The sequence below is a fragment of the Scyliorhinus canicula genome, chromosome 5 (genome assembly GCF_902713615.1).
Source record: "Scyliorhinus canicula chromosome 5, sScyCan1.1, whole genome shotgun sequence".
Classification (NCBI taxonomy): Eukaryota; Metazoa; Chordata; class Chondrichthyes; order Carcharhiniformes; family Scyliorhinidae; genus Scyliorhinus; species Scyliorhinus canicula.
In genome coordinates, this window is record NC_052150.1 from 54,166,171 (window position 1) to 54,236,265 (window position 70,095).

The 70,095-nt window shown below is 47.9% G+C and overlaps 1 long non-coding RNA gene and 1 pseudogene across 1 annotated transcript; both read left to right on the forward strand.

Moving 5' to 3' along the window:
* Positions 1-37,111: 37,111 nt before the first annotated feature.
* On the forward strand, positions 37,112-38,107 carry LOC119965662 (annotated as a pseudogene).
* A 14,854-nt stretch (positions 38,108-52,961) lies between these two features.
* On the forward strand, positions 52,962-60,735 carry LOC119965611. Its single transcript, XR_005460566.1, has 2 exons — positions 52,962-53,220; positions 60,340-60,735. It is a non-coding gene; the product is annotated as an uncharacterized LOC119965611 (long non-coding RNA).
* Positions 60,736-70,095: the final 9,360 nt, after the last annotated feature.

Consider the following 70,095-nt stretch of genomic DNA (forward strand, 5'->3'; position numbering starts at 1 on the left):
CATGGAATCAGCCGTCGAGTCATAGTTACATGACTGCGCTAGGATGCGGAGATGGGTCAAGAAGGACTGAAAAGGTTCATCCTTACCCTGAAGCCTCTGTTGGAAGATGTACACAGTTCAAAGCTCTCATTCACCTCAATGTCGCAGTGGTTGTCGAATTTCAGCATAACCGTCTTGAACTTCGTCTTATCTTCGCCATCGGCAAACGTGGGCGAGTTATAGATGTGGATGGCGTGATCCCCCGCAGTTGACAGGAACAGCGCGATCTTTCAGGCATCCGATGCTGCCTCAAGGTCGGAGACCTCGATATATAGGAGGAACTTCTGTTTGAAGACTTTCCAGTTGACACCGAGGTTGCCGGAGATCCGAAGTTGCGGAGGAGGTTGGATCTTTTCCATGCCGCTGGATGGCTGCATGCTGGTCATTGCAGATTCACTCGAGGTAGGTTCGTTAGAGTTAATACCTCCCTGGTACCGTGATGTGTTATCTGTGTTGGTCTAACATCGACAGCAACTGGATGCAGTGAAACGAGAAACAGACCTCCGACACAGGAGATGGTCCAACGCTGTTTTATTGAACCTATTGATTGCAGTACATAATCTGCTGTGGGTTGACACTTAACCTAACTGAGAACCTTCTACTGGCTTGACCAGACTAACGCTCTACCACATGGTGATGATGTTCATTGACCTGTGCACTGTGCCTATCTCCTGGCCGTGTCCTGTGAGAGAGGGAGAGTTTTAATGCCCTGTGGGCTTTATAGTGGTGATTGGTTGTTCTGTGTTGTGTGTGTTCATTGGTTATCCTGTGTGTCAATCACTGCCTGTCTGCCTCTCATGATATACATGAGTGGATATTATGACAGGAGCCAGATCCAACTTAAAGGAAAACAGTAAAATTGCAAAGCAGACAATAGATTCAAAGATAAATCGATTCACAAAGTAACATTGAAAAAAATGGTAAGAAATACATTTTAAAAAGAGCTTCAACACAAAGGGGAAAGGGCTTGATACGCACCAGTTTGAGAGAGGCATCGAACTTCTATAATATTGTTCAGGTACATCACAGGGACAAACATGGGGTAGTCCTCCAAAAATATTGTCCCTTATTAAATCGATAGCAAATGGCCGGTACATTGGTTGTCAGCACCAGAGCCACTCATGGCAGTGAAGCAGAAGGCAGCCAAACCTCAGTGTCCCATAATGTGAAACACCAATGCAGATTAAGGCAGATGCCCAAGATTATATTACCGGTTCCTGAGATTCCAGTTATCGGCATTCACTGGTAACAGGACAAAAGATCACAAAGCCTTCATGTGCTATACCCACTAAGCAATTTGAAATGCACCTTGATTATTGTGGACACAAAAAATGTCAATATAATTCTTAAATGATCAAATGATAGCCCATTTTTCAAACTAACTTGCTCAAACAAAAATCGGTTTTGGAATAGTAATAGTCTGAACGTTGCGATTCAATGTTTCAGTACATTTTGAACTAATTTGACGGAATTACTCATAGCTCACTACCAGGATAAAATATTTCTTCTGTTTCAGTCGCAAAGCAATGAACTTCTGTAATGTCTTTTGTACTTGCAGTCAATCAGATTAACGACTTGAGTTTCACGGTGAATGTATAATGTCAGCAGTATTAACTCTGTTTCATAAAAAATGTCTCCATGGTCAAGTTACGAAGGGCAATTTTATGGATGGGAAATCTTAGGCTGGGTGCGCATGTTCCCTCATCCATTCTCTGAATAAAATCAATTCCTTAAAACTGGATTGTTTGTAACTGTAATTGTGAGGGGGTGGGGGAGTGGAAACCTTTTCATCAGTGAGTTTTTATGTCAGTTCAAAACTGATTTGTTCCAGAAAAATAGGCCTGGGATAATTTTACTAGTGGGCCTCATTTAAATGCAGCTGTTCTAGTTGAAGTGGCACAAATCAGAATGGTGCAGAAACAGCTTACTGAATAAGTAAGTCTGTGGGATCAGCTACCAGCGAGGATCACATTCCAGGTTTCCTCTGGGGTCTATTGCTCCTGCCACTCTGCAAAATAAAAAAAATAATCAATCTTGTCTTTCTCAGTTTCTTCTATACCCGGTTCACTCCCATACTGATCTGGTTTTGTCTCTTTGTAAATATTGCAGTCCGCTACTAATGACATCACTGCGATCAAAGATACATATACTAAAAAGGATACTGTGAACTTTAAATAGAGACTTGCATTAACATAGTGCCTTTCTGTGGTGATGTGGACCCTTTGGTGGGCGATTCTTTTCGGCACTCATGGCAGTTGGAGTCATTGGAATGCAAATGCCTCCACCTAGGGTTAGAGGTTGGCAGCTGGGGCCAGGGCGTTGTTTGGAGTAGACCTATATAGCTGTGCTGTTAAAATCCTTAGGGCGGGATTCTTTGGCCATGTCTGTCCGGCGACTGGAGAATCCCACCCAAAGTTAATGGAGTTCTCCATTCTACACGGCTCGCCTGTGGTGTTCTTTCGGCGGGCGGTGCGGGAGAATCCAGCCCTTAGTGTATACACTTGTTCTTGATCAATAAACCCTTTAATTCATTACTTGCCACATTGAGTCGCTCGAGTTATTACACTGGCAATGAGGACAAACTGGATCAGTCAGTGAAAGCCCGCAGTGCTGATTAAGAGGGGGAGGAAAGTAATCACTCAAAGTCTGAAAGAAAAAGGTACAGACTCTGTTAAAGCTGCTGCTTTCAGAAAAATAGAACCGTTCAACCCCAAAGTCGAGAGTTGGGGGTAGTACATTGCGAGACTGTGTTACTTTTTTGCGGCAAACAAAGTAAATCTGTGAGGAAAGGATACCGCGCTCCAGAAGTGATTACACAAAAAATGGGGACGTGATAGATTAAAACAAACTTTATTACTGACAGAGTATTAAAATATCTTTAACATCTCATAAGAAAATAACTTACAATGACCCCTTAAACAATGCTAATCAATACTGTGGCAAAGTAACCTTTAACTGCTATCTTTATTCCCACTAAAACAACAAGAAAAACCATCTCAGCTCTCAATCCACTGTTAAATACAATTAGCACTCAGAAATACCTGCTGTACGGAGATGTTCTCTGAGACTGTTTTAGAAAAGACCTGAATCATCTCAGAACCATGCAGAAACTCTGGCTGTGTTTCTTCGGAAGCTGCTTCTCAGCTTTTTTCAGCTCACCTTCTAATCCGACAATTCCGAACTGTTTGGGAAGAAACTGTTAATCTGTTTACAGATGTATTTTTAGCTGGACTGCAGTGGTAACAAATGCTTGAATTCTGCTCACAGCTCCATCTAAAACTTAACTAAACTGCATTTCTAGAGAATGTCTGGTACCTTGGCTCCACCCAGTAATTACATCATTTTACCAAGCTGAAATCTAATTAACTCCACAGGGAACCCCTTTAATCCAAACAAAACTGCATTAGCCCAAACTTTTTACAATGCTGAAATTGTACCCCTGGCTCCCAAAACATTTCAAACTAGGGGCAGGATTCTCTGACACCCCCCCCCCCCCCCCCGGCCGGGTCGGAGAATCACCGGGCGGCGACGTGAATCCCTCCCCACCACTCCGACGTCGGCTGCCGAATTCTACAGCGCCGGTTTTCGGGTGGGGCTCATGCTGCGCCAGTTGGGGGCTGTTGGCAGCAGCCCCCCGGCAATTCTCCAGACCCTGATGTGCCGAGCAGCCACCCGTTTTCAGCCAGTCCCGCCGGCATGAAATGGACATGGTCCAGCCTGGCGAGACCTGACTTGGAGGGTGGTTAGCGGGCTCGGAGGGGGAGGCGCGGGGTGATCCGGCCCAGGGGTGGGGACCCCACGGTGCTAGTTGGGCAGTGCCAAGGTGCCCCCATCCATTGGAGGGCCAGGGGCTAAAACTGCCCTATCCCTGGCCATCCAGGGGCCTCCAATGGCCTGGGAGACCTCCCAGGTGCCATTCTGCCTGGTCCAAGTTCTTGCAGGCCAGTACTGGACCGCGCCCAACTGCAGCCTCCCTGAGGTGGCTGGTCAATACCGGATAAGTAGGCCTTAAGTCGGTTTATTTGTTGGCCATTGTGGGCTGGTCCCTGATCCCGATTCCTCGTGGAACTTGGGTCGATCACACAAGGCGACTTTGTTCTTGGAAGGTTACGCACCTCAGCTTCAAAATGAATGCAAAGGGATTGCATCTTCTCCAACATAAGGTGAAACCCGACGAATATGACAAAACTGAAGACCTTCCTTGGAACAGTTAATTACTACAGAAGTTTCCTTCCGAACATATGATCTATTCTGTCCCTTTTACACTAGCTTTGAAAAAAACATCAACGATGGAAGTGGGGAAACATGCAGAAAGAAGCGTTTGCCTAAGTCAAGCAGGCTTTACAGTCGCCAACATTGCTCGTGCACTTCGACCTGAGCAAGACATTAGTCATCACTTGTGATTCCTTGTTGTATGGATTTGGAGCAGTTTTATCCCATAGAATGGCAGATGGGTTGGTGAGGCCAATTACATTTGCTCAAGGTCCTTGTCAGACACTCAGAAAAGGTACACTCAAATTTCTCAAAAAGAAAGCCTAACAGTCATTTATGAGGTGAAGAGATTTCACCACTACGTCGACAGACAGCACTTCACCATTGTGTCAGACCACTTGTGTCAGACCAGGAGGATAAGCCAGTGCCCATCTATTTCCTCAGCTAGGGTACAGAGATGGGCCTTGCTGTTGGCAGCGTACAGTTATGCACTCCAGCACTGGCCAAGAACACAGATCGCATATACAGATGCACTTAGCCGCCTCCCGCCACCACAGACCATATGATCACCAGCTGTTCCGCAGGAGATAGTAATAGCTTTGCATTTTTTGGCACTTCGACAAGGCAGAGCCAAATAAAGCTGTTTTTGCAACGCAGGGATGAGATAACCCGTGAAGACGAGGTGTTTTTGTGGGGATCCCGTGTCATCGTACTGCCCCCGGAGCAATGGCCACTGCTCCAAGAGCTACATTATGCCCCTTCTGGCCAAAACAGGATGAAAACGTTGGCCAGAAACTATTTCTGGTGGCCTGGCATTGACAGAGATACTGAACAAATGGTCGGGCAGTGTGAGAACTCTCAGACCCAGCAAGCATTACCACCACCAGCGAACTTGCTGCCTTGGGAGTGGCCGGGACATAATGGGTGCGGCTTCACATAGATTTTGCTGGACCTTTTTTGGGGCATACATTCCTACGGGCAGCACAGTAGCACAGTGGTTAGCACAGTTGCTTCACAGCTCCATGGTTCAGGGTTCCAGGTTCGATTTCGGCTTGGGTCACTGTTTGTGCGGAGTCTGCACTTTCTCACCATGTTTGCATGGGTTTCCTCTGGGTGCTCTGGTTTCCTCCCACAGTCCAAAGATGTGCAGGCTAGGTGAATTAGCCATGCTAAATTGTCCCTTAGTGGGGTTACGGGGATAGGGTGGAGGTGTAGGGATAGGGTGGAGATGTGGGCTTAGGCGAGGTGCTCTTTCAAGGGCTGGTGCAGACTCGATGGGCCGAATGGCCTCCTTCTGCACTGTAAATTCTATGATTCTACGAATCCTAGTAGATGCCCATTCCAAGTGGATGGACGTTCAGCTCATGAGATCCATCTACTATCCACATCTACATCTTCAATACGAACTGAGGCAGACCTTCACAATCCATGGTCTTCCTGAAGTGTTGGTATCAGACAATGGAGCAGCATTCACAGTTGATGAATTTCAGACTTTTGTCAAGTCTCATGGCATTCGTCATGTTAGGTTGACCTCTCAGAAAGAGTATCATGACTCTCAGAAAAGGGACAGATCATTTAATGTTGACGCCGCCGTTTTGGCAAGAGATTTTGGCGGCGGACCTGCCTGGGTGCCAGGGAGAGACAGGGCCAGTCTCATATGTGATGGAGTCACAGGGCTGTTGAGTAAAGAAGCGTATCAAGCACTTAGGCAAGAGAGTAGAGCAAACTTCAGGAGATCCAGCAAGTGTGTCCCACATCAAATTTGTATGTACCAGCCTCAGAGCCATGAGCTTCTGGCTTTGGAGGCTTCGGCAGAAGAAGGAGGAGGTCTGTAATATTGGTGTCTGTCTACCTAAGTTGTTTTTCTCTTCTTCTTTTATCATAGGTGGTCTCAAGAGTTGTGGGGGAGGAGTGTGGTGATGTGACACTGCCTAATCTTCCAGTCCTACAAAGTGAATGAAAAATCGCTAATTGTCACAAGTAGGCTTCAAATGAAGTTACTGTGAAAAGCCCCTCGTCGCCACATTCCGGCGCCTGTTCAGGGAGGATGGTACGGGAATTGAACCGTGCTGCTGGCCTGCCTTGGTCTGCTTTAAAAGGCAGCTATTTAGCCCTGTGCTAAACCAGCCCCTGTCAGGCTGGGCAAACCAACAAATAGAAAAATTAAATTGAAATGGGTGCATTGTGTGAGCTTTGAGGGCCAGATTGCCATGACTTGCGGCCATAGGGTTGAATATTGGTATCCTAAGTGACACAGCATTCTGTATCAGTGCGAATGCAATGCAAGATTCAAGTTTATTAAAGCAAAATTGATGAGGATAAAAATTCACAGCTGTTCAGGTGGACACTTACGCTTTGGTAGGAGTCCACTGAAACAGCCAGAAACTAGACCGGATAGAGCGGCACGGTGGCTCAGTGGTTAGCACTGCCACCTCACAGCTCCAGGGACCTGGGTTCAATTCCGGCCTTGGGTGACTGTCGGTATGAAGTTTACACATCCTCCCGGTGTCTGCATGGGTTTCTTCCGGGTACTCCAGTCCAAAGATGTGCAGGTTAGGTGAATTGGCCATGATAAATTGACCATTAGTGTCCAAAATGTTAGGTGGGGTTACTGGGGATAGGATGGAGGCCTAAATTTATGTAGGGTGCTCTTTTCAAGTGCCGGTGTGGACTCGATGGGCAAATGGCCTCCTTCTGCATTGTAAATTCTATGATTACATTGGAAAGGCTTTTCTTTATTAGGCCATCAATGTAAAGGGGTGCTGGAGCAGGGGTATTAGAATGTTGACCTTCCTGTGCCCCAGGGCTATTTAAGGAATTGGTCTATATTTGGCTCTGGTGCACTGGGTGAGAATTAACAATTAAACCTGCAAGTCATATTTTTAGAAAATAAATTTAATGTGATTCTCCTGTGAGGGTTTTATGAGAGACAGGAAGATATTAGTGCAGTGGTAATGTCACTGAACTAGTAATCCAAAGGCTTGGGCACACCACAACAGCTGGAATTTAAATTCAGTTAATAAATCTGGAACTGAAAGTTAGTCTCAGTAATAGTGACTATGAAATTGCCATTCATTGTTACAAAGGCCCATCTTGTTCACTAATGTCGAGAGCATTGGCCGGGTGCTGACTGACCTTAGCCAGTCACAGAGGGACATGTCACATGCACAGAGGTTACAGATTGTGGCCGAGTACAATTCTGCTGCTGCCGCTGATGGCCCACAGTTCCTCATGGATGCCCAGTCTTGAGCTACTAGATTTGTTCATAGGCTATCCCATTTAGCATGGTTGTGGTGTCACGTAACACGATGGAGGGTATCCTTAATGTGAAGACTGGACTTCGTCTTGTCACGGGAGTGTCCCTTTAAGAAATGTTTTTGTCTTATCACATGACTTCAGTGATGTCATTGTGTGGGTGGAGCTGGGCTGTTGGTCTGATTTTTACTTTTGTTTGCGCAAGTTGGAAAGAAGTGTCTCTATTTTCAGTTTGAAAGCCGTTTCCAGATTACTTGATAACTTAGAAGTGCTACCTGTTTTTGGGGAAGGAATTCAAACCTGCTGATTTGGAAAGGAAACTGTGTATCATGGCAGCCTAGCGGTTAGCACAGTTGCTTCACAGCTCCAGGGTCCCAGGTTCGATTCCCGGCTGGGTCACTGTCTGTGCGGAGTCTGCACGTTCTCCCCGTGTCTGCATGGGTTTCCTCCGGGTGCTCCGGTTTCCTCCCACAGTCCAAAGGTGTGCAGGTTAGGTGGTTTGGCCATGCTAAACTGCCCTTTGTGTCCAAAAAGGTTAGATGGGGTTACTGGTTTACCGGGATGGGGTGGTGGTGTGGGTGCTCTTTCCAAGGGCCGGCGCAGACTCGATGGGCCGAATGCACTGTAAATTTTATGATATGATTCACACCAAATCTTAAAGATAGTAAGAGTGCCATGTGTTGGGCCACACCTTTGAAAAGGGGTTTCTTGTTTATGCGATCTTGTTGTTAAATTGGAACCGTTAAAGAGGGACATTTATTAAGGGTGATACGTAGATTACTGTAGCTGTGTGGAGTATTTTTGTTTATCATAAATAAAAATGCTTACTGTGTGCGTTTAGAAAAATGTTAACTAAATTCGTAGCATAAAGTTTGTTTTTGATTAAAAGTGCTTAAGGCCTCTGTTGAATAACACATGAAAGGCGGGCCCTTGTGCTCATTGTAACCAAAATCAATAAACAGTTGTAGGTCAGGTGAACTCCATGATATAGTTTGGATTTTTCTAAACCCTGGCCCATAACAATCTCCACAAGGACTGTGTGGCGTCATGCCTATTGGTACTGTCATGGACAGGTGGATCTGCGGATGGCAGTTTGCTGAGAATGAGGTCAAGTATATATTTTCCTCTTATTTGTTCCATCACCACCTGCTGCAGTCCCAGTATAGCAGCTATGTCCTTTAGGACCCGGCCAGCTCAGTCTGTGGTGGTACTACTATGCCTCTCTTGGTGATGGACATTGAAGTTCCCCACCCAGAGTACATTCTGTGTCCTTGCCACCCTCAATGGTTCCTTCAAGTCGTGTTCAACATGGAGGAGTATTGATTCATTGGTACTTGGTACTCAGCAGGGGATTTCCTTGCCTATGTTTGTCCTGGTGCCGTCGTTGTTAGATGAAAAATGGCTGAATGTGCCAACTCCAGAAAGCAATATTATCTGTTTTACCAGTGTGCGGGGTGGGGGGGAATGTGCTGTCATGTGACTACCACATTTCCACTTTATCCAGGAAAATGGATGTATATTTCTTAGTCTGGATATTTGAGATTGATAATGTTTCAACCACTAAGGATTTCAAAAGAGGTTTCAGAGTCCTTTGTTTTCACAGACTTGTCAATATAAATGGCCTTTGTACAATTGCCTTGGAACTTGGTTTCTGCAATCACAGGTGCCATTGGCGTATCTTCAGGGATAACGAGGTGGCAGCTGTTCAGATCGCCAAGAAATTCCTTTTGTTTCAGTCATAGCCAGTCACAGCTTCAGTCACTTTACAGCCTTTGTCTAGTTTTTAGTATTTTATAAATTAGCCATGATAATGCGTGTACGTATTTTATAAAAGATATAGAATGAGGTCTTAGCCCCCTGATTGCATCTTATTGTCGTGTTTTTGCTTTCAGACAGGTCTAACTCCTTTTCTGCTATTAACATATATTTTGCTTTCAGACAGTGCTGAACTATATTCTGCTATTAATACGGACTCCAGACCAAAGCCTTAGACTTTAATCCAATCATTACCATTCCTTTTATTTTATATTCCATAACATCTTTGTCATTTAATCTGTCCTGCTTTCTTTTTTTTTTCTTTTTTATCTTCTAAAAATTTTGAGTACACAATTCTTTTTTTCCCAATTAAGGGGCAATTTAGCGTAGCGAATCTACCTACGCTGCACATCTTTGGGTTGTGGGAGTGAGACCCACGCAGACATGGGGAATTTGTGCAAACTCTACACAGACAGTGACCCGGGGCCAGGATCGAACCCAGCTCCTCGGTGCCGTGAGGCAGCAGTGCTAAACACTGCGCCACCATGCCACCCCTTGTCCTGCTTTCTAACCTATTCCTTCTACGTTGTTCCATCTGCTACCCCGCCCCGCCCCCATTTTCAACAACAGAAAACCCATGACATTTCTACCTCTCTATATTTAAAAAGAAGAGTGATATTGGACTTGAAATGTTAACTCTGCTTCTTTCTCCACAGGTACTGCCAACCCTGACGAGTTTCCCCAGCATTTTCTGTTTTTATATCATATTTCCAGCATTCCGCAGTATTTTGCTTTAATTTCAAAGGAACCTGGAAATACTGGAAACACACAACAACTCGGTCAATATTTGCAGTGAGAATAGAGATGTTTACATTTTGGGCGCGCCACTTTTCATCAGAACAAATGTTAACACAAAGGAAAAAACCTGCATCTGTATAGTACTTCTTATATCTTCAGAAATGCTTTCCAGTCACTTTTTAAAACACAATTTTATGGGATGTGGATGTCGTTAGTTAGGCCAGCATTTATTGCCCATCTCGAGTTGCCTTTCAGAAGGTGGTATTGAGTTGCCTTCTTGAACTGTTGCATCTGAGATATAGGTGCATCCACAGCATTGTTAGGTAGGGAGTTCCAGGATATTGCCCCAGCGACAGAGAAGGAACGGCGATATATTTCCAAGTCAGGGTGGTGAGTGACTTGGAGGGGAACCTCCAGGTGGTGGGGTTCCCAGGTATCTGCTGCTCTTGTCCTTGTAGGTGGTAGTGGTTTTGGAAGGTGTTGTCTAAGGAACCTTGGTGCATCTTGCAGATGGTACACACGGCTGCCACTGTTCGCCAGTGGTGGAGGGTTTGAAGTTTGTAGAAAGGAGAACAATCAAGCGGGCTGCTTTGTCCTGGATGATGTTGAACATCTTGAACGTTGTTGGTGCTGCAGTCGTCCAAGCAAGTGGAGAGTATTGCATTAAACGCCTGACCTGTGACTTGTAGATGGTGGACAGTCTTTGGGGGGGGGGTCAGGAAGTGAGTTACTCGCAGTAGGATTCCTAGCCTTTGACTTGTCCTGGTAGCCACAATATTAATATGGCTAGTCCAATTCAGTTTCTGATCAATGGCAACCTCCAGGATATTAAATATGGGGGATTTAGTGATGGTAATGCCACTGAATGTCAAGAAGCGATGGTTAGATCCTCTCTTGTAGGAGATGCTCATTGCCTGGCACTTGTGTGGCATGAATGTAACTTGCCACTTGTCAGCCCAAGCCTGGATATTGTCCACCTCTTGCTGCATTTGAACATAGACTGTTTCATTATCTGAGGATAATGGTGTTGAACATTGTGCAGTCATCTGTAAACATCCCCACTCTGACCTTATGATGGAAGGGAGGTCATTGACAAAACAGCTAACAATGGTTGGGCCTAGGACACTAACTTGAGGTACTCCTGCAGTGATGTCCTGGAGCTGAGATGATTGACCGCCAACCACCACAACCATCTTCCTTTGTGTCAGGCATGACTCCAACCAGCGGAGATTTGTGGCCCTGATTCACATTGACTCCACTTTAGCTAGGGCTCCTTGATGCCATACTAGATCAAATGCTGCCTTGATGTCAACGGAGGTCACTCTCACCTCACCTCTCCTCTGGCATTCAGCCTTTTTGTCCATGTATGAACTAAAGCTGTAATGAGGTCAGAAGCTAATTGACCTGTCGGAACCCAAACTGAGCGTCCGCCGTGAACAGGTTATTTTTGAGTAGATGCCGCTTGATAGTACTATTGATGACTTCTTCCATCACTTTGCTGAAGATGAGAGTAGACTGTTAAGGTGGTAATTGGCTGGGTTGGAATTAACATAACAACTAGGAGCAGGAGTAGGCCATCTGGCCCCTTGAACCTACTCCGCGATTCAATAAGATCATGGCTGATCTTTTTGTGGACACAGCTCCACTTACCCGCTCACTCCCCATAATCTTTTATTCCTTTACTGTTGAAAACTCTATCTATCTTTGCCTTAAAAACATCCAACAAGGTAGCCTCAACTGCTTCACTGGACAGGGAATTCCACAGATTTACAACCCTTGAAGACGTTCCTCCTCAACTCAGTCCTAAATCTGCTCCCCTTTATTTTGAGGCTCTGCCCCCAGTTCTAGTTTCATCCGCCAGTGGAAACAACCTTCCTGCTTTTATCTTAACTGCTCCCTTCATAATTTTATGTTTCTGTGAGATCCCTCCTCATTCTTCTAAATTCCAATGAGTATAGTCCCAGTCTACTCAGTCTCTCCTCATAAGCCAATCATCTCAGCTCTAGAATCAACCTAGTGACTGCACCCCCTCCAGTCCCGTACATCCTTTCTCAAGTAAGGAGACCAATACTGTGCACAGTACACCAGGTGTGGCCTCACCAGCATCCTACACAGCTGCAGCATAACATACCTGTTTTTAAACTCCATTCCTCTAACAATGAAGGACAAAATTCCATTTGCCTTTTTCATTGCCTGTTGTACCTGCAAACCAGCGTTTTGTGTAGTACCACCATAGACTGAGCTGGCCGGGTCCCCAACTCCAAATCATCGATATAAATAGATGTCATTATTTGTCCTGTTTTTTATGTACAGGACACACCTGGGCAATTTACTCACAGCAGGAAAAGGATGGTGCTGCCAGTGGCCATCAGGTTCACCACTGCCTCATTTCTATGCTAGCGGGTCCTCCCAGGTGGAAGCAGATGACATTAGCTGCCCTGTGGATTGTGCGCCCAGTTTTGATCTGCACCACCTCACCATCTGTTTTGGGTGGCAGAAGGCAACAGCAAGTGCTATGCTGGACAAGCAGTGGTGGGTTCACAGATGCTGACATCCTTTGAGAGGGCAGCATGCTTTACAGAGCCGCTGATACTCCCCTGGAACAGAGCCTCAGTAAGCCGAGAGGTTGTGAGATCATCCCAGCCCCTTTGAGCACTGCTTTGCTCAGCCATGATGATAGCAGTCTGAGATTGTATAGTTTTATCACACCCTGGGCTAGTGCGCAGTCAATTCCAGCCCCACTTGACTTGGGGTCGCAACACAGGTGAAATTAGATTTTATATTAATACCCGTGGCTGTTGTTGAGTTAAATTGACCATAGTCTCCAGGTTTGTAAATTTCAACACAAATAACACTTTATTATCAACAGTAATTATAATTAAGGTGGCAAAACATAAAGCTGACTGTCTACTATCTAATTCCTAACCCCTCCCTTTCTAACTCACCCCACCCTCTATACACACACACAGACCAACAACACAGAGGGCAAAGGATGGTTGAAAGGTAAAGAAAATATCAAGAAGGTAAAAGGATAAAGTATCTTTGATTCAGATGGATGTTTTCCAATTAGTTTTTTTCTCAAGGTTAGGCCTTCATTTGCGTACTTCCTTTTCTTTCAGCTTGTAATGATCCTCAGGGCAGACTCACAGAGACAGCAGGCAACAGACAGCAGAGAGAGGGAGAAACACACAGCTCCTCTTCAGTCCTTTGCTTGATGCGGCTGAACTGCATCACGGCCCCAAAGGTAGCACTGATCTGGGTCACTTTATGACTAAATGGTCAGCCCGTGATGATAGAAACGGATACTGGAGCTGCCGACTCATCATGAACCATTGGACATTTCAGTGACTGTGCAGGAATCATGTCGCTGACAGTGTGCGACACCAAAGCGACGTGGGCGACCTATACTGGCGAGTCTTTGAACATCATGGGGACCACCGTGACTCCGGTAATGCACGGGCAGCAGTCGGTCCGTCTTCTCTTGGTTGTGGTCCAGGGATTGGTGCCCAATTTGCTGGGGCATGGCGGGTTATGAATCCTCCGTTGAACTGGCAACACATTTTTTGGATGGGCACTGGAAACCCTTACCGCATACTGGACAAATGCCCTGAAGTGTTCTGGAACCCATGGTGCCGGTAATGACGCCCACCAAATCAGTCCAACTCTGTGGGGATTTTAAGTGAACAATGCATCATGCCTGGTGCCCGATGCAGAGAGTGGAGGATTTGTACGTACAACTGGCTGGACTGTGTTCTTCTACGAAGCTTGACATGAGCCACGCTTATTTACCGATGGAGCTATATCCAGAGTCCAGGGAATTTACAACCATAAAAACCTATAGTGGGTTATTTGAATACACCCGCCTCCTACTTGGGTTTCATTGGCCCCGGTGATTTTCCAGTGGGTATGGAGACCAGTGGCTGTCTATGTGAATGACGTGCTCATCATGGGCACCGTGGTGAAGGAGCATATGGACAACCTGGAAGAAGTACTCCGGCAGTTTCCCTGAGTAGGCGCCCGGCTAAAGAGGTGCATTGGAGTGGTGACCTTCTTAGGACACAGGATGGACAGGGATGGTCTACACCCAGTGGAAGATAAGGTTTGGGCCCTTAAAGAGGCCCTGACCCCAAAGAATGCCATTGAATTTCAGTCATTCTTAGGCCTGGTAAATTACTATGGGAAGTTCATTGCTAACCTGGCTACTTTACTGGTTTCACTCCACATATTGTTGAAGAAGGACCAGGAGTAGTTCTGGGGTACCTCACAAGGCAAAGCGTCTGCTGGAGTAAAAAGTGTCTGTTGTCCATACAGCTCCTCACACACTATGATCCAACTCGGACGCTAATTCTGATGTGCGATGTCTCCGCCTGTGGCATTGGGGCAGTGTTGGCCCACGGATGGGATGACGGCAGGAACGCCCCAATGCTCTCACTTTGAGGTCCTGGCGGACGCTGAGCGACATTATGCTCAAATTGAGAAGGAAGACATGGCCGTAATATTTAGAATCAAGAAATTCCACCAATATGTTTGAGTGGCATTTCTCTATTGTGACTGACCAGAAGGCACTGCTTGGCCTTTTTAGGGGGAATGAGGGAAACTCACCCATTACATCGGCTAGAATGTAGCATTGGGTGCTTCGACCCGCCAAGTATGAATATTCCTTTCGATACAACCCGGGTAGGCACATCGCCCATGTTGATGCTCTCAATCGTCAACTATTGCCCGTAAATGCCCTGCTACTCAGGTACACGCATGGGCGCAGCAGGATCTGGCACTGGCGAAACTTTGCCTCATGCTGTGGAGTGGCGGAGTGCAGGGGCCTTTCCTATAGACCTCCGGTCTTTTGCCCAGATGTTCTCGGAACTCAGTGTGGAGGATGGTGTCACATTATGGGTAGCTCGCGTAGTAATCCCGCTGCAGTGTCAGGAGTACCAGCAGAAAGACCTACACAGTGGACACCCAGAGACCTCTAACATGGAGATGTTGGCCTGTAGTTATGTCTGGTGGCACAGCATCGATGGGGACATTGAAAGAGTTGTGCGCAGCTGCCCGGTGTGCCACAAGCATTAGAAGCTCCCGCCGACGGCCTCCCTTCATCCATAGGAATGGCGAGGACGCCCATGGATGTGACTACATGCAGACTTTGCAGGGCCTTCCATGTGGCCCATGTTCCTCACCATTGCGGATGCTCATTCAAAGTGGCTAGAAGGGGCACAAAAGTAAACCATGGTCTCCATGGACATGCGACTGGCGCGGTTCCTTTTTAGCTACCACACAACGCCTCACGTTACAAGGGAATCGCCCCCTGCAGAACTGTTGATGGCCTGACGGCTTAGAACCCGGTTGAGTCTCACATTTCTGAACCTCGGCAGGAAAGCGGAGGTAAAACAGGAGGTGGCACCATGACTGCAAGGCGCCAGGTCTGCAGCCTCACTCAGGGGGCGCGATCCATGGTCACAACTGTGGAGACGGGCCACTTTGGCTCCCAGGTGTCATGCCGGAGAGAACGGTATCAATCTCGTACAAAATTCGGAATCAGGGGAGGTTTCAGCAGAATAATTTGGACCACCTAACGGCCTCACTTCCGTTATCTCTGGCGAGGTATTCTTCCACCCAGTGGATGTGTCCACTCTAAGGATATGGAAGCAAATTAAGCAGCATTTCAGGCTTAGATCAATGTCGTTGCTGGGCCTTATCTGTAATAACCACCTATTTGTGCTGTCAAGCTTAGGCTCGGCATTTAGTTCATGGTGGGGAGAAGGGTCTTGGGAGATTTGGGGATTTATTAGGGAAGGGACAGTTTGCTTGTCTGGAGATGCTGTCGACAAAGTTTCAACTCTGAGACAAATTTGCTCAGAAACCTCCAGATTCATAATTGTGCGTGAAAGGCCTTTCCATCATTTCCCATTGCACTGCCGACGTCCCTGCTGGGGTGGTTCTTATCTGTAGGAGAATCTGCTGGGGTGGGAGGGAGCAGTATTGCAGTTATCTATGGGGAGGTCCAGGCAGTGGATGGGGTGAAGGTGAAGTGGGAGGGAGAATTGGGACCTATTTTGGACGAGGAAGTGAAGCCCTTCACGTGGTAAACTCCACGTCCTCCTGGGCTCGGAGCAGCCTGATCCAGGTAAACGTGGTACATAGGCCTGACCTAACTAGGGCGAAGATGAGTGGTTTCTTCAGGGGATAGAAGATAAGTGTGAGCTGTATTTTCGGGAGCTGACTAATCACATCCATATGTTCTGATTGTGTCCCAAGCTGGTCAGCTTTTGGGTCTCCTTATTTAGCACCATGTCAGCGATTCTTGATGCCGATCTGGAGCCTTGTCCTTTGATGGCCATTTTTGGGGTAGATCGCCAGGGCTGCAGATGGGGGTGAAGGTGGATGTCCTCGTCTTTTCCTTGTTAATAGCCCGGAGGTGAGTTCTGATGGGGTGGAGGTCTCCAACTCTGCCCAGCGCCTTGGTGTGGTTGGGTGACCTTGTGGAATTTTTGCATCTGGAGAAGCTCAAACACATCTTTGGTTTAGGGGTTCTACCCGAGATGGCAGCCATTAATTTCCTTCTTTAAAGAGTTAGTCACCATAAGTTGTTGGGGAGGAGTTTAGTTTATTAGGACGGAGACGTGTTATGACCCCCATGAGAACCACGGAGAAACCATTGTTGATCTCCCCGTAGGACCCATGGAGTACGGACTTCCCAGATAGGGGACGGAGGCCACCCAGCTGGAGTTTGTTACAGACTATACATAAAAGCCAGTCCATAGCAGGGCCTGGTGTGGTTCATTCTCCCAGCAAGGACTGCAGTGGGAGCGAGTTACTGCCATGAGCAGAATATGTAGTTAAATAAATATCTGTTCACTACCGCTGGCTCCCTTAAGTTCCTTTTCTAGAAAAATTGCCCTAGTTTGTTTAATCTTTCTTGATAGTTATAACATCTCTGGTCCTCCTCAAGGTCAGAGGGTTGTTAAATGCCTGGTGACAAGATGAGAGGCTGTTCCTCGAGCTTACATTGAGTTTCATTGAAACAGCTTAGAAGGACAGAAAGGTCGGAGTGAGGCAAAGAGTTAAAGTGGTACGTGGAAGGGAGGTCAGGTTGTACGTGTGAACAAAACAGAATTAAACAGCAAGCAATCACCTAATCTTTCCATTCTCATTTAAACTGTTTAGGACACATTCAATAACACTACACTCTTGGCATGAGGCATCAATCAACGGGACTGTGGCTCCCAGGATTCGCTACCATTTAACTGACCTTTCTGTGACCTGCACTGTCATCAAGTAACATTCTTCCTCAGAAACACAGCATCACTCAGTCTTCTCATGACAGATGCAGCACTATACCTTTTCCAGGGTGATGCAGTATAGCAATGGCATTACCATAATTTCCTGCTGAGAATTTCCCCTTTCACCTTCACCTTCAATGTCGCTGTTCTCACCTTCAGTGAATTAAACCACCTCATAAAAGATGCCAGAAATGTAGTGACAGATTTTCCCCTTACTGTGTTTGGAGGCAATTAAACAGAAAAATCTAATGGGCGATGAACAGTGTGCTGGCTCGAGGAATATTCTGGAGACTTTTACATAGATAGAATTTACAGTGGAGAAGGAGGCCATTCAGTCCATCGAGTCTGCACCGGCTCCTGGCAAGAGCACCCTACCCAAGGTTAACACCTCCACCCTATCCCCATAACCCAGTAACCCCACCCAACACTAAGGGCAATTTAGCATGGCCAATCCACCTAACCTGCACATCTTTGGACTGTGGGAGGAAACCGGAGCACCCGGAGGAAACCCACGCAGACACGGGGAGGATGTGCAGACTCCGCACAGACAGTGACCCAAGCCGGAATCGAACCTGGGACCCTGGAGCTGTGAAGCGATTGTGCTATCCACAATGCTACCGTGCTGCCCCTAGTAACGAACAAGGGGATTTATTTACAACAGGCAAAGGCAGCTACGTACAGGCATAGAGCAACCATAATAGGCCTTCCCTCTCTGGTCCTGGGTTCCACACTGCCCCAGGCCCCTGCTCGCAGAGCCCTGTAGTTTTCCCCATTGGTTGGGGTTCATGCGCTCCCGCATGATAGGCCCCGAACCAGTCACATAGACTGTGAGGGCTCACCCCTTAAAGGGGCTTGCTGCAACCACCCCCACCAACACCCCAAGTCCCTGAATAACATTTTACTAAAGGCTGTATGAAAGTGCTATGTACATTGGGAAAAATCAAGAGACATGGGGCAGAGAGTCCATCACAAAGCCAATCTATTCGGGAACCTTCAAGTCCTTGTAAACCACCTCAGTCCCCTGGCTCCTCCGCCTCTGCGGTAATATTGCTGTTCACTGATGACGACAGTCTCAGAGACACCACAGCTTCTGTAGGCCGTTCCCTTCTCCAGCTCCCACCTGGGCCGCCGGCTCAGTCATCTCCGAACTCCGAGGTTCCCTCTGCTCTGTTGCAGCCACAGAGCCACCGCTGGTACCTGTTGGCCAGATCTGTTCTGGGGTGGGTGTTGTCGCACCCTGGCTTCTCACGTGGTTGAGTGCTTCCGTACTGTTCAAATCCACCATATATGAGACTAGCTTGGACTTGGACACAATCCGGCCTGGTCATCAGAGTGGGCCTGAGGTTAAATTCCTGACAAAAACCAAGTCCCCCACTTGAAGCGACCTGTCACCTTTTTGTGAAACATACTGTCTTCTCTGGGAGGCTTGACCTGCCTCCACCCTCCCCACCGAATTTGGCAAAATTAATTCCTGGCGGGTCCAGAGGCGATAGTCCATAAGTAATCCCATCAGTGTGATCCCCGTGGTACCTTGGGGGAATCGTAATATAAGACAGGAGAACATTAGCCAACCTATGGCGTAATGGGCGGTTTGGTTGCTTCTTTATGGCATTCTTAAAAGTTTGCACAGCTCTTTCCACCAATCTGTTTGATGCGGGGTGATAGGGGCTGTGTTGGAATGGCGAATCCATTCATCTGAACAAAGTGTTGAAACTCCCCTCCAGTGAAAGGAGTGTCATTGTTGAACACTATGACTTTGGGGAGGCCACGAGTTACAAGTATCTGGTGCAAGGCTTCTTCTGTGGCCGAAGTTGCCACCCCATCTCTTGAATGGACAAACATTTGGAATGGGCATCTACCAAGACAAGGAACATTCTGCCCAAAAAGGCATAAGACCAGGCACACTCTGGTTCATGGATGATCAGACCACTCCTCTGGTGATATGCCTATGAGTTATATCATAGTTGGATGGTGTGTGATCTCCAACCAGTAGGTGGCGGTACACATCTTGCCGCCTGTAGACCAGGGTCATGTGACCTGTGACTCAGATATAAAGGGAGACACATCCGGTCATCTGCAGAAGACGATTGAGAGGGTAATAAGCCGTACATGTGAATGGTCAGTGCCAGGTGAAAGTTCCAGAGGTGTAGTTAGCAGACTCCATGATAACATGCTCTGTATCAGATTGCTATCTTACCACACAAAACTCAATAAAGGATTCTGGTTTGGACAAGTCGAAGTGTTTGGTGAGTTCCTTCATGAAGAACAAAGGACCAAACAAAACATGGTACCACGAGTGCTGAAGATTTGAAGAAAGCGACGGAAGTGATAACATTAGGCATTCGGCTGCAGCCTGGGGCGACCCAATGCACTATAAGATGTGGGAGCTACAGGTTCAAGAGGTCGGGGGACCCCGCCACCTCTGGATTTTTATTCTCCTCCTTTTTCACATTTTCTCCCAAATTTACACCCAACAATAAACAATAATCAGTAACGAATGTAATGTCAATCCCCATATCAATAACAACGATCCCATCCTCCCACCAAACCCCAGACAATAGCCCGCATGTTAACATAAACAAGTGACAAGAAGGAATCAGGAATCACCCATACTCACCATTAACACATACAGTCCCCCTCCCCCCAGCCTCCAACGCCCTAATGTTCGATGTGATCCAATTCTCGAAAGTGCATAATGAATAATGCCCATGAATTGTAGAACCCCTCCATCCTTCCCCTCAGTTCAAATTTGACCTTTTCAAGCATCAAGAATTCCAGCACCTCCCCTCCGCCACACCAGGGCACAGGGTGGAGAGGTTGATCTCCACTCTACCAGGATCTGCCTTCGGGCGCTCAAAGAGGCGAAGGCTAAAACATCTGCCTCCGCGCCCATTTCCAACCCTGGCTGGTTCAACACCCCAAATATGACCTCCCGAGGGCCCGGGTCAGTTTCACGTGCACCACTTTAGAGATTACCCTAAACACCTTCTTCCAGTAATCCTCCAGCTTTGGACAGGACCAAAACATATGAACGTGGTTTGATGCCCCCCCCCCCCCCCCCCCCCCCCCGGCCCCCGCAACGTTCACATACATCTTCTACCCCCTCAAAGAGCCAGCTCAGCCTCGCCCTTGTAAGGTGTGCTCTATATACCACTCTTCAGCTGTATCAGCCCCAACCTTGCGCACGAGGTGGAGGCATTCACTCTCCGGCGCACCTAACACCAGAATCCCTCCACCATACCCTCTCCCAACTCTTCCTCCCACTTTGCCTTGATCCCTTCCAGCGGCGCCTTCTCCTCCTCCAAAATAGCTCCGTAAACCACCGATACTACTCAATTCTCCAGTCCGGCTCTACTGGGAAGCTCTGTATCTCCTTTCTGGCAAAGTCTCGATCCTGCATGTATCTAAATATTTCCCCCTGCTCCAGCCCATACTTCGCTCCCAGCTCCTTCAATCCCGCAAAATGACCCCCAAGAAACAAATATTTTAGTTTCCTAATTCCTTTCTCCTCCCATCTCCGAAAATTTCCATCCCATTTTCCTGGCTCAAATCTATAGTTCCCCCAAATCGGCATTTCCCTTGACCTTGCCCCCAACCCGAATTGCTGTCAAAACTGCCTCCAAATTCTCAACAAAGCTATTACTACTGGACTCCCTGAGTATTTCCCTGGGGCCATCGGGAGCGGCGCTGTTGCTAGCGCCTTAAATTCCGACCCCCTACGCAAACTCTCCTCCATTCTGACCCATTGGGCGTCAACCGTTCTGACCCAGCTCCGTACCTTCTCCACATTCGCCGCCCAGTAATAATACATCAGTTTCGGAAGACCCTAACCCCCTGCTTGCCTTCCTCTCTGTAGTAGAAATTGGCGCTTCTTTAAGCAGCAATTCTAACTCTACCTTTTAGCCCTAGGCCTGCAGGCACAGCCTAAAGACAGGCTGTTGTTAAAGGCGGCAGGTCTAAAGGCAGCAGAGCTATATAATACCTCAGCCTGTGGTGCTGAAGAGCAGACAGAAGCTGTGATAATACTTCAAAAGGGGTGGCATGTAGAGGGGAAGTCGCACATTGGGTGGCTCCTGCTTGAGGCGTGTTTTTAGTAGTTTTAATTAATGTCCGGTCCTGGGGGCAAGTTGTGAATGGTTGGGTGTGGGAAGGTATAAAAAAGGCAAAGAATGTCAAAGAGTCAAAGGGAAACAGCCGTGAAGAAGGGATTGGATTTATTTATTGTCACGTGTACCGAGGTACAGTGAAACGTATTTTTCTGCAAGCAGCTCAAACAGATTAGTACATGAAAAGAAAAGAAAATGAAAAGAAAATACATAAAAGGGCAACACAAGGTCCACAATGCAAATACATAGAGCGGGATTCACCCGAATCCCCCGATGGCCCGACGCCAGCGTAAAAATATGGCGCAAACCACTCCGGCATCGGGCCAACCGGAAGTAGCGGAATACTCCACACATCCGGGGTCTAGGTCGGCGCCGGAGGGGTTGGCGCGAGTTAGCACATGCGCAGAACTGCCACCGTGATTCTGCGCATGCGCAGGGGGGTGTCTTCTCCGCGCCGGCCGTGACGGAGCCCTGCAGGTGCCGGCGCAGAAGTGGGGGCCCACCCCGGGGCCGGATCCTCACGCGACCCCCCGAGGACCGCACCAGCTGGCCTACCAGCCAGGTCCCATCGTGTGGGACCATCCCCATTTCACGCTGGCGGGACTGGCCAGAAACCGACGTCCGCTCGGCCCATCGGGACCCGGAGAATTGCCGGGGGGGCCGCTGCCAACGGCCCCCGACTGGCGTGGCGTGATCCTCGCCCCCGCCTGAAAACCGGCGCCAGAGAATACGGTAGCCGGCGTGGGAGCGGCGGGGCGGGATTCACGCCGCCCCCCCCCCCGGGGATTCTCCGACACGGCGGGGTGTCGGAGAATCCCGCTGTTAGACACCGGCATCGGGTGAAGCATACAGGGGTGTAGTATTAATCAGGTCAGTCTGTAAGAGGGTTGTTTAGGAGTCTGGTATCAGCGGGGAAGAATCTGTTTTTTAATTTTGAATCTGTCTGTGCGCGTTCTCAGACTTTTGTATCTCCTGCTCGATGGAAGAAGTTGGAAGAGTGAGTAAGCCGGTTTGGAGGGGTCTTTGATTATGCTGCCCGCTTTCCCCAGGCAGGCGGGAAGTGTAGATGGAGTCTGTGCTGTACTGTTCTATGTTCAATGGATGGGAGGAATTTTCATGTGATGGACTGGGCTGTGTTCACAACTCTCTGAAGTTTCTTGCGGTCTTGGGCCGAGCTGTTGCAATACCAGGCTGTGATGCAGCCAGATAGGATGCTTTCTACGGTGCATCTGTAAAAGTTAGTAAGAGTCAGTGTGGACATGCCAAATTTCTTTAGTTTCCTGAGGAAGTATAGGCACTGTTCTGCTTTCTTGGTGATAGTGTCGACGTGATTTTTGGTGATGTGCACTCCTAGGAATTTGAAGCTGTTAACCATCTCCACCTCGGCTCCATTGGTGCAGACAGGGGGTGTGTACAGTAATTTGCTTCTTGAAGTCAATGACCAGTTCTTTAGTTTTGCTGGCATTGAGGGATAGATTGTTGGGAGAGAGTGAGGGTACATCATAGAGTAAGAGGGCCAGTCTGGGAACTGGCAAAATGGCGGAGGCTGGGGTGCTGGGTTGGGGCTGCACTGTTTACAGCAAAGAAGATGACTGAGGTGATGTCCTTGGAGGGAAAAGCAGTTTGCGAAACATCTGGAAGTGCTGAGAAAGGAGATGGCGGTGGCATTGAAGGAGTTGGTGGAGGGGCAATTGCCCCGGTGAGGGTGGCTGTGGCAAAGACATCGGCTGAGGTGAGGGAGCAAGGCGAGAAGATGAAGGGAGTGGACCTTTTTGTGGTGGGGAAGGAGCTGTTGGCCGGGGTCAAGAGGTCGGACCATTCGGTAATTGCGATATCGGATCATGCGCCGCATCGGGTGGACATGGTGTTGGAGAATGGGGCAGTGCAGAGGCCAGGATAGAGATTAGATATGGGGCTGTTGGGGGACCGAGGGTTTTGGGATAAGATTGGGAAAGTAATTGAGGAATATGTGGGGTTGTATTGTACGGGGGAGATTTCGCAGGCGGTGGTATGGGAAGCATTGAAGGGAGGAGGTGATATCGTTTCAGGCAAAGGTGGAAATGGAGGAGAGGGTGGAGAGGCAAAGGTTAATAGATGAGATGTTGGAGGTAGACAGGAAGTATGGAGAGAATGTAGATCCAGCACTGTTGGAAAAGAGGAAGGAGTTGCAGGCGAGCTTTGATCGGCTGTCCAAAAGGAAGGCGATGCGGCAATTGTGGCTGGCATTCTTAACGCTCGAGAAAGTGAAGTTTGAGTTGAGGGGAAAGGGTTCTACAACTCATGGGCTTTGTTTATCAAGAATTGGATGACATCGAACATTACATGTTGGGGGAGGGGAGTTGGACTGTATAAGTTATTCGTAAGAAGTCTTACAACACCAGGTTAAAGTCCAACAGGTTTGTTTCAAACACGAGCCTTCGGAGCACTGCTCCTTCCTCAGGTGAATGACATTATTCTTCCAGAAATGGCTGAGCAATTGAATACATACTTTAGTTCTGTCTTTACAAATGAGGACACAAATCAGATCCTAGAAATGTTGGCGAATGAAAGGTTTAGTGAGAGGGAGGAACTGAGGGAGATCAACATTAGTATAGAAATGGTGCTGGGAAAACTGATGGGATTGAAGGCGGATAAATCCCCAGGGCCTGAGAATCGACATCCCAGAGTGCTTAAGGAGGTGGCTCTAGAAATAGCGGATGCATTGGTGGTCATCTTCCAGGATTCTGTAGACTCTGGAACTGTCCCTCAGATTGGAGGGTAGCTCATGTCACTCCAGTATTCAAAAAGGGAGGTAGAGAGAAAGCAGGGGATTATAGACCAGTAAACCTAACATTGGTCGTGGGGAAAATGCTTGAATCCATTATCAAGGACTTTATAGCGGAACATTTAGAAAGCAGTGGCAGGATCAGTCAGAGTCAGCATGGTTTTATGAAGGGAAAATCATGCTTGACAAATCTGTTGGAATTCTTTGAAGAGGTAACCAGAACAGTCGACAGGGGGAGCCAGTCGATGTGGTATATGTGGACTTTCAGAAGGCGTTTGACAAAGTCCCGTATAAGAGATTATTGTGCAAAATGAAAGTGCATGGGATTGGGGGAAATGTATTGAGGTGGTTAGAAAACTGGTTGGCAGGGAAGAAACGAAGAGTAGGGATTAATGGGTCCTTTTCAAATTGGTAGTCAGTGACCAGTGGGGTACCACAGGGATCGGCGCTGGGACCCCAGGTATTCACAATATATACTAATGATTTGGATGAGGGAACAAAATGTAACATCTCAAAGTTTGCAGATGATACCAAATTAGGTGGGAGGGTTAATTGTGACGAGGAAACAGGGATCCTACAGCAATATCTGAACAGGTTGGGCGAGTGGGCAAACCAATGGCAGATGCAGTATAATTTGGATAAGTGTGAGGTTATTCATTTTGGAAGCAAAAATAGAAAGGCAGATTACTACCTGAATGGTTGTAAATTGGGAGAGGGGAGTGTGCAGCGGGAACTGGGTGTCCTTGTGCACCATTCGCTGAAGGTAAGCAAGCAGGTGCAACAGGCGGTAAAGAGGGCTAATGGTATGCTGGCCTTCATTGCAAGAGGTTTCGAGTATAGAAGCAGGAATGTGTTGCGGCAATTGTACAGGGCCTTGGTGAGGGCACATTTGGAGTATTGTGTGCAATTTTGGTCCTTCTCTGAGGAAGGATGTTCTTGGTCTCGAGGGAGTGCAGCGAAGGTTTACCAGACTGATTCCAGGGATGGTGGGATTGTCATATGAGGAGAGATTGACTAGGCTGGGATTGTTCTCGCTGGAGTTCAGAAGAATGAGAGGGGATCTAATAGAGACTTATAAAATTCTAACAGGGCTAGACAAGGTAGATGCAGGGAAGATGTTACCAATGATGGGTGTGTCCAGAACCACAGCCTGAGGATTCAGGGTAAACCATTTCGGACACAGATAAGGAGACATTTCTTCACACAAAGAGTGGTGAGCCTGTGGAATTCATTACCACAGGAAGTAGTTGATGCTAAAACATTGAATATATTTAAGAGGCAGCTGGATATAGCACTTGGGGAGAATGGGATCAAAGGCTATGGGGAGAAAGCAGGATTAGGCTATGGAGTTGGATGATCAGCCATGATCGTGATGAACGGCAGAGCAGGCTGGAAGAGCCAAAAGGCCTCCGCCTGCTCCTATCTTCTATGTATCTATGTATCTATGTAATCACCTGCCACCCAGACCACACTCACCCCAGCCCCCCTCCCTTGACCTACATCAGTGGAAAGGCTCACCAGCCCAGCCCGGGGGAAAGGGCTAATCCAACACGGAGCATGGAGGAGGAACAAAGAACAAAGAACAAAGAAAATTACAGCACAGGAACAGGCGCTTCGGCCCTCCCAGCCTGCGCCGATCCAGATCCTTTATCTAAACCTGTCTCCTATTTTCCAAGGATCTACTTCCCTCTGTTCCCCGCCCGTTCATATACTTGTCTAGATGCCTCTTAAATGATGCTATCGTGCCCGCCTCTACCACCTCCGCTGGTAAAGCGTTCCAGGCACCCACCACCCTCTGCGTAAAAAACTTTCCACGAACATCTCCCTTAAACTTTCCCCCTCTCACCTTGAAATCGTGACCCTTTGTAACTGACACCACCACTCTTGGAAAAAGCTTGTTGCTATCCACCCTGTCCATACCTCTCACAATTTTGTATACCTCAATCAGGTCCCCTCTCAACCTCCGTCATTCCAACGAAAACAATCCTAATCTACTCAACCTTTCTTCATAGCTAGCACCCTCCATACCAGGCAACATCCTGGTGAACCTCCTCTGCACCCTCTCCAAAGCATCCACATCCTTCTGGTAATGTGGCGACCAGAACTGCACGCAGTATTCCAAATGTGGCCTAACCAAAGTCCTATACAACTGTAACATGACCTGCCTACTCTTGTACTCAATACCCCGTCCGATGAAGGCAAGCATGCTGTATGCCTTCTTGACCACTCTATCAACCTGCGTTGCCACCTTCAGGGTACAATGGACCTGAACTCCCAGATCTCTCTGTACATCAATTTTCCCCAGGACCCTTCCATTGACCATATAGTCCGCTCTTGAATTTGATCTTCCAAAATGCATCACCTCGCATTTGCCTGGATTGAACTCCATCTGCCATTTCTCTGCCCAACTCTCCAATCTATCTATATTTTGTTGTATTCTCTGACAGTCCTCCTCGCTATCTGCAACTCCACCAATCTTAGTATCATCTGTAAACTTGCTAATCAGACCACCTATACCTTCCTCCAGGTCATTTATGTAGATCGCAAACAACAGTGGTCCGAGCACGGATCCCTGTGGAACACCAGTAGTCACCCTTCTCCATTTTGAGACACTCCCTTCCACCACTACTCTCTGTCTCCTGTTGCCCAGCCAGTTCTTTATCCATCTAGCTAGTACACCCTGAACCCCATACGACTTCACTTTTGCCATCAACCTGCCATGGGAAACCTTATCAAACGCCTTACTAAAGTCCATGTAAATGACATCTACAGCCCCTCCCTCATCAATTAACTTTGTCACTTCCTCAAAGAATTCTATTAGGTTTGTAAGACATGACCTTCCCTGCACAAAACCATGCTGCCTATCACTGATAAGTCTATTTTCTTCCAGATGTGAATAGATCCTATCCCTCAGTATCTTCTCCAACAGTTTGCCTACCACTGACGTCAAGCTCACAGGTCTGTAATTCCCTGGATTTTCCCTGCTACCCTTCTTAAACAAAGGGACAACATTAGCAATTCTCCAGTCCTCCGGGACCTCACCCGTGTTCAAGGATGCTGCAAAGATATCTGTTAAAAAGGAGAAAGAAAAAAATCCATCCCACTTCTCACAAGAGGGCTCAATTCCGTCCAGAACAGATCCGGTACATTTCAAAGAAAACCAAATACTGAACATTTTCCACCAAAAGAAAACATAAAACCGGCAGGAATATAACGAGGACACCAGCTGCACACCAAAGACAAAATAAAGACTAAAAGACAAAAGAATACAATACTGCCAGCTGCTGAGTCAGTGCACGGCCGTCACCCACGCCCCCTCTCCCCACCCCCGCACTGCACCCCTGCAGCAGACCCACATCAGTGGAAAAGTGCTAAGAAGCAACACTAACCACTGCAAAAGGACACTGACACAGGGCACAGCAGAAAGAGAGCGAACACCACACCCCTTCTCCACTACTGGTAATTTGCCAGGGTTCAGGCCAAAGAAGCGAGAGGGTCGCAGCAGACAAGCACACAGCTGCCAGGCAAAGGAGCAATCCATCATACAATCCCCCCCCACCCCCTCCCCGACACACATAAACCAAACAGGGCAAAATGAAACCAAGGAACACTAGCATGCCTCCCATAATGGGAACAGAAGATGGCTATGTCATAATATCCACTCATGTATATAATGAGATGCAGACAGGCAGTGATTGGCACACAGGATGACCAATGAACACACAACACAGAACAACCAATCACCAGACAGGACACTACCACTATAAAGCTCACAGGGCATTAAGACTCTCTTTCTCTCGCAGGACTCAGCTACTGAGACAGTCAGAGTGCACAAGCTAGTCAGCACTATCACCATGCGGTAGCTAGTAAGTTTGGTCAAGCCAGTAAGAGGTCATCAGTTAGATTCATAGAGTGTGAACCCACAGCTGAACATGTACAGCAGTCCACTAGTTAAATAAAACAGTGTTGGATCCTCTCCTGTGTCAGACATCTGCTTCTAGCTTCACTGCATCCAGTTGCAGTCAACGTCGAACCAACCTGCCTAACACATCATGGTACCAGAGTGCTATTAATCCAAATGAACCTACCCCGAGTGAATCTGCAAGGACCAGCAAGCAGCCATCCAGCGAAATGGAAAACATCCAGCCTCCTCCGCAGCTCCACACCTCCGGCAACCTCACGGCCAATTGGAAAATCTTCAAGCAAAAGTTCCTCCTGTATATCGAAGCTTTCGACCTCGAGGCAGCATCGGATGCCAGGAAGATTGCGTTATTCCTGTTGACTGTGGGGGACCACGCCATCCACATCTTTAACTCGCTCATGTTTGCCGATGGCGAAGACAAGATGAAGTTCAAGACAGTTCTGCTAAAGTTGAGGTGAATGAGAACTTTGAATGGTACATCTTCCAACAGAGGCTTCAGGGTAAGGATAAAACTTTTCAGTCCTTCCCGCATCCTAGTCCTGTAAATATGACTCGACGGCTGATTCCATGATCCGGGATCGGATCGTTTTCGGGGTCCACTCCGACTCCCTGCGGCAGCAGCTCCTCAAAGCCAAGAATCGTTACTCCCACATCAGGGCGGCAGCAAAACTGCAAAACTGGCCTCCCACGAGGCAGAACGGGTGCAGGCCATTGCAAAAATGCAAGGCCTGAGCATCCAGGAGAGTGGCCATTTTGCGCGCTTTTCCCGAGTCCCTACGCATGAGCATCACGACCGGGTGGACAACAGGGCCGAAAACCCTAATGCGCAGGTGTGTAAATCGGACGACCGCACTGCGCATGCGCGATGGCGCACGGAACGTGCTGACGTCAGCGTCATGACGTGTCCGAATTGTAGCTCCGCCAATTTAAAGCGGCAAAGTCCAGCCAAAGGACGGCGATGTCTATAGTGTGGGAAGCCTGGCCTTCTGCAGGTCCGCTCCACCGATCATCAGCCAGCAATCCCAGCTGCGGCGCAGAAGTGTCCGCTCGGTACAACAAGGCATGCAGGATTCTGATCCCAACAGCCCAATAGACCCCAATGCCTACTGCCTCGAGTCTCCATATCTGGTGGGCATCATAACCACATGCGAGCTGGTCTCCACCGTACCTGCAAACCGCCTTTCGATCCTCAGTGTGGATCTCAACGATGAGTGGTGTGCTGTCCTCACAGTCAACCAGGCTTGCATCCGATTTAAACTGGACACCGGCACGTCTGCGAACCTCACATCGCAGTCAGATCTTGACAGCATCTGTGCCCAACCAAGCATTCTTCCACCAGCCTGCCAGCTCCTTGACTACAATGGCAATGCCATAGCTGCCAGTGGATCGTCTCAGATTGGGGTATCTCACAAGGCAATCAAGGCAACATTGCGATTCGAGATCGTCTGGCCTGACTGGGCGTCCCTGCTCGGTGCTCGTGCCTGCAAGTTCCTGAATCTAGTCCAGCGTGTCCACACCATGTCCTCGACACCGGCGACTGCCTCGCCCGATGTGAATCTCCAGGCTGAGATAGACGACATTCTCACGCAATACCACAACGTGTTTGATGGAATGGGCACGCTCCCATATCGCTACAAGATATTGCTCAAGCTGAACGCCACCCCAGTGATCCATGCACCACACCGGGTGCCGGCTCCTCTCAAGGATCGTCTGAAAAAGCAGCTACAAGACCTCCAAGACCTCAAAGGTCACGGAACCAACAGACTGGGTCAGCTCCATGGTCTGCGTAAAAAAATCCTCTGGTGAACTCTGCATTTGCATTGATCCCAAAGACCTGAACTGCAACATCATGTGAGAGCACTACCCGATCCCGAAGTGTGAAGAGTTAACCAGTGAGATGGCTCATGCCAAATTCTTTACCAAGCTGGACGCCTCCCGTGGCTTCTGGCAAATACAGCTGGACGCGTCCACGTTTGATACACCGTTTGGCCGCTATTTCTACAACTGCATGCCTTTCGGTATCATATCAGCTTCCAAAGTATTTAATTGCATTGTGGAGGGCATCGAGGGGGTGCGAGTCTATGTGGATGACGTGATCATCTGGTCCACAATGCCCGAGGATCATATTGCTCGCCTCAAACAGATCTTCCAGTGGACTCATGAAAATGGCCTCCAGCTCAACAGGCCAAATGCTCATTTGGTCAATCCGCTATCACGTTTCTGGGTGACCACATTTCACAGCAGGGTGTGCAACCTGACGCCGACAAGGTGCTGCCGATCAACGCCATGAAGACCCTGGAGGACAAGAAGGCGGTCCTCCGCTTCCTCGGGATGGTAAATTTTCTCAGGAAATTCATTCCCAATATGGCAGCCCACACCACGGCATTCCGGCATCTCGTAAAGAAGTCATCAGTGTTCCAGTGGCTGCTCGCACATGAAAAGGAGTGGTTCGAGCTGAAGGCGAAGCTCATCACAGCCCCAGTACTGGCGTTCTTTGACCCAACCAAGGACACCAAGATATCTACTGACGCCAGCCAGGACGGCATTGGGGCGGTGCTCCTCCAGCGTGACGACTCCTCGTCCTGGGCTCCAGTGGCATACGCCTCCAGGGCCATGACGCCGACCGAGCAACGGTATGCCCAGATCGAAAAGGAGTGCTTGGGTCTCCTGACAGGAATAGTCAAGTTTCATGACTACGTCTACGGCCTGCCAATGTTCACGGTGGAAACAGACCACAGGCCTTTGTCCACATAATCCAGAAGGATTTAAATGACACGATACCTCGGCTACAGCAAATTCTTCTTCGTCTCCGCCGATATGACTTCGAACTCGTCTACACACCGGGTAAGGTGCTGATCATCGTGGATGCCCTATCCCGATCCATCACCATGCCATGTGAACAGGGCGACTTCATCTGCCACATAGAGGCACAGGTGCAGTTGTGTGCCAGCAACCTCCCAGCCACTGATGAACGAGTGGTCCAAATACGCGAAGAAACTGCCAAAGATCCCCTACTGCAGCGAGTGATGCAACAGCTCGCCCATGGCTGGCAAAAGGGGCAGTGCCCCCAGTTCTTGAACATTAAGGACGAGTTAACGGTTGTTGAGGGAAACCTTCTTAAACTAGATAGGATCGTCATTCCTCAAAGCATGCGGGCTATGGTGCTCGGACAGATCCACGAGGGTCACCTTGGGGTCGGAAAATGTCGATGCAGAGCTCGGGAGGCGGTTAATTGGCCGGGCATCAACCAGGACATTGCCGACACAGTCCTCAACTGCACAACCTGCCAGAAGTTTCAACCGGCTCAGCACAGGGAAACACTGTAACAGCAAGAGATTGTGACCGCTCCATGATCTAACGTGGGGATAGACCTTTTTCACACCAATGGGCGTGATTACGTGCTCTTGGTCGACTACTTCTCCAGTTGCCCGGAAGTGGTGAAACTGTCGAACCTCACGTCCAAGTCAGTCATCAAAGCCTGCAAAGAGATGTTTGCCAGGCATGGGATACCACTCACGGTAATGAGTGACAACGGTCCATGTTTCTACAGCCAAGAGTGGTCCGACTTTGCACGATCCTACAACTTCAGTCACATCACCTCCAGTCCCCATTACCTGCAATCAAACGGGAAGGCCAAGAACGGGGTCCATATTGTCAAGCGGTTGTTGTGCAAGGCTGCAGACTCAGCCTCCGATTTCAATTTGTCGCTGCTGGCCTACAGGGCAGCCCCTCTGTCGACTGGTTTGTCTCCGGCGCAGATGCTCATGAACCACAACCTGAGGACGACTGTTCCAGCCATTCATATCCCAGACCTTGACCACCTCACGGTGCTGCAAAAAGTGCAGCGATCCAGGGACCAGCAGATCACGTATGATGCTCATGCCACGGATCTGCCTGCGCTGGCTCCAGCAGATGTTGTTCGCGTCCAGTTGCCTGAGGGAGGTTGGTCAGCCCCAGCTGTTGTTGTCAGGAAGGCCGCCCCAAGGTCTTTCATTGTTGAAATGGCTGACGGCTCCATTCTCCGGCGCAACAGGAGGGCGCTGCGTAAAGTTCACCACCCACCACCTGACCGCATTGGTCCGCCAGTTATCATGCTTCCTCCGGATGTCTCCTGCCACGAGACCACCGATCTGCCAGTGAACCCACCTGTCCACGAGACCAACGCAATGGCAGCAATCCCACCTGTCCAAACGCCGGCCTCTCCTGCTCCACCTCTGCAGCGATCGACAAGAAGTCGTTGCCCACCTCAAAGACTGAATCTATAGACTTAACTCTTGTAAACTTAGCTCAGTTTGCTCTGTACCTGCACGATAGACACCTTCCCATGTACATATGTTCATTAACTCACCACTTGTACATAGTCAGGCATGTATATACCTCCATGTTCCAAAATTTATTTTTAAAAAGGGGAGATGTCATAATATCCACTCATGTATATAATGAGATGCAGACAGGCAGTGATTGACACACAGCATGACCAATGAACACACAACACAGAACAACCAATCATCAGACAGGACACCACCACTATAAAGCCCACAGGGCATTAAGACTCTCTCTCTCTCTCAGGACCCGGCTACTGAGACAGTCAGAGTGCACAAGTTAGTGAGCACTATTACCATGCGGTAGCTAGTCAGTCTGGTCAAGCCAGTAAGAGGTCATCAGTTAGATTAGTAGAGTGTCAACCCACAGCTGAACATGTACAGCAGTCCACTAGTTAAATAAAAGTGTTGGATTCTCTCCTGTGTCAGACGTCTGTTTCTAGCTTCACTGCATCCAGTTGCAGTCAATGTTGAACCAACCTGCCCAACACATCAGGCTACTGAACACAAAAAGGTGTCAATGCATTCCAGAATGCATGTACAGTAGACACCATTTGCATATCATCAGCGGGCATGACCTGGCAGCCGGCAAGGCAGCCATGCAGCTGCACACACCGCTAACAGCCCACTTGAACTTAGGGCCACGGGACATATAGGATATTGGCTGCAAAATGTGATTCTCTGAGTAGAACTGCATATCAACATTGTACTTTTACAGTGGTATTTGATGCTATTTTGGGAGCCCAGCTCATTAATTCAATGGACGATTGTTTTCCCAGTAGCATTCTATCCCAGATATTCTATGCAGAAGGTCATGTTTCTCTTGTTGAGATGGATGAGTTTGCCTATTAAAGTTTGTTTCATAGAAGAGCATAAGTGAATATCAGGAAATTATAACAGTGTATGCATTTAAAGATATCCATTGGTTAAGCTAAGCTCAAATAGAAAAAGAATTGACTGGTATAATTAATCATTTACTGTACGCATTGGAAGGAATTTTTACTGATGCATTGGGAACAGGGGCAGGAGGGTGCTGGCGGTGGGGGTGGTTAAACACATGCAAAACCTGGAAGTTTTTGCAGGTCCAGTGCATCAATCTAACCATTACATTTGCATATGGCTTCCAGATTAGGTTGAGTGAGAATGATAAGAAAACCACCTGAATTGATCTCAACTCCAGCATTTAAAGGATTACTGCCAGAATAATGTCCCAAGCCTGCCTTGCCTGAGTGAAGTTTCTCTGGAAATGATGCTGGGGGCTGTAACGGCCCACACGGAGATACTGTTTGCTAATGATGGGAAGAAGGTGCCTGTCAATAAAATAAAGACGGTCTGGCTGGGGGTGAACAGTAGGTGCCATAATACTCCTGGACTCAGCGCTAAAAGCCGTTTCATGACCTAAGCAGGTCAAGCAAGGAGAGTCAAATGGCACATTCATCCACAAGCCATACCACGCCAACCTCCTCACTCGGCCTTCTCAAGCCTACGTGGCGCATCATCCTTTACACTAACTTACCCTGCAGGTACGCCCACTCTCTTTAACTGTGCACTTCCTCACATCCCCCCCCCCCCCCCCCCCCCGGCCCCATCTGTTCATATGAAATTGAGACCCTCAATAAATGCTGTCCTTGCAGTTGTTAAACACATGCAATTACTCTCGTGTAATTATAAGTCTCTTCTTTCCCTCCTTGCAGAAGAGAACACAGAATAGCAGGGAAATCTAGACAACCAGATATGGCCCTCCATCAATCTTGCAATTGATAATACAGAGGAGGAGACACTGGATATCAGCAGAATCCCATTACACATTGGAGGAGGGGCATTGGGATTCTCTTGGCTAGCTGGTACCAGAATTAGATGTTAAAAAATGATCTGCCAAACAAGACCCATTCTTGTTAACTTGCTGTCAGACACTGAGATAGTTATTTTACCTAGATGACCTTTTCCTGGTGTGCTGTATTGTGCGACGTTGGAGCTGGATGGTTTGAAGATTTCAATGAGTATTTGAGTGTAGCGAAATGATTTGCAACATTGAAGACAATGTGATTATGGTGATTTCACACACAGCCGCGAATCTTGTTCTGTGAGAGGAGTTGAAGACAGAATTGGTGACAGGCAACATACTGCCTAAGCTGAAAATTGATGGCATTGTGAAATATGGGAAGAACTGGTCTTGTACTGCAAATTATTGTTTGATGACAATTGCGTTGCATTTCGAGTGGTTAACCTGAAAGCACTATAGCAACCTGTATTCCACCTTGCGGGTGTGGGTAAGCTCAATTGGCGGGATGACTGGTTTGTGATGTGGAATGACGCCAACAGCGTAAGTTCAATTTCTGTACTGGCTGTTATCCATGAAGGCCCCACCTTGTCAACCTTACCCCTCACCTGTGATGCTGTGATCCTCAGGTAAATCATCACCAGTCAGCTCTCCCCCTCAATGGGGAATGCAACCTTTGGTTACCTGGGGCTATGGCAACTTTACCTTACGCCATGGTGGCACAGTGGTTATTACTGCTGCCTTTCAGCGCTAGGGACCCAGATTCAATCCCGTCCTTGGGTGACTGTGTGGAGTTTGCACATTTTCTCCGCGCGTGCGTGGGTTTCCTCCGGGTGCCCCGGTTTCCTCCCACAGCCCAAAAATGTGTAGGTTAGGTGGATCGACCATGTTAAGTTACCCCTGACTGTCCAGAGAAAGTTCGGTTACAGGGATAGGGCGGGGTTGACAGGGGAGTGGAGTGCTCTTGCGAAGGGTCAGTGCAGACTTAATGGGCCGAATGACCTTCTTCTTCTGCACTGTAGGAATTCTATGATTCTACTTTACTTTAACTTGAGAAGAGTTCATTAGAAACTGCATAACATATGATGGGCAGCACGGTAGCATTGTGGATAGCACAATCGTTTCACAGCTCCAGGGTCCCAGGTTCGATTCCAGCTTGGGTCACTGTCTGTGTGGAGTCAGCACATCCTCCCCGTGTGTGCGTGGGTTTCCTCCGGGTGCTCCGGTTTCCTCCCACAGTCCAAAGATGTGCAGGTTAGGTGGATTGGCCATGATAAATTGCCCTTAGTGTCCAAGATTGCTCTTAGTGTCGGGTGGGGTTACTGGGTTGTGGGGATGGGGTGGAGGTGTTGGCCTTGGGTGGGGTGCTCTTTCCAGGAGCCGGAGCGGACTCGATGGGCCGAATGGCCTCCTTCTGCACTTTAAATTCTATAATAATATACACTCAGTAAAAAAAATCTGTAAAATCATGCCCAACACCTCGACAACTGACCCCATGGCCAACAAAACGATGGCATCAATTCCAAGTAGATATTTTAAAGCATTTTTAACATTGAATAAGTCATATTCAATTCAAAATGTCAACTCGATTTCTTTCTCCACAGACACTCCAGACCTGCTGAATATTCACAGCACTTTCTGTTTTCATTTCAGATTTCTCGCATCTGCAGGTTTGTGCTTTCAGTTTATGTGTAAAATTCAGTTCTCGTCCGCAAACACCTACCCAGAGGGAGTTCTTCTGTTGTCTCTGACAGGATTTCAGTTGTTCCATGACCTTGTTCACTTTCATTGCTAACCATTTCCCTCCTGGAGTTTGATAAGACGTGTCTGCCACTTTCACAGACACATTTCCTTCCTCAAAGACGGTCTCTGGCTCTGGCTTATTCCATGTGAATTCCAACTGTTTCAATTCCAATTCATGTTTCGGATCCACCCAGGATTGCAGGTATTCCCTAGATGTACAGTGTGTGATCTATCCGAATGGGAACAGAGCCCCGTAACGTGCGCTATTAGCTGGGTGTTCCCCGGCGCTTGGAGCACCAGGAAACACCACGCTATTGAGCGGCCATTCGGGTAGATTGGGGGCCTCAGTAGGGAATGCGCGGCCGAGGCCACACTTAGTCCTGTTTCCTACACTGCGGAGTTTGCTTGCCACCTGCAAACCCCCCTCCCACACACGGTACCCCTGGCCCCGATGCACAGCACTTGACACTGCCAGCCTGGCACCTCAGCAGTGCCCTGCCATCTGGCTGTGCCACCTGGGCAGTTCCAGGCTGGCACTCAGGTGGTACAGCCAGAGTGCCAGGCTGGCAGTGCCAAGGTGCCCGAATGGTGCCAGCAGTGCTAGGGTGCTACCATCCGCAGAGGGCAAGCACCTAGGGGCCTCCAATCCCCGGGGAGACCTTCACAAGTGCCATCCCGACTGGTCCCCATCTGTGGAGACCAGCACTGAACGGCCCTCGCTTGAGATCTCCAAGGCAATTCATTTAGATCCCACCCCTTGTGTAGATCGTGGGAGTGCACATTAGAATGAGCCTAAATGTAGATTTGCTAAGAATTGATGGATGGGATTCACAATCCGACAGCTCGTAAGATTGTGTTCGATCTTGCGAGGCATGGCAAGCCAGGTAAATCCCAGAAGAGGAATCACCCGGCATCTACCGGCCGTACATATCACTTTGCGAAGCAATGCTTTCCACGTCCAACAGTGGACCAAACAGGGTCAGTCAATGCAATTGATGAGACGTCCATTGATGACCTATTTTTCATTGATCTGATTTTGACGAAGGACACGATAGGTCCGAATAGAAAGGTGAAGAAGTCTTACTGACCAGCTGGTGAAGCTGATACCATCGAAGGCAGACGGACAATTCCAGTGATGTTGAATGCCACATTGATAAAATGTAAGCTTGACACGGGAGTGAGGGCCAACCTCCTCAGCTTGTCCGATTTCAACGGGCTGCGAGTTAAACTGAAAATCGTCAATCAAACGAGACTGCTGAACGACTACAATGGGAATGAGATTGCGACGCTGGATTTATGGGAACTAGAAGCATGGGTACACAACAGAAGTCACAGCATACCATTTTCCATTGTGGACATGGAACGTGAGTCCTTTATAGGGGTGGATCCGTGTGAGGCCCTGAACCTAGTTGAGCATCTATACATTCCAGACAGCGCTGCGACAGAGGATCATTGCGATTGGCAACGAGATATAATGGCTCAGTTATCCGGTGAGATACAAGCGATAGGTAAAGTTGAGGAAGATAAGCCAGATGAAGAGATGGAGGAACCAAGAGAATTCCAGAATTCTGGTTAACAGTCTTCAAAAATATGGATTTGCTCAGTGACATGATCCAGGAGCATGATGAGCCTATCTTAAAGCATCTACAAGATGTTAATATAAACTGTTCAGAGCCTGGACAGCCAATGAGCTTCACTCTGGAGTTTAAGTTTGAGCCAAATGAGTATTTCACAAATGAGATAGTCACAAAAACGTACCAGATGGAGTTGCAGCCTGACGAGTTGGATGTTTTATTCATTGACAAGCCAGAAATCACAGGATGCACAGGATGCCAGATCAACTGGAAGAAAGGAAAAACGTCACTTTGAAAACTATGAAAACGAAGCAGAAGCATAAGGGTTGAGGCACTGGTAGAACAGTTACGAAATTGTACCAAATGTCTCTTTCTTCAATTTCTTCAGTCCTCCTGAAGTTCCAGAGCATGGCGAGCTGGATGAAGGTTCTGCAGCAATGCTCACTGCTGACTTTGAAATTGGTCGCTTCTTGCGTGAACAAATAGTTCCACGAGCAATGTCATACTTTACAGGAGAAGCCAGTGCAGATGATGACGATGACTCTGATGATGATTAAGAGGATGATAATTATGACAACCATGATTACGATGAGTAAAGTGGAGACTCAGGTGATGAGCCAGAAGAGGATGACTATGATACGCTATTCAGGTGGTTTGGCGGCAGTGATGAGGTGATCACAAGCAACACCCCCAATCTTCACAGGACAACGATAAGTGTGAAAGCTCTAAGATTGCGTGTGCAGAGGCTGAAAGTGAGATTGCAGCCACAGATACATCAGCTGAGAGCAAATCAACTGCGAACAGTCAAATGGTAACTAAAGAAATAATCCCCATTTTGGAGAAATTGGCTCCAGGGCAGTACGATGAATCATCCTATGCCCACAGAATGGTTCCTGCAGCGGACTCCCCAATACTCAAGGCCACTCCACCAAAAGACGTGCAAGAAGAACAGATGGATACATCTGTGTGCACTTCTACAACGAAAGACAAAGCATGTGTCATCTTATCGGTTGAGGATGAGCCATTACTCGGCTCTCCAATAAAAGACGAACCACACAAAGTTATGTCAAGTGAGGATGAGCCATCAATTGATGCTAAAGCACAAGTTGAAGAATCAACACCCAACTTTGAGGACATTGATTCAGCTAAGATACCAGAATGCGAGAGTATGCAGATCGCTCCTGAAATTGCAGACTTAACTGCAACTGGTCAATTATCCAAAAGTATTCTGGATGCTTCACCAGGTGGTGGGCATGCAGATCAGCTTCCGAGCGCAAGCACCATGGATCAACAAAACTCCTCGATCCAGCTAAGGCACCAAAATCAGCCATGGTGGCAGAAGAGCCAGAGTCAGATTGACAGCAGACGATCCAAAAACAGTTACTAAGGCAAAAGTATCACAAGCAACTAGTCACATGGCGGAGTCCAGCGGCATGAAGGCTGCCACTAAAGTCAAAAAGATAAGAAGACGAACTCAGAGGGTCATTCCCATGAGAAGGAAGGGGAAGAAAAGAAGAGTTGAGGATACAGCGAGTTGATCGGATAGCGCCCACGGCACTGAAGAAGGAGGCATCGGCAATGTGGCCGACAGGCATGAAAGCAAAGCACATGAAGACGGAGAAGGAAGCATTGCATTAGAAAATTGAAAAAGTTGGTGATGCAAAAAAGACCAGCCAGAAAAACGGTCTACCGGAAGCTGAAACGAAATCGAGTAGCTGATCAAAGTTCAGAAGATCAATGGGACAATGTCGTTGTGGATACCCAATACACTGTGCACAAGGGACACGTTAAAATTGTCAGTCATATCATGTTGTGTAAAGTACAGATGCATTTGTGCATATGACATGTTTAAAATTATGATGCAGATCATGTTTTGTAAGACACAGTTACATTTATATGTAAATGTTTAACAGTTCCAAGGAAAGGGGGTGTGGTGATATGCCTGTGCACAGTTTCGTATATAGTTAGCGATGCGGCCTCCAACCAGCTGGTGGCGATAAAGATCCATCATGTAACTCAAGAAACCCGCCAGTTGGTAGTAAGTTGTACAGGAGGATAGTCACACTTAGAGAAGCTCCAGGAGAAGTCACTGAATTCATTTATTAGCCATTGTCTGCATTATAGTTTGTTAGTTATCATTCTACGTGTTTGTTAATAAATCATCTTTCTAGTTAAAGAACTAGATGTTCATGTACATCATTACGACAACCATAGCACAGAACATAACAGGACCATGATTTAAGGGTGATAGGATTGCCACATCAGGAAAGATCATTATAATAATATTAATCTTTATTAGTGTCATAAGGAATGAAGTTATTGTGAAAATCCCCATTAAAGTAACACCCTGCTGTCTGTCGAATAACATCATTCCCTGTAAGGACAAACGTGTTTTCACGAGTCCCCTCTCTAAATGCCTGAACATACCAGCCTCTCCTGGCCAAGAACTCAGGATTAGGTGCCCATCACATTGCCCCGCCTCACCCTTACATACATGCCAGCCATCCAGGCGAAATATTCGATCTGTCAAGGCACAGGGATGTGTGCATTTCACACCCATGAGCACCAACAGGTTCTGCCACTCCCAAAGACACAGTTTCAAATGGAGTTTATACTCACCCTGAAAGCGCGCAGAAGGTCAGTGAACCTTTTCCTACACTGGATCCATGTCCAGTGAACAACATCATGCCTACTCACTTGGACTGCCGCCTCGTCCCAGGCCTTCTTGTTTTGGTGAGGTGGCTGCCTCTTGCCTACTCGCAGCAGCAATATCTCACGTAGGGCCTTCGTTGTCTCCAGACAAACCCGGAAGCAATCATCTGAGAACCAGCGGGCAGACAGGCTATGGGCATTTCTAGCCTTCCTGGCATAAGCTACAGATCCAGATACCATTACAGTACAGTATAGTACAGCAGACAGACAGTCTGTCAATGCATCTCCCTGAGGCTCCTAAATCCCTATTGCCAGCCATCAGGGAACTCCCGAGCAACTTCAAACTCTTCTCCCGCACTGGTCCTGTCGCCTGCCCTCTTCCTACCTCTGCCAGCAACACTGAGTCTGTCTCAGAGAGTGATACACACTGATCGGCAGTTAATTGGCCAGCGTGAAATCGAGGTTGAGAGCCAGTCGAGAAGGAAACGGATTTTGCATCCACTTCCAGGCCCACCAATCACACTTCTGTGTCAGACTGAAAATTCAGGCTAAGTTTTTTGAAATTTACAAACATTGGCATCTCACAGCACCGGGGTTCGGTTCCAGCCTTTGGTGAGTGTGCAGAATTTGCGCTTTCTCCCCCTGCCTGCGTGCGTTTCCTCTGGGAGTTTCAGTTTCCTCCCACAGTCCAAAGACGTGCGGGTTAGGTGGATTGACCATGATCAATGTGTGGGATTACAGGGCAAGGCGGGGAAGTGGGCCCATACAGTGCAGAAGGAGGCCATTCGGCCCATCAAGTTTGCACCGACCCACTTAAGCCCTCACTTCCACCCTATCCCTGTAACCCAATAACCCCTCCTAACCTTTTTGGTCACTAAGGGCAATTTAGCATGGCCAATCCACCTAACCTGCATGTCTTTGGACTATGGGAGGAAACCGGAGTACCCAGAGGAAACCCATGCAGACACAGGGAGAATGTGCAGACTCCGCACAGACAGTGACCCAGCGGGGAATCAAACCTGGGACCTCGGCACTGTGAAGCCACAGTGCTATCCATTTGTGCTACCGTGCTGTCCTTGCAATGCTCCAGCACCGTGGCGTCAATGCATTCTGGAACGCACGTACATAGACATCGTTTGTATATAATTTGCGGGCCCAACCCGGTATTCTCTGGGTCCTTTGCGACTCCGCCTCCGATGGGCCGAGTTCCCAACAGTGTGGGTCACTTGTGGTTTTAAAATTGTGAAACTGGTGTGGCGGCTGCTATGGGAGAGAGAGGGGGGTATGGAAAGTGTACAGCATCGCCATAGTTTGCTGACAGTTGTGCCGCTGGCCGGGGCCTTCTGCAAGGGGCGGGGGAATAGTGGGGGGTGGCCAGGAGGTGGGCTGTGGGGTCGGGGTGGATGAACACGGAACACCATTGCCGCAGCCGGCAAGGTAGCCATGCGGCTGCACACACCACTAACAGCCCACTTTGAATTTAGTGCCACCGGTCATACAGATGTCCTCCCAGGGCACCCCGTTGCCTTTTTTACTGGCTATAAATATGGCAGTCAATAAGGCTGCCCTTCTTTTGTCTAGACATTGATATTATATTGCTTTCAGAGTCACCAGGTATCAATTGATACCACCACAAGGTTCAAACGGATATCGATCAAAGACCCAACAACCAGTTAGTTAGTTCAAGTTCAATAATATTTTATTTACACACAAGATTACTTATACATGCAACATAAACACTATGAGTTAAACTACATCTAACAACCATGACAACCTGTACTTAACTTCAGGCACCCGGCTTAGGTCAGAGGAACAGTGGCCTTTGTTCAAATCTGGATCCGCAGGGTCTGGAGAAGTAACTGCTGCTCAGCTGGGCTCATGCGTCTGGTAGCGAGCGTTGAACTTGCACTTGCTTCTGGTCGTGGTGCTGCAGTTGGAGATGGACGTTGCCGGAGCGCCAGGTCCAAAAGAGGTCGAACACATGGCAGTGTCTCTCTTTATCCTTGGGGGTTTCGCGCTCTTTTGGGCGGTCCTTAGGTTAGGACCCAATTAATTGGGCAGTTCTCGATCACTGCCTTCGATCGAGCCAATACAGGGGTCGGTGCCTTGATGGCTGGGCATGTCCTAAGCGGTCATTGACCTTGCTGTTTATGCTTCCTGAGTAAAGGGAGTGACGCCGATGTGTGTGGAATTGTGTGTGTGGAATTGTATCAGTTACCTGAGTATCAGTCCTTTGTTTTACGGAGATGGGCCATTAAAATGCTAATCGGCTGGGGGTTTCGATGCTGTCTGGATTCTCTGCTCCCAAATATACATTCAGGCTCTGTGCCTGCCTGAATCTTATATTGTCCACATTTCCCTACATGCTTTGCGAACGCCCATGTTTTTTGTTGTAAGTGGCCATCCCAGATGGCTGCAGTCCGTCCTCTTGATCCTAAACGCGAAGCGTGATGGATCACGCTGCTGAATCTTCTTCTGTTCTCTGGTGTGCCGGATACCCTTAATCAAGGACAGGTTCTAACCTACTCTGTCCTATGGATTGGAACATTTACCTAAGTATTTTTTAATACAACACACATTTCTAAAAATTCTAAGGGGGCACTATAACATTCACTCATACATTTCAATTTCTTTACACAAAGGGGAACCTCTAACTGTCCTTACCTAAACTACACTTATGCCGCTAGCTAATAACGAAAGAACTTATATTGCAGTATAAAATAAACAATAGCAGCATCACATTTCTACTTAACACTTATACCATTTACAGAGAACGTAAGTTTATTAAAACCGCGGAATTTATTAGAGAGAAAAAGGGTTCAAAAAGAGTGTGGTGTCTGTTGAAGTCCGAGAAAAGGGGCTCTGCGTGTGTATACTGGGGGAAGGGAGGCTCTCCTTTGCCATTTCCAAAGTCTGAGTGTCTGTACGACACTGCAAAGTATTGCTATAATCATAGAACATAGAACAGTACAGCACAGAACAGGCCCTTCGGCCCTCAATGTTGTGCCGAGCCATGATCACCCTACTCAAACCCACGTATCCACCCTATACCGGTAACTGAACAACCTCCCCCTTAACCCTACTTTTAACACTACGGGCAATTTAGCATGGCCAATCCACCTAACCCGCACATCTTTGGACTGTGGGAGGAAACCGGAGCACCCGGAGGAAACCCACGCACACAGGGGGAGGACGTGCAGACTCCACACAGACAGTGACCCAGCCGGGAATCGAACCTGGGACCCTGGAGCTGTGAAGCATTTATGCTAACCACCATGCTACCCTGCTACCCCTCAATAGGGCTTCTACCGTGTAAGAAAGGGAATACCATTTTATGATATTTTCGCACCATGTCGGCGTATCAGTGGCTGTTTCTATATGTGGTGTAGTGTCCAGGCTAGGGGTATTGTGTTGGATGGTCATGTTTAGGGCCTGCGTGGTGAATTATATAGGGGCTGATACCGCGCACAACTGTAGTGATCCAACGACGGTCATCAGGTCCGCCTTCATTTTGTCTTTGTCTTCCTCTGTCTCCTGATATATTTGTATATTCCTGGGGGTACAAGCATAATATCTGTTCTTATCTTGTTGTTTAATATCTCGTTTGTCTGTCTGTTTGTCCTTAACATCAATTTCCCATTTAGAATCGTCACCATATTTGACTCCCTCATGTTTTTTTCAAACCAATCATTTGGGAGACAAGACATCCGAGAAAGAAATTCTGTCACAGTGCACGCAATCTCGCAGCCTATGTTTGATGGGCTGAGTGGGCGGACAATTTCTCCTTCCAGTGTTGAGGTAGCTTTTTTCCAGCAGCAAATTCATTTCAATCAAGTGTTTGAACATGTAAATAGCAGGTGGGGGTTAGTGACCGAAGGGTCGCCAGAAAGCAAACAAAAAGTGCATTCTTTAAACCACACTTTAAAAGGCCAGTAAAAGAGTTTCAAAAAGAACCTTCCGAATGGGGTGCTTATGAGCCACGGCAGGGCAAGAATGGGTGGAATTCCCGGGTAGGGCGGTGATCAGTGCCGTTGCTCCACTACCCGAGCTTGGCTGACCAAATACATAGAGGATCCTCAGGCAGGGTGGGGATCAGTGCCGATACTCCACTGCCTGGGTGACCTTACAAGAATGGAAAGAATTTGAATATCTATGGACTTCCAACAAACTTGTTCCTTTAACTACCATGTGGCGTCAAAAGAGTAGTTGTGATTGCATCAAGAAATTTGGTGAGATCGACACAATAAGTCGTATAAGAGACAAACATTCAACATTAAAAAAATAAACTAAAGAAAGAAAGTGGGCAGGCTCCATCAGGGAATAGGACACCGTAAATCTCAATTGGTTCCTTTCACTCATCATCTGGACACCTCAGGGTTCCATTCCGAAAAAGGGTCATAAAGGGGTTAACATGGTGGGAGTCAGACTCTGAGTCATCACAATCTCCCGGTTGCCAAACCCGTGACTGGAGTTTCTGTGCCATGGCAGCGTGGGCTGATGTGGGATCCATTTTGTTGTTTCTTATCAGTCGATAAGAATTATCGCGGTGCCATTGTTTCTTATCCTGTCTGATCGCTATCGTCGGGCGGTGGGTCAGGTTCTGGTCGTGGCAAATAAATGGTCTCTGAAGGGCCAAACATATCGTGGTCGGTGTCACTGGGGCTGTAGTGACTGGGGCCTGGTTTGTTTTGCCATTGGTCGCTGTCGCTGTCGCTATCGCTATCGCTGGCGGCCGAATCAAGTGTGAGATGAAAACTCATCTCTGGGGGTGGAGTCAAGTCGTATATGTGGACATGCTGTCCTGGCTGGGGGAGGGTTGGATTGGGTCGCCAGTGGTCAGGTCGTAGTCGTCGGCTATTGCCAGTGAAATGTGGTGTGAGTGGCTGCACTGAGTTCCATAAACCTTAAGTTGGTTTATATGAAACCATCCTGACTTTCCATTTGGATACATAATCTTAAAAACTGAGGGGCTTACTTTATCAGAAATTGAGTAGGGTCCTGCAAATGTGGGGGAGAGGAATGAACTAAGATTGTACAGGGAGACCATGACTTTCTGTCCAACTGTATATTCTACCGGGTGTACTGTTTTATCAAAGCAGGCCGTACTCTGCTTTCTCCTAGTGCCTAGTTGAACAGCTGCAGGCAGCTGTGCTGCTTTAATATTCTCCATAACTTGTTGGACCCCTTTTTCGTGGGTAAGTGCGGTGACTGTGGGGCTGGCCAAATCAAGTCCAAACAAATAATCGCTATCGTCAGGTGGTGGGTCAGGTTCTGGTAGTGGCAAATAAATGGGGCAAAATTCTCCCCTACCTGGCGGGGCGGGGGATCCCGGCGTAGACCACTCCGGTGTCGGGCCTCCCCAAAAGGTGCGGAATTCTCCGCACCTTTAGGGGCTAGGCCCGTGCTGGAGTGGCTCCCCCTCTGCCGATTGGCGCCAAAACTGGCGCCAAAGACTCCGCCCAGAATCGGGGCTGGCCGAAAGGTGTTCGCCGGTCAGCGTGATTCCGCGCATGCGCCGGAGCGTCAGCGGCCGCTGACATCACCACCGGCGCATGCGCGGTGGAGGGGGTCTATTCCGCCATGGTGGAGTCCGTGGCGGTGGTGGAAGAAAAAGAGTGCCCCCACGGCACTGGCCCGCCCACCGATCGGTGGGCCCCGATCGCGGGCCAGGCCACCGTGGGGGCACCCCCAGGGTCTGACCGCCCCGCGCCCCCTCCCAGGACCCCCGGGGGCCCGCTCGTGCTGCCAATCTCGCCGGCACAGAGGTGGTTTAAACCACGCTGTCGGGAGAGGCCTGACAGCGGCGGGACTTCGGCACATCGCAGGCCGGAGCATCGCCGCGGGGGGCACGGCGACCGGCAAGGGGGGGCCCGCCGACTAGCGCAGCGTGATTCCCGCCTCCGCCGATTATCGGGGGAGGGGGAGTCGCATAATTCCGCCCATGGTCTCTGAGGGGTGGAACATATCGTGGTCGGTGTCACTGGGGCTGTAGTGACTGGGGCCTGGTTTGTTCATGGGTCGTCCGGTCATGAGGGTGTGGGGGGTGTATCCTGTCGAACTCGACACCGTGTTTCTAATAAACATCAGTGCAAATGGGAGGACTGTGTCCCATGTTGTATTGTGCTGTTGCACCATCTTCCTAAGTGTTGCCTTTAGGGTTCGTTCATGCGTTCCACAATGCTGTTGGATTGTGGGTGATAGGCAATGTGAAACTTCCGTTTAATTCCGAAAATTGTTAGGACGTTTTTCATTACTCTTCCTGTGAAGTGCGAACCTTGGTCCGACTCAATACTACGGAGGAGTCCCCATGTAGTAAATATTTGCTGGGTTAGAATTTTTGCTGTCGCTTTAGCCATGTTTGTCCTGGAAGGAAATGCTTCTCCCCATTTTGTGAAGGTGTCGATCACGACCAACACATATTTAAATCCATTTCTGCAGGGGGGGAGAGGACCAATGTAATCTAATTGTAAGTTTGTCCAAGGGCCATTAACAGGGCGGGTGTGTCTTAGCTGACCTTTCTTTGCGTATCTGTCTGGGTTGTTCTGGGCGCAAATTAAACAATTTTCAATGTAGTGGATTACATCAGTTTTTAAATCGGGCCACCAGCAGCGAGGTCTGAGGTGGGCAAGGGTGGATTCTATCCCCTGGTGTCTGTGTCCATCATGGATTTGACAAACAATCTGGTTCCTGGGGACCACATAAATACCATTCTTCAATATGATTCCCTCGTGTACCGTTAAAGTGTCTTTGAACCTATCATAGGGAGATGGGAAATTTCCTTAAGCGTGTCGTTTTCCTTCTGCGCCTGTGCCAAATCTTGAATATTTGTTTGTGAGACCTGGACCGCGTGTACTGGAGCACTCTTGGGGGGGGTTGCCAAAAGTGGCCATGTCGTGAGCCTGCTTTTGCTAGGGTGTCTGCTTTTACGTTGCCAGGTGTGGAGGAATGATGATGGCTTCTCACCTTTATGATTCCATATTTGCGATCTTTTGCTTCTTGGCTACAGATGGCTACACCCCCCAGCCGACCCATCAGCTGTATGGGCGTGCTCCAGTGCAACCAGTGCCATCTTGTTGGCTTGGATAAGTGTGTGTGCGGAAAAAGGAAAAGGTGGTGGAGTGTGTTATGGGCCAGGGTTTAGAGAACACCAAAGTGTATCATGGAGCTCACCTGACCCACCACTTTTAATAGATTGTGGTTATGGAGATACTTTACAGGTGTGGCAACATAGATCTAAAGTACTTTTAAAACAAAACCATGTTTATTTATGGACCCAGTTGACACTTTCTAAACCCACAGTAAACATCTTAACAACTATCAACACCAATAATCCCCATAGATACAATATTCTATAAGTAACCCTTCATAACTTTCTCAACAACATCCATAACTCCAAAATACCCTTTTGTCAGAAACACAGCAGGTTTAAATTATCTACAGAAACAGGTATTACGTTGAAATCCTCAAATGATATGGAGACAGTCTTTAGATTGCAGAGAGAGATAAATGCATCTTCTTGCTGTGACTGCAGCTTCTTCAACTCAGAAAACGAAACGAAAACACACAGACACACACCAACTTTTGCTCAAAGCAAAAGTAAAAGCAGAGTCACAGCTCAGCTCCACCCACACACTGACATCACTGCAGTTATTTGATGACCACACATTTCTTAAAGGTACACCCATACAGCTATTTGCTACACATTCATTTCTTAAAGGTACTCGCACATGACAGGGTGGCAGTGCTGGTTAAAGAGGGTATACTGTTTCTAAACTAAGACTGGCACTGAAACAACAAATGGATAAAGATAAATGAATAACAAACTGTTCTTGACAGTGTCGGCACCAAATACGTTAAACAACAGGTGAAAATGTGTGATGGAGAATCTGCCCCATGCGAATTTCACCCCATGTGATTTTGGATTCCACTGGAAAATGTTGCACTGTAAAACAGGCAGCTGAAATGTTGTTTTTACTTTTTATTCGCCTGACGATGAACGGTAAAGTTACCTCAATGAATTTTCACCACCATTCTAATCTCCTAATTCTCTATTGGTTGCACAAAATGATATTTGTACGATTTGTTTTCCCTGTAGATTTTAGTCAGAAATTTACCGTATCGTAGCATCAACTTAGCTTGGCTTCCGCTTCATTAGAACAAACTGAAAAACAGAACTGGCTCAGATGCTATTTGCAAAATTGAAACTGATGTTCCAGTTCCATAGGTTTCCAATAAAAAGAGGATAATAACTGTTTTAAAGTTATGCAGTAGCAAAAGGCAATAGATGACTCCATCTCTTTTTATGATATCAGGTCAATGTCATCCATTAGTATTGAATAAACGACAGCAGATTTGGCCATGTAACCAATTACCAACTGGGACTCAATTTTGCCATTTAGTGATTCCACCTTGTAAAGTCCTTCACAGAAGGCCTGTCTGGTGCCGAAGCTGATCGCATTTCTTTGAAATATAGATTCTGTGATCCTGGCTTTTTAATCCTTCACATAATATTTTTAGTAATATTGCACACAAGTAAAAACTATGCCTTCTTTTAATCAGTGTGAAGATATTTATTTTTGACTCTGTATGCTCTTGGAATCTTATCCTAAAAGAGTGGGGTCAAATAGGAATCAAAGATTATAAAAATTCTGGGGCGGAATTAGGAATTCCCCCCCCCCCCCCATGCCGGGTGGGAGAATCGCCGGGGTGCCGAGCAAGTCCCGCCACGCTGCCCCGGCACCTGTACGCGATTCTCCCACCAACCCCCAAACAGGCGCGGCAAAATTCACGGCTGGACGCTGGGAGAATCGCCACTCGCCGTTTGTAATGGCCGAGCGGTGATTCTCTGGCCCGGATGGGCCGAGCGGCCTGCCCAACATGACAGGTTCCCGTCAGCGCCATCCACACCTGGTCGCTGCTGGCCGAAACAGCATGGGAATTCTGGGGGATGTAGCCTGTGGGGGGAGGGAGGGGGGATCCTGCTCCCCGGGGGGCCTCAAAAGGGATCTGGCCCGCGATCAGTGCCCACCGATCGGCGGGCCGGCCTCTCTGAAGGAGAACCTCCTTTCCTCCGCCGCCCCGCAAGATCCATCCGACATTTCTTGTGGGGCGGCCGCAGGGAGGACGGCAACCGCGTGTGCGCGGGTTGGTGCCGTCTAACCTGCACATGCGTGGGTGATGTCATTTACGCGGCGCCGGCCGCATCATTTACGCACGCGGCGTAAATGACTCGGCGCCGCTCCTAGCCCCCTGGGGGTGGGAGAATAGGTGGCAGGGAGCGGCCTCCGACGCCGGAGTGAAACACTCTGGTTTTCACTCCGGCGTCGGGACTTAGTCTCCCGATGGGAGAATTGCGCCCCTGGTTTAGCCTGGAGGAATGGCCAGGGAGGGGGATGGATTTGATGTCTGGGATACATAGTCTTCTGTTTTTTTGGAGGAAATCTATTTGGAGGAAATTATGCCATATCCAATAAATTAATTTGGTCAAAAAGTAAAAAGCAAGACAGTGGCAGTGGTGGGTTCCAGGGAAGTAAATGATGGAGAGTTAGATCTAAGCCTCGTTATTATTTCGATCTCAATGTAAAAGTGGGATGTGGATGATGTGGCTAAGTGGGAGCATGTTGATGAGGAAGAGGCAATGCAGGGTGAAAGGTCAAGCCATTGTTGGAGTTACCCTGGCTATGGTTGGATTAGTTAAAGTGGAACAAAGAGTAGGTTATTCATAGAATTCAATGGAAATTACACAATGGAAACAGGGAATTTGGTCCAAATGGTCTGTGCAACATTGAGCTTTTTCCCACCCTACTTCATCTACCCAAATCAGCTTTCCTTCTATTCCTTTATTTTTCAAGCACTTGTATACCTCCTTCTGAAATGCTTCCATGCTCAGCACATCAACTACTCCATAGCAATGTTTATATTCTAACTATATGAGTAAATAAGCTTCTCCTAAATTCCTTGAATGATTTATTAGTGACTATTTTATATTTATGACCCTAGTTTAGAAATACTCCAAATGTAGAAACCACGGGCTGGATCCTCTATTGCCCGATGCCGATATCGTAATCGACGACCGGCGGAGAATTGACTCCGACACCCAAATCGGGGCCACCGCCGGTTTGAATCAGGTCAGCTATGTTCCGCCCCCTTGGAGATGGCGTTGTCGCGTGTCTCGTGCCTTTGCAATGGCATTGGCGTGACCTTGGCCAGCCCTCCCACGATGCTCCGCCCCGATGGGCTGAGTTCCCGATGGCGCAGGACCTGTGCGGTCTCAGCCATTCGTGAATGCGGTGTGGCGGCTGCGGACTGTGTCCAACGACGCCACACTCGGCTGAGATCCGTTTCACTGGTCAAGGGGGGGCTTCACTGAGAGCTGGGGGGACTGGTGGGGGGCGGCGGCGGGTAGCCAAGGTGGTGGGCTGTGGTGTCGGGTTCACGCATGGCCGCTGACTTGTTGTACGGCGCGTCCACTGCAGGTCGTCAGCTGTTAGTATGCGCGGCCAGGGACCCGGCCGTTTTTGGCACGGGAGCCGGGAGTTTCACCCAACGCTGCTGCTAGCCCTCACTGGTCCTGGAAGCGGTGAGGGTTTCACGCAGAAATCTTGGTCGTGAAAGACCACAAATGCTCCGTTGGCGTAAATACTTAGTTGCTGAAACAGAGAATCAAGCCGCACTTCTTTATATCCACACTGTACAACCATTTCACCATTTGAAAATATTTATTCGATCATCCTTTCGCTTTTTTTTTGAAGAAAGTATTTTCTGGTAATTATTCACTAAGGTGGGCATTGGAGGAGATGCGTTGGTCAACAATGTCAATGCAGAGTGGTCGGAGAGAAGGAGTGGAGGAATACCACAGTAACATAGAATTTGTAACTTTGGTTTTGGCACAGCGGCAGAGATGGAACAAAGAAGTGCAGTAAAGGTGGATCAAGACTGCAATACTGTCAAGGAAAGTGAAAAGGAGATTGGAGTACACAGGAGTTGAAGGTGTTTTTTTTAAAACAGGGGTAGCGAAGAAGGCAATTTTGAAAGAAGCAGCACTGTTTGAGGAGAGGGAACCATTTACAATGTCTGCTAATATGAGTGCCGATATGGCTTAATGAGAATTTGTTATTATGAGTGGCATTATTCAGTGGCATCGTCGAGCCTGACGTGGTGTCGGGACGAGGCTGTTGAATCTCACAAGAGGCCTCTCACGAGATTTGCGATGCTCAAATGTCTCGCAAGATTCAATGGAATCCCGTGAGACGTCACGATCTGGATCTTGCTCTCACTGGGTGTGGTCCAGGGCAGCAGGTTTCAATGAGCTGTACGACTCATTTAAATATACATTCACCAGATTCTCTCAGTGCCCGAGACTCAATGGACGCACCTGGAGGACCTTACCAGGGCACCATTTAGTACTGGTCCACACAAACATTGGAGACCCTTGTGTGGTCAGGGACAGGGCAGGGTGGCACATTGGCGCTCCCCCTGGCATCCAGCCACCAGGGCAGTGCCACCCTGGCATCAGGAAATCCCCCTAAGTGCAGCCTCAGTGAAGAGAATCTCTCCCAAGTCAAAATAGCCTTTGAGGATTTCCTTATCTTTCCGACTGTTGCTGTTAGGCTGACTGGTCTATTCTCCCTGGACATTTTCTAACCCTCTTCTCAAATATAAGAACTGCGGGGCAGCACGGTGGCGCAGTGGGTTAGCCCTGTTGCCTCACGGCGCCGAGGTCCCAGGTTCGATCCCGGCTCTGGGTCACTGTCCGTGTGGAGTTTGCACATTCTCCCCGTGTTTGCGTGGGTTTCACCCCCACAACCCAAAGATGTGCAGAGTAGGTGGATTGGCCACACTAAAAATTGCCCCTTAATTGGAAAAAAATTAATTGGATACACTAAATTTTAAAAAAAAAATATATAAGAACTGCATGAGTTATGAGTCTGTCCTCTGGCACTAGACCTGTTTCAAATGAATGATTTAATACGAGTAGTAATGCCTGTGATATCTCTTCCCTAGATTCTTTAAAAATATGTGAATACAATCTATACATAGAGAGCCTTTATCCACTTTGAGTTTGTTTCTTTGATTCATTTTATGTGTACTTATCTTATTATTCATTACTCATCTCACCATTTATGTCACGTCCACCTGTCCTATCTCTCTGGTAAATACCAAAGCAGAAAAATTATTTTATATTTCTGCAATTTCACAATCGTTATGCGCTGTGTTGTAATGTCTACCATTAATAGTCCAATTCTCATCACAGCCTTCCTTTCTTGGTTGAAATCTTTTACATTTTGTTTTATGTTCTTTGATAATATAATTTCATAATTCTTTGCCTACCTAATTTCTTTTTTGCCTTCTTTCCCAATCTTTTCATATTTTCTCTTATCGCATACTCTTTTTCAGTCTATGCACTTACTGTAAGTATCTTTCCTAACCCTCAGTTGATCTCTTATGTCTTTCTTCATTCGTGGATTTCACTTACGACTTATTTGTTCTTTCACTTGTAAGGATCCTCCTGTTTAAACCCGGTTTGTTCCCTGTTTCTCCTTTTAATTTCTGTTATCTTTGCTATTACAATTTTTATCCATGGATGATTAATGGTTTACCTTTAATTCGAACAGAAGCCTGGGTTGGGTAAACTGAAGATTGACCTGTGACCGCCAGACAAAGCAGCCTGTGGGAAGCTGTCTGTATTTCAAACCAGCAGATTCCAGAAGGATTTGACTAACATCAGTGCTGACTCAGCTTGATGGATTTGGCTGGAAGCCAATGGACTGGCACAGATTGCTGGGCTTTGCCAACTGCCTGCGCTGATTGGTTTTGATTTCCCTGAAATTTATCTCTCTCCAGTATCATTCTGAGATCAGAGCTCGGAGCTGCTTCTCTGATTTTCTCTCTCTAAGATGCTAAAAACTCTATCCAAATCCTGTGTGGGGACTCTGTTCTTTCCTCAGTAAGGTTGGAGGTCATTTTGGTGAATTTGGAAACCAATTAAGATTAAAGCCCAGGCTAGAGCTGGTTTAAGGTGAGACAAATAGCCTTAAGAAAAAAACAGGCTTCAGGCCGATTCTTTCAGTGAAGGCTCAGGTTAATGTTCTATGTTCTAATAAAGGTTTGCACTGGAGTGCTGAACTTGTGGCATTTGAGTGCTACAGTGAGAGTTTGGTGATTGAGGGAGTATAAGGGTTCATTTTTATTTAAAGTCTAGTATTTCTTTTATTTAGTTCATTAACTTAAAAGTTGCTGTTTGGTCTATAAGAAGGTGAATTTTGAATCAGCTTTAAACAAGGTTCTACTTGGACTTACTTGCAGCTGGAGCTTGTTAATTAGTTAATTGCATTAGGCCAGTTTTCAGAAGCTAGAGTCACAGTATAAATAGGAGCTAGTTACAGTGCAGACTTTGTTTGCACTGAGTGCTGAGCTTGTGGCATTTGAGTGCTACAGTGAGAGTTTGGTGACTGAGGGAGTGCTGAGCTTGTGGCATTTGAGTGCTACAGTGAGAGTTTGGTGACTGAGGGAGTGCTGAGCTTGTGGCATTTGAGTGCTACAGTGAGAGTTTGGTGACTGAAGGAGTGCTGAGCTTGTGGCATTTGAGTGCTACAGTGAGAGTTTGGTGACTGAGGGAGTTAGGTGAGGAGGGAGTAAGGTGCTCCTTACATTTCATTTCCTATATTTATCAAAGAGCGTGAAGGGAGCCAGGAGTTTAGAGTACAGCTGACTGGAAGTAGAGTCGGAGGGCGGAGGTCCAGTTGGTCCAAGGGGCAGCTAATTCTGTAAAGTAAGAGGGGATGGAGGCTAGGGCAGTTGCATGCTCCTCCTGTAGGATGTGGGTGGTGAGGGATACCACTGGTGTCCCTGCTGACTATACCTGCGGGAAGTGCACCCAACTCCAGCTCCTCAGAAACCATGTTAAGGTACTGGAGCTGGAGCTGGATGAACTTCGGATCATCCGGGAGGCAGAGGGGGTCATAGAGAAGAGTTACAGGGAGGTAGCCACACCAAAGGTACTGGACAAGAGTAGCTGGGTTACAGTCAGGGGAAAGAAAACTAACAGGCAGACAGTGCAGGGATCCCTCGTGGCCGTTCCCCTTCAAAACAAGTATACCGTTTTGAATGCTGTTGGGGGGCATGACCTACCGGGGGAAGGCCCCAGCGGCCAGGTCTCTGGCACTGAGTCTGGCTCTGGGGCTCAGAAGGGAAGGGGGGAGCATAGAAAAGCAATAGTAATAGGAGATTCAATGGTTAGGGGAACAGATAGGAGATTCTGTGGTCGCGAGCGAGACTCCCGAAAGGTATGTTGCCTCCCGGGTGCCAGGGCCAGGGATGTCTCGGATCGTGTCTTCAGGATCCTGAAGGGGGAGGGTGAGCAGCCAGAAGTCGTGGTGCACATTGGTACCAACGATGTAGGTAGGAAAAAGGGTGTGGAGGTAATAAACAAGTTTAGGGAGTTAGGCTGGAAGTTAAAGGCCAGGGCAGACAGAGTTGTCATCTCTGGTTTGATGCCAGTGCCACGTGATAGCGAGGCTAGGAATAGGGAGAGAGTGCAGTTGAACACGTGGTAGCAGGAATGGTGTAGGAGGGAGGGCTTCAGGTATTTGGATAATTGGAGCGCATTCTGGGGAAGGTGGGACCTGTACAAGCAGGACGGGTTGCATCTGAACCAGAGGGGCACCAATATCCTGGGGGGGAGGTTTTCTAGTACTCTTCAGGAGGGTTTAAACTAACGTGGCAGGGGAATGGGAACCGGATCTGTAATCCAGCAACTAAGGAAGATGATAGTCAGGACGCCAAAGCATGTAGTGATGCAGTGGGGAAGGTAACAATGACAAAGGAGAGTACTTGCAGACAAGGAGATGGGTTGAAGTGTGTATACTTTAATGCAAGAAGCATCCATCAGGAATAAGGTTGGTGAACTTAAGGCATGGATCGGTACTTGGGACTACGATGTGGTGGCCATCACGGAAACTTGGATAGAAGAGGGACAGAAATGGTTGTTGGAGGTCCCTGGTTATAGATGTTTCAACAAGATTAGGGAGGATGGTAAAAGAAGTGGGGGGTGGCATTGTTAATTAGAGATTGTATAACAGCTGCAGAAAGGCAGTTCGAGGGGGATCTGCCTACTGAGGTAATATGGGTTGAAGTCAGAAATAGGAAAGGAGCAGTCACCTTGTTGGGAGTTTTCTATAGGCCCCCCAATAGCAGCAGAGATGTGGAGGAACAGATTGGGAAACATATTTTGGAAAGGTGCAGAAGTCACAGGGTAGTAATCATGGGTGACTTCAACTTCCCAAACATTGAGTGGAAACTCTTTAGATCAAATAGTTTGGATGGGGTAGTGTTTGTGCAGTGTGTCCAGGAAGCTTTTCTAACACAGTATGTAGATTGTCCGACCAGAGGGGAGGCCATATTGGATTTAGTACTCGGTAATGAACCAGGGCAGGTGATAGATTTGTTAGTAGGGGAGCATTTTGGAGGTAGTGACCACAATTCTGTGACTTTCACTTTAGTTATGGAGAGGGATAGGTGCGTGCAACAGGGCAAGGTTTATAATTGGGGGAAGGGTAAATACAATGCTGTCAGACAAGAATTGAAGTGCAGAAGTTGGGAACATAGGCTGTCAGGGAAGGACACAAGTGAAATGTGGAACTTGTTCAAGGAACAGGTACTGCGTGTCTTTGATATGTATGTCCCTGTCAGGCAGGGAAGAGATGGTCGAGTGAGGGAACCATGGTTGACAAGAGAGGTTGAATGTCTTGTTAAGAGGAAGAAGGAGACTAATGTAAGGCTGAAGAAACAAGGTTCAGACAGGGCGCTGGAGGGATACAAGATAGCCAGGAGGGAACTGAAGAAAGGGATTAGGAGAGCTAAGAGAGGGCATGAAAAATCTTTGGCGGGTAGGATCAAGGAAAACCCCAAGGCCTTTTACACATATGTGAGAAATATGAGAATGACTAGAGCGAGGGTAGGTCCGATTAAGGACAGTAGCGGGAGATTGTGTATTGAGTCTGAAGAGATAGGCGAGGTCTTGAACAAGTATTTTTCTTCAGTATTTACAAACAAGAGGGGTCATATTGTTGGAGAGGACAGCGTGAAGCAGACTGATAAGCTTGAGGAGATACTTGTCAGGAAGGAAGATGTGTTGCGCGTCTTGAAAAACTTGAGGATAGACAAGTCCCCCGGGCCTGACGGGATATATCCAAGGATTCTATGGGAAGCAAGAAATGAAATTGCAGAGCCGTTGGCAATGATCTTTTCATCCTCGCTGTCAACAGGGGTGGTACCAGAGGATTGGAGAGTGGCGAATGTCATGCCCCTGTTCAAAAAAGGGAATAGGGATAACCCTGGGAATTACAGGCCAGTTAGTCTTACTTCGGTGGTAGGCAAAGTAATGGAAAGGGTACTGAGGGATAGGATTTCTGAGCATCTGGAAAGGCATTGCTTGATTAGGGATAGTCAGCACGGATTTGTGAGGGGTAGGTCTTGCCTTACAAGTCTTATTGACTTCTTTGAGGAGGTGACCAAGCATGTGGATGAAGGTAAAGCAGTGGATGTAGTGTACATGGATTTTAGTAAGGCATTTGATAAGGTTCCCCATGGTAGGCTTATGCAGAAAGTAAGGAGGCATGGGATAGTGGGAAATTTGGCCAGTTGGATAACAAACTGGCTAACCGATAGAAGACAGAGAATGGTGGTGGATGGCAAATATTCAGCCTGGAGCCCAGTTATCAGTGGCGTACCGCAGGGATCAGTTTTGGGTCCTCTGCTGTTTGTGATTTTCATTAACGACTTGGATGAGGGAGTTGAAGGGTGGGTCAGTAAATTTGCAGATGATACGAAGATTGGTGGAGTTGTGGATAGTGAGGAGGGCTGTTGTCGGCTTCAAAGAGACATAGATAGAATGCAGAGCTGGGCTGAGAAGTGGCAGATGGAGTTTAACCCTGACAAGTGTGAGGTTGTCCATTTTGGAAGGACAAATATGATTGCGGAATATAGGGTTAATGGTAGGGTTCTTGGTAATGTGGAGGAGCAGAGAGATCTTGGGGTCTATGTTCATAGATCTTTGAAAGTTGCCACTCAAGTGGATAGAGCTGTGAAGAAGGCCTATGGTGTGCTAGCGTTCATTAGCAGAGGGATTGAATTTAAGAGCCGTGAGGTGATGATGCAGCTGTACAAAACCTTGGTCAGGCCACATTTGGAGTACTGTGTGCAGTTCTGGTCACCTCATTTTAGGAAGGATGTGGAAGCTTTGGAAAAGGTGCAAAGGAGATTTACCAGGATGTTGTCTGGAATGGAGAGTAGGTCATACGAGGAAAGGTTGAGGGTGCTAGGCCTTTTCTCATTAGAACGGAGAAGGAGGAGGGGCGACTTGATAGAGGTTTATAAGATGATTAGGGGAATAGATAGAGTAGACAGTCAGAGACTTTTTCCCCGGGTGGAACACACCATTACAAGGGGACATAAATTTAAGATAAATGGTGGAAGATATAGAGGGGATGTCAGAGGTAGGTTCTTTACCCAGAGAGCAGTGGGGGCATGGAATGCACTGCCTGTGGAAGTAGTTGAGTCGGAAAAGTTAGGATTGGATTGGATTGGATTTGTTTATTGTCACGTGTACCGAGGTACAGTGAAAAGTATTTTTCTGCAAGCAGCTCAACAGATCATTCAGTACATGGGAAGAAAAGGGAATTGAACAGAATTCAAGAAAATACATGAGAATACATAATAGGGCAACACAAGATATACAATGTAACTACATAAGCATTGGCATCGGATGAAGCAGACAGGGTGTAGTGTTAATGAGGACAGTCCATAAAAGGGTCATTTAGGAGTCTGGTGACAGTGGGGAAGAAGCTGCTTTTGAGTCTGTTCGTCCGTGTTCTCAGACTTCTGAATCTCCTGCCCGATGGAAGAAGTTGGAAAAGTGAGTAAGCCGGGTGGGAGGGATCCTTGATTATGCTGCCTGCTTTCCCCCGGCAGCGGGAGGTGTAGATGGAATCAATGGATGGGAGGCAGGTTCGTGTGATGGACTGGGCGGTATTCACGACTCTCTGAAGTTCCTTGCGGTCCTGGGCCGAGCAGTTGCCATACCAGGCTGTGATGCAGCCCGAGAGGATGCTCTCTATAGTGCATCTGTAAAAGTTGGTAAGGGTTAATGTGGACTTGCCAAATTTCCTTAGTTTCCTGAGGAAGTAAAGGCGCTGTTGTGCTTTCTTGGTGATAGCGTCGACATGAGTGGACCAGGATAGATTTTTGGTGATGTGCACCCCTAGGAATTTGAAACTGCTCACCATCTCTACCTCGGCTCCGTTGATGCTGACAGGGGTGTGTACAGTACTATGCTTCCTGAAGTCGATGACCAGTTCTTTAGTTTTGCTGGCATTAAGGGAGAGATTGTTGTCGTTGCACCACTCCACTAAGTTCTCTATCTCCCTCCTGTATTCAGACTCGTCGTTGTTCGAGATCCGGCCCACTATGGTCGTATCGTCAGCAAACTTGTAGATGGAGTTGGAACCAAGTTTTGCCATGCAGTCGTGTGTGTACAGGGAGTAGAGTAGGGGGCTAAGTACGCAGCCTTGCGGGGCACCGGTGTTGAGGACTATTGTGGAGGAGGTGTTGGTGTTCATTCTTACTGACTGTGGTCTGTTGGTCAGAAAGTCAAGGATCCAGTTGCAGAGTGGAGAGCCAAGTCCTAGGTTTTGGAGCTTTGATATGAGCTTGGCTGGGATTATGGTGTTGAAGGCGGAGCTGTAGTCAATAAATAAGAGTCTGATGTAGGAGTCCTTGTTTTCGAGATGCTCTAGGGATGAGTGTAGGGCCAGGGAAATGGCGTCTGCTGTGGACCGGTTGCGACGGTATGCGAATTGAAGTGGGTCAAGGCGTTCCGGGAGTATGGAGGTGATGCGCTTCATGATCAGCCTCTCAAAGCACTTCATTACAACTGACGCCGGGCGGTAGTCATTGAGGCACGTTGCCTGGTTCTTCTTTGGTACCTGTATGATGGTGGTCTTCTTGAAGCAGGTGGGGACCTCGGAGTGGAGTAGGGATAGGTTAAAGATGTCTGTGAAAACCTCTGCCAGCTGGTCCGCGCAGGTTCTGAGTGCACGACCAGGGATCCCGTCCGGGCCCATCGCCTTCCGTGGGTTCACTTTCAGGAAGGCCGATCTGACTTCGGAAACTGTGATGGTGGGTATGGGTGAATTATGGGTTGCTGGGGCACTCGATAGCGGGTTGTTGGTTACCTGCTCAAACCGAGCATAGAATGCGTTAAGTTCATCGGGGAGGGGTGCACTGCTGCCAGAGATACTGCTCGGCTTCGCTTTGTAGCCCGTTATGTTGCTTACTCCTTGCCACAACCGCCGAGAGTCTGTCTGTGACTCTAGCTTAGTTTGATATTCTCTCTTGGCATCTCGGATGGCTTTGCGGAGGTCGTACCTGGATTTCTTGTATAGGACAGGGTCGTCTGCCTTGAACGCCTCAGATCTGTCCTTCAGTAGGGAGTCAATCTCGCGGTTGAGCCATGGTTTCCGGTTGGGGAACATACGTACTGCTTTCTTTGGCACGCAGTCGTCCACACATTTGCTGATGAAGTCTGTGACGGTGGTGACATACTCATTTAAGTTAGTCGCTGAGTTCTTAAATATGGACCAGTCCACTGTCTCTAAGCAGTCACGTAAGAGTTCTTCTGTCTCCTCAGACCAGCACTGCACAACCTTCTTAGCTGGATTCCCCCGCTTGAGTTTCTGCTTGTAAGCCGGGAGAAGGAGCACAGGGACCTTCAAGCGGCTTTTGGATAGGTACATGGATTAGGGTAGAATAATGGAGTGTAGGTTAACTTCTTAAGGGCAGCACGGTAGTATTGTGGATAGCACAATTGCTTCACAGCTCCAGGGTCCCAAGTTCGATTTCGACTTGGGTCGCTGTCTGTGTGGAGTCTGCACATCCTCCCCGTGACTGCATGGGTTTCCTCCGGGTACTCCGGTTTCCTCCCACAGTCCAAAGATGTGCAGGTTGGGTGGATTGGCCATGAAAAATTGTCCAAAATTCTATGATTAACCTTGGACAAAAGTTTGGCGCAACATCGTGGGCCAAAGGGCCTGTTCTGTGCTGTATTTCTCTATCTTTCTCTATCTCTATCTATCTAAAGGTGCCTCTCAAGAGGAATCCTCCTGACTGGGAGTACTGAATGAATATTGCTGCCAGAAGATTAATGCTAACAGAACACCGATGGCTTTGATCACTCAGCGCCCTGGGAGGACAGCCTGGTGCAAAGTCTTCAAAATTGGAAGCAAGGATTCTCATCTTTCTTTTTATATTAATCCCTATTATTTTACCCCTCCCCATCCCTTTGTGTTTTTCTGTTACATGTGTGTGGGTAGAGGGTGGGATGGTTAAAAAGGGGGTTGAATGTTAGCTGATCATTATTCCGTTGTAATTACTGCATATTTCAAATTTATTTGTCATAAATAGATAGGCATTGTGTTCAACGTACAAACCTGGTGACAAAATAAAAGGGCCAATGGTTTCAGGAATTTTACACAAATTATTGGTTAATTCACTTGTGTTGGGATTCTGGGGCCTGAGGGGCTGGAACTAACTGTGCCCTAGCCCAGGGTGTCATAATACATTTTTAAAATTATGTGCGGAATTCTCTGTTCCTGAGGCTAAGTGGAGTATCCGGAGGTGATTCGCGACGGTAAAATTGGCACATACCCCTCACCGATTCCGGTACCAGTGAGGGGCTAGCATCGGCGCCACGTGGAACACCATGGATCATTGTGGAAAATGACCGCAAAATCGCCAGGTCCCGGGCCTCGCATGTGCACGCCTGATGAGCAGTACCGTTTGTGCCGGAAAATATGGTGCCAGCTGTGCTGGAACCCTAACCCGCCCACCCTGACTCCACAGCCCACCCCTTGGACACCCTCCACCACTCCCCCTTGCCCTAGCAGCAGCCCCCCGGCCAGCAGCATGGATCCTGGATGATTGTGGCAGTGCTGGACCCTGTCCGCAGCCGGCACGCCACGTTGCCGACCGCTCGGACCAGATGTGGCCTGTGCCGTCGGGAACTCTGCCCATCGGGGGGGAGGGGGGGGGTGGAGCATCATGGGTGGGCTGGCTGATGAAGCGCCAACAGCCTTGCGACTGCGTGCGGTGCATGGTCCGGTGATGCCAATTTGGAAGGGGGCGATGCATCGCCAACCGGCGTCAAACCGGCGTCTGTCCCGATTCCGGCGTCGGAAGCCTTTCCCTACCCGATTGCCGTTTTCGGTGTTGGGATACGGAGAATCCCGCCTCATATTTTCCTGCATTCTCTATAACACTGTTTTAAATGTTTGCCATTGTTGTTTTATTTTTTTTTGTCAATATAGTCAGCCAACCTAATTTTCTAATCTCTAGTCCCATCTACTCAAAATGAGTTTTTCTCGAATCTGTTAACTTGGGGCTGAACTCTCCGCTCCTCAAGGCCGGCAGAGCGATCGGCGATTGGGTGGAAAATCAGCATCGTCCGAAAAGCTGCCTGTCGATCCGTTTCCAATGCTCCAGTCCCCTGCTGGCAGTGGCATTGAGGTTTATACATCGCCCCAGCAGGAGGATGCAAATAGGTCAAATTGACTCATTTGCATCCTCTTAACAGGCTGGACAGCAGATTCTCCACACTTCTGTGATTCTCCGGTCCTCTGGGCTGGGATTCATGTGGATTGGTGCAGGTATTTGTCAGTGTGGCCCTGGTCAGTGGATTTCACAGTGGGCCAAGAGGGTAAGTCTTTAAGGTAGGTGCTCCCAAAGTCCATTGGAGATTCCCCTCCTCCCCACAATGAAAATGCTGCCCACCCCACCCCCCCCCCCCCCATCAGAGCCTCCCACCAGAGACCCCACCAGAGACCCCTGTAGCAAAGCCTCCCACCAGAACCCCCCAGATAACAGAGCCTCCCACCAGAGCCACTATAACAAACCCCCCCCCCCCTATTAAAGAAAGCTCTATCTGGAAGCTGGAGAACAGTTCAGACAAAGACAGTGGAAAAAAAAATTAATGCTTTAAAACTCACCTGTCCCCAACACCTGCTGCCTCAGGCAGAGAAAGCAACAGCTGTAAATTGCTGGAAAGTAAAAGCCACCTCTCCAGGGTTTAAATTCCCTCAGGTCTTTGATCTGCAAGGCTTTCATTCACGTCAATGAGAAATTGCTTGTACAAGGCTGTTAATTCCCTTCACACTTGAATGGATTTCATGTAGCCTGTTGTGAAACTAACCAGAATGTGTAGAAACATCAACCTATGATTAACAGCTCCTGACCAAATCAAAAGCATTTCACTTCAAACAGAAAATCCAGCCATTGGTTTTCATTATCATCTCAAAGCATTTTACATTATGGTCACTATTGCCCAGATGTTCCACTACTTTTACTTCCCTTATCTGCTCCAGTTCATTCCCTATTACTTGATCCAATAATGAATCTTTACTTGAGAGCCTTTTTACATATTGGGTAGAAAGACGCCCTGCACAAATTGTAGGAACTCCATTCCATTGTCCCCTCTTCTGTCCAATTTATATCAGGATAGTTGAAATTCCCCATGAATATTATTCTATGTTTTTCATTCAATTCTCTAATTTCACTTCATATTTCTTCCTCCACCTCATTCCACTATTAGGTGGTCTGGAGACTATACCTATCGAAGTGATTCATCCTTTATTTTCTTTCTATTTGGTCTTGCTATTTAATTCCCAGTCCTGCCATTTCTGTAGCCATGTCTCAGTAATCCCTATTATTTCTGGCTCCTCCCAATTCACGATTCCTCCAAATACCCTGTTTTACTGCACTATATGTTATTGCATTGCTGTACATGCATTTTAAACTATTTGAAAAAAAAATTAGAGTACCCAATTATTTTGTTCCAATTAAGGGGCAATTTAGCATGGCCAATCCCCCTACCATGCACATATTTGGGATGTGGGTGTGAAACCCATACAGACACAGGGAGAATGTGCAAACTCCACACGGACAGTGGCCCAGGGTCGGGATCGAACCTGGGTCCTCAGCACCGTAGGCAGCAGTGCTAACCATTGAGCCACCATGCCCCTCCCTTTTTTTAAAAACTTATTTTTAATAAGTTTTCCTCTTACTTTATGTTCCTTTTTTAGACTCCCATTCTATAACTATTTATTCCCTTGCCATCAAAACTCTTCATTACTTTATCCTTTCCTAAGTCCTCCTGCCATGTTTTATTTACATTTAAGCTGCTTACGCTTCTTGGAGATCCCTCATCTCTCTTCCTATATTAAAGCATTTGCCACCTTTCCCTATTTCTCCTTTCCACTAGGACACAGGTGTCATCTTGGTTCAAAGTGGAGCCAATCCCATTTGTACAGCTCCTTCCTGTCCTGGAACTGGTGCCAGTGTCCCATGTGAAGGGACTCCTATTCCCCATGCCATAGAAATATAGAAAATAGGAGCGGGAGGAGGCCATTCAGCCCTTCAAGCCTGCTCTGACATCCATTAAGATCATGGCAGATCATCCAACTCAATAGTCTAATCCTGCTTTCCTCCCATATCCTTTGATCCCCTTCACCCTAAGTGCTATATCTAACTGCTTCTTGAAAACATGCAAAGTTTTGGCCTCAACTACTTCCTGTGGTAACGAATTCCACAGGCCGACCACTCTCTGGATGAAGAAATTTCTCATCTCTTGTCCTAAACTCCATATCCTCAAACTGTGATCCTGGTTCTGGACACACCACCATCAGGAACATCCTTCCTGCATCTACCCTGTCCAGTCCTGTTAGAATTTTATAGGTTTCTATGAGAACTCCGCGTCATTCTTCTGAACTCCAGCAAATACAATCCTAACCAATTCAATCTCTCCTCGTATGTCAGGAATCAGTCAGGTAAACCTTTGCTGCACTCCCTCCAGAGCAAGACATCCTTCTTCAAATAAGGAGACCAAAACTGCACACAATATTCTAGGTGTGGCTTAACCAAGGCCCTGTATAATTACAGCAAGATATCCCTGCTCCTGTACTCGAAATCTCATGCTATGAAGGCCAACATACTATTTGCCTTCTTTACCACCTGCTGTACCTGCATGTTTATCTTCAGTGACTGGTGTACGAGGGCATGCAGGCCTCGTTGCACACTCCCCTCTCCTAAATTATGGCCATTCAGATAATATTTTGCCTTCTCATTTTTGCTACAAAAGTGGATAATCTCACATTTCTCCAAATTATACTGCATCTGCCATTCATTTGTCCACTCAGTCAACTTGTCCAACTCACACTGCATCCTCCTCACAGCTCAACCTCCCACCGAACTTGGTGTCATCTGAAAATTTGGAGATATTATATTTGTTCCCTCATCTAAATCATTAATATATATTGCGAATGGCTTGAGCCCGAGCACCGATCCCTGAGGTACCCCACCAGTCACTTCCTGCCAATTAGAAAAAGACCCGTTTATTCCGACTCCTAGTTTCCTGTCTGCCAGCAAGTTTTCTATCCATCTCAATCCACCACCTCTAAACCCATGCACTTTAATTTTGCACACTAATTTCTTATGCGTGACTTTGTCAAAAGCCATCTGAAAGTCCAAATATTCCACCTCCACTGGATCCCCCTCATCAACTTAACGAGTTACATCCTCAAAGAATTCCAGTAGATTTGTTAAGCACGATTTCTCCTTCATAAATCCATGCTGACTCTGTCCGACCCTGTCACTAGTTTCTAAGTGCTCTACTATAAAATCTTTGATAGAGTCTAGAATTTTACCCACTACCGACGTCAGGCTTACTGGCCTATAATTCCTGTTTTCTCTCTCCCTCCCTTTTTAAATAGTGGAGTTACCCATCCCTTTAGCCTTGCGTTAACTCTGCTGATCTTTCTGCTCCTATGCCAATTTGCATATGGTGCAGGCAATAATCCAGATATTATTACCCTTGAGGCCCTGCTTTTGCATTCAGAGCCTTTTCCTGATGCTCTTCAAGCAGAACGTCCTCCCTTTTCCTAACTTTGTTGCTTGTTCCAACATGGACCAAAACAATTGGATTGACTTCCTCCCTTTTCCTAGTTCTTCACCAGCCACTGCGTTAAATCTCTTACCCTGGACCTAGGTAGGCAACACACTCTTCAGGATTCTTGTTCTTGGCGACAGAATATGCTATTTATCTAATTACTTGCCAATATTCTTTCATGCCCCCTCTGTACTTTACAATTATCCTTTTAATTTGCACTTTCTATACTTTCTATACACCTCTGGACTTTCTGCTGTATTCAGCATTTGGGATCTGATATAACCTTCCTTTTCCCTTCCCTTTATTCTAACTTGCATGTTCCTTGTCAACCAGGGCTACTCAAGATCTTTGTGAGAACATATTTGTTCTGAACAATTCATCACCTCCTTGAATTTCTTTGATGTGGAGATGCCGGCGTTGGACTGGGGTGAGCACAGTAAGAAGTCTTACTGTGGCACCGATTTCTTTGGCACCGATTTAACTTCAAGTAGCTGTTTCCAGTCCACTTTTGCTAAATCATGTTTCAGCGTGGTAAAGTTGGCTGTCCCCCAATTTTGAACTTTTACTCCTGGCCTATTTTTGTCCATTTCCATAACTATGTTACGTCGAACTGAATTATGCCACTATCTTCAAAATGCTCTTTCGCTGACACCCCTTCCATTTGCTCAGTTTCATGAGGCTATGCCCCTTTATTTTTCAAAATCAACAGCTTAAAATGCAAGGTCACATTCCGAGGTGAAGGTGAGGAACAAACAAATCACCCTTGGGCAGAATGAAAGGAGAGACATTTCCTGTAATCCAGACACCCATTGAAACTCATAACTGTTTACGGAAGAGACAATAAAATTGCAAAGTATTGGTAATTGAAACAATGTCTGCCATAGTCAGACATTGGAAATACACAATAGATGAAGTATTTCAAGACAAGTCTGCCCAGCCGCTAGGGAGCACCATGGGGGGTGTCAAGAAAGTCTTCAGCAGAGGAAACAGATCTGCCCTCTCTCTTCCCCTCTCTTTTTTAGAATAACTGTGTCGCCTGGTTTGAGAAGCCAACTCTACCAGAAACCCACCTTCGAACTGAGGTCTCATAATAATTGTAAATGTCTTCCAAACCCGACTGCATCCAAGAAACCAACTAACTCAAATTGTCTGCAGTGTTTAAATTCTACACCTCAAGGACAAACAAAGGACACTTAACTGTATATTTAACCTTCTTTTATTGGATGCTAACTCCTGTTTTTCTGATACCTGTGTTTACCTGTATGTGTGTGTGTGTCTTTGAGTGTGTGGACCCAAATAATTGCATGAAGTCCAAAAGCCTAATGTCACATTTTATTATTTCTCTCAGGTTTCCAGGTTAATAAACTTGCTCTTTCTTTGACTTAAGAAAACCTTATTTGATTGGCTTATTAGTGATAGTTTAGTTCAATAAATTTTGATTTAAAGAAGGCAAAAAAAAAGGCCTCATGAAATAGAAACTTAAATCTTTGCTGTGACCAACTGAGGTGGTTCTGTCGAGAGGAGCCAATTCACCCCTTTTCACCTGGTCACAACAAATTTTGAGGCACATGTCTCGGGTTGCTCCCTCAGACTGAAGAAGAATTGGGGAAAGTAAATTGTTCCTTCAAAAGCAATAAAAAATCTGTTAAAAGTTTTATCGGGTCTGCAATACCAAAGTACTAAAATACCAAAGTACAAATGATGAGACAGAGAAGGAGGAACAGGCAGAGGACATCGAAGTCTTTTCATCCCCGATAAGTCTTCATGGAGCAGACGCGTCGGATCAGTCGGTGTACATTCCGTCAGTGAATGCTGTCGGCGGCAGGAATGATGTGGTGGGTGATCGTCAGGAGGCGGCTGAACTACAGAGTCAGCGTTCGAGACCTCTGAGGTTCTCGTCTCCATCTCGGCGTCTGATGAGACAACATCGAGCATGTCGGAGTTGAGAGAGATTGGAGGCATCACGGCAGGCTGGCTTGGCAATGGAACTGGAGGATCCAGGGCGGGCTTCCATCGAGGCAATTCACGAAGGAGAAACTGGTGTGAGCGAAGGTTATCCAGGTGTTGTATCATTAGTTGCCACCGAATGTAGCTTCTCGCCAGCATCTTAAGTTTGGACATTTCAGGATGTCTGTGGTGAAGATCCCCCAGCACGGTGGCCTGTCCCTTCGTCGGAACAACAACCTTGGTGCCCCACAGGAGGATGCTGTCCTCCATGGTCAACTCCGACAATTTTGAGGAGAAAACATTCAACTTCCCTGGTAGCTCCCAATGCTGCCCACCGTATAGCACCAGATGATGCACCTTGGCAAGCACAGGGTCCAGTCATGAACACATGAGGCAGTGACGGACAAGGAGTCCATGAAGTTCAGGACAGCAATCACTTTGTCCGCTGTAGGAGGGTTCGCAGTTCCAACCTGCAGGGGAAGACGGCTCAACGCACCAGCATGCACAATCTGGTTCCCTGGGTGGTGCTCGAACGAGTATTCATAGGCAATCAATAACAGAGCGCAGTGCTGAATCTTTGCAGACGCTATGGGCGGGACCGCCTTGTCTTCACGGAAGAGGTCTAGCAATTGCTTGAGACAAATGACGGCTACAGATGTATTAGTGAAATTGTTTTGCACCAAGTATGACCGCCAGACCTTTTTCTCGATCTGGGCATAACTTATTTTGCCCAAAGCCAGTGTCCGGGAGGCAGAAACAATCGGACGGTCGTGGCTGTCATCCATTCAATGGGACAAAACTGTAAGATGGTGAAGCATCGCATGTTTCATACAATGGTTTTGAGGAGTATGCCAGACCCCTGAGGAAGATAACCGCTGCTTCACCTTGCTAAACACTTTATCCTGGGCCTTGTTTGGTGGGTTGGCCATGATCAATTGCTCCTTAGTGTACAAGGGGATGCGAGACAGGGTGGGGATTGGATCTAGTTGGGGTGCTCTTTCGGGGGGTTGATGCAGACTTGATGGACATATAGCTTCCTTCTGTATGTTGGGATTCTATAAATAAAAACTTGTTTGATTGGCTCCTTATTGCTCACAGCTTAAATAGTTAAATATATTTTGATTTCGAAAAGACATATCCTCATAGAAAGAAACCTTTGTTCTGATCGACCACGGAATTGAGTGGAGGGGAGCCAGTTCACCCCTTCTCACCTGGTCACAACACCAGCTTTATTTCTTAAAACAACGTCCAGAACTGCTCCTTTTCTTGTTGGGATAAGAAAGTTCCCCCAAGTTTATTTCTGCCCCATTTACTTTGAATTTATCCCATATTAAGATAACTGAAATCCGTTAGCACCCTATTGCCTTTGCACTTCTCAGCAAATTTCCTATGGGTGCGATTCTCCGTCCAGCGACGCCGGAATCATGAATCGCGATCGGTCGTCAGCTGAAACTCGCGGTCGGCTCCGGGTGCCCCATGGAGCGCCATGCTCCGGCACCTCGATGGCGGCATGGATATGTCCCACGCCACACGCCGGCGTGGGCATGGAAATTGTACAGTAACACTCGTTAACATATCATTAACGGGCCCGACCGGGTCGTCTTTGGCCTCCCATGATGCTTCGCCTCTGCCAAGCAGAAGTGACGCCACTGCGGTTCACTTGTGGTATTCAAAAACGGGGACCGGGCACTGTGGCTGCTGAGGGAGCGAGAGGAGGTACGAAAAGTTTCCAAAGGGCTGATAGTTGTGCTGCCGGCTAGGGGACATCTGCCAGGGCTGGGGGGAGTAGTGGGGGATGACCAGGAGATGGGGGCCATGGGTTAGGGGTGTCTGCCGGGATGGGGGTGTCTGGCCAAGGATCACCAGTGCGACAGTCTGCAAGGCAGCCAGCTGACTGCGCACTCCACTGACTGCCCACTGTGACCCGTAAATTGCAGAGTGCTACCGGCCATGTGGGTACCACCCCCCCGCCCCCCCCCCCCGCCCCCCCCCCCCCGCCCCCCCCCCCCCCCCCCCCATGCAGCATAGCCCCGCCACCCATCATGGCACACTGCCCCTCCAGGGCGGATACCCCATGAGTGGCACTACCACCCCACAGGAACACTGGTTGTCACCGAGCTCTGTCTGCCTACTACCCCCCTTCTCCCATCCATGTTGCCCCCAGCCAGGTAGGCACAACCCATGCACTTCACGCAGGACCCACACACAGTACACTACAAATACGGTCCCAATGGGTGCCCACACCCCTTGCCCATGCCCATCATGGGTTCTGCTTGGACACATGCCACTAGGCATGGTGCCAGTCATGGCACACGGTGCCCCATCCACAATCAGGTTCCGCCCTGCTGGCAGGGTATCACGCGACACACCCAAGGAGGGCACCTACGGTACAGTCCACAGGAGGGCTCAGGGCAGGGGCTCACCGTGTATCTCTGGCAGGGATGGTTGGCGGGGCTGGAGGCCCCCCGGTGACAGGAACTGGTGGAGCCAGGGGTGCTGTACGGAAGGTAGAGCGTTGGTGGGAATGGTCAGGTGTGGGGTTAGGATCGGGGGGGGGGGGGGGGGGGGTACAATCGGGGGCTGGGTCTGCAGTGCAGTCTGGGCCACCGTGCAGTGCGGTGGACCTGGATGGGCACAGTGTTAAAATGTCTGCCCTTTAGCCCCTGCAAGTAATGGAGTTCGATATTCAGCCAGCAATGGTTGGCATCTGCCTGGCATCCTGGCCATGGCAGATGCACTGTTGCTGCACAGGATGGAGCTGCTCGGGGAGGACCCTGCAGAACAGGAGCCTGCGCCAGAGGAGCCAGGGCCAGTCAGTGGCAATGGAGAGTTGGCCGCCCAACATGTCGAGGAGGAGGTTGGAAGGAGGCATCACCTGTCATTCAAGAACCTGCCAGACTGAGCTTGTCGCCGCCGGCTATGGCTGAGCAGGGAGACAGTGCGACACCTTTG